The following is a 52,026-nucleotide window of genomic DNA, read 5'->3' as shown; positions in this document are numbered from 1 at the left end:
GAAGAAAGAAAGAAATCACGAGAATGGAACCCAATGTGCGTTAAGAAAAGAAATAGTTCCGTGTGATGTTAAGATAAAGACTAAATTTATGTACAATTTTTAATTTAAATCTTCAACTTTTTAATAACATATACGTGTACAAAATTCAAAACAAACACAAAAACTAAATATTTATCTTGTCCTAGTTAAAGAATCGGCAATGACATATATTATTTTTAACTTTCAATCCCTGGTATAAGGATCAGAACATGATTAATTAAATTAATCTTCCAACTGGTTAGCGAGTCTTTAAATTAATCCAACAATACAGTGATATGCAAAACAATTGTGTTCGTCAAATATCCCACTTGTGCAGATGATGGCTGGGTAAAAGTGGCCATTATTTTGGATGACGTAGAGAAACGAAACAAATATCACAGATACTGACACATTTCTTTTTAAATTTATGAACGACACCTTCACTGATAGAAGTTTTGTCACCCCCACGCTGCCCAAGTTGAGGGTACTATAATATTAAGTTGCGTCATTTTTATTGGCCCTGTGAAATGAGAGGAGGAGACAAATTGGACATTATCCAGCTAGTCTGGCTGTGAAGATGACCATTACAGTTAAAGATAACAGATAGGTTAAATTTATGGAGACTATATGACAGCCAACAGCTGCGTCGGATGAGAACCGCTGAGGAGAGAATGCAACGAATTAACCAACAGTAAGAATTTATAAAACCCAAAACATCAAATATTCAAAATAAAAATAATATATACTCGTGTTTTTAACCAAAATTACATATATCAATAAAATTTATTATTTAATTAAAATCTCATTAAATTGCAGTAATTTTTTAATTTTATCCTTAATAATATCAATTAATATCATAACAGTGACAATGTAAAACACATAATTAATATGCCTTTTCTTTTTTTGAGAGAAAGATTAAATTATTTAAAATATTATGACATCCTTTATATTTAAAAATAAAATAAATTTTAAAAAAACATTACATATATAAAAAATAAAGAGAGTATATATAGATATATAACTCTACCGGAGCAACCGTGTTTCGAAGAGAATTTAAGGAATACATTAACTACCTCATTGAATCCTAAAGATATTTTTTTTTCTCATAACATTTTATTATACTTATAAAATATTATGAATGGATAAATTTAAAAGAAAGTAATCAACGGTTTACTTTATATTCAAATTGATTTATTAAAAACCTTAATTTTCTTTATAAAAAAAACTTACATGCAAGGCTTAATTGGAGAGACTTGATATTGCAGCCCCAGGATCGTCAATTGTCACATGAAAAACGATAGTGAAGACTTGTCGAATACCACGACGCATGGTGCCAAATTAATGAGTAATTTAATTCCCAGTCGTGTTCCTCCGGCTAATTAACTGGCTTTCTATGTTGCGGCCATCAAAATCAGCGACGCGGACTGGCCTATCGAGGTTGGCCAAAAATAGAGTGGGCTCCCCAGGGATGATCTATCATATTTTAATAGGGAAAAAGGGGAACCGAGATTTGACTTTCTGGCGTAGAGAAAACCTCAGAAAATAAACTAATCAAGAAAACAAATCCCCGAGAATGGAAGAAACAAATATAAAACCTCCGTGTCATGGTAGATTTTTTTTTTTAAATGATTTTGGATCCATTTTAATCACAACTCCTGTGTCAAATGTTCCTTGACCAGTCTCATGTTATATGATATTGGGCAAGACTTATATACTTATTTTTATATTTTTATCTAATTAAATAAATATATAAATTTTAATATTAATAATATTAATTAATAATAAGAATTCATTATAAAATAATAATTTATAATAAATATATGTGTTTTAAGTTAATTAAAAATAAATACTTTAAATGTTTTTTCTCTATAATATTTTATTGATCGATAATTTAGAGGCCTCTAAGCCTACTCTCAACCCCCCAACAAAAAAAAATCAAGAGAAAAAGAAAAATAACCTATCTTTCTCTTTCTGCCTTTAAGAAGGGGAAGGAAAAGAAAGAAGCAAAGGGGAAAAAAACCCCTTTCAAATTAGAGAAACTCGTGCTAAAATATTAATATTTTTTGGCGTGCTCTCTTTTTTCTGTTATTTGGTCCCTTCTACACCATGTTTTTGAAATCAAAATTATAAGTATAAATAGAATATGAAAAAAGCAAAGAGAGAGAATCTGCGATAGTGCGTTGAATTAATAAAAAATACCTGCAGAGAGGAACCTTGCAAGAATGGGCCGTTTGCTGGCAAATGGAGGAATGGAGTCGGAAGAGCTGCCACATTCGCTTGCAGCGTAAGCACCCTCCGTTCACCTCTTGCTGCACGTAGCGAAGTGTCTGATTAATTGCTGGAGGCCATGACACGTGGCGAATTTGCTGCACGGCTTCCTCTCTCCCCGGAGCTCCACACCGTAAGGCCCAACGTCGGTGCACCCTTCCGTGCATATGTGTTCCAGACACTCCATCGCCTCGCTCAGCTCTGCATACAGCCTCTGCTCCTCCCTCTGCTTTCTCGATTTCTTCTTCCTCTGTTCCAATATTCCCACTGTATGACTCGTTTTAATTTGGAAAATGGAAATTCCACAGAATGAAATCATAATTCATATAAATTCAATTGAACTGACGGGAATTTGGATTTTACCGATTCGTCCTCGTCCATGAATCTGAGGATGTCGAGCTCGAGCCAGGGATCATACTTCTGCAAGAATTTCCAGCCCTCTGTTGCTTCCACAGATTTGAAGTGATTGGCGAGCAGCTTCATACACTTGATGCAAAGATCAGGCGCGTCGCAGAGTCTCGCGAGTTGGAGCAGATCCACCACATTCTCAATCGTTAACCGTTTGGAAAGCACCTTGATGCACCTCTGCTTCAGCTGTGGCACCAAATACACGTGCGACAATGCTAGCAGATGAATCCCGTACTTCTCCATCTGCTCGTCCGTGCACCTGCATCGGTCATTCAGGCGTGTCTCAGTCATTTTTTTCACACCGTTCGTTATTTCGCGGCGGAAAACGAGGAGACCAAGTGAACAAGTGACAATCACCGCCGTAGTCGTTACCAACCTGGAACAATAAAGGAAGCCGAGAAAGCGGTGACGGCGTCGCAAGGAACGCCGTGTATGGGAATGATCCTCTCGGAGCTCCGATGCCTGCGTGGCTGATCTATGATATTCTCCAAAACCGGCGATACTGAAGCCTTCGCAGTTTAGAACCGAAAAACGACCATCAGCGAAAATCAAATTAGATGATTAGATTCAAAACCTGATTATATCAAGGAATCTTAATAAGATGACTAGCTTCAATTAATTTGAAGGCAAAGAGGGAGGAGTACCAGAATGCTTGTGTGCGCAGGAATGCGCGCGCCGTTGGAAGTGTGAATAAAACATCGGGTTCAGGTAAGACCTGGCTGCTCAGGTAGTCGATGCCGGCGATGGAGGAATACCAGGAACATCGGTCGGCGGCATTGTTGTTGTTTTTTTTTTTTTGGGGGGGGGGGGTGCGGGCGGGGGGATTGTTTATGTTACAGGGGTGAGGTTGGCTGCTTCTCACAAGCTCGAACGAGGCATCAGCTCCTCGGACTATAATCGGGAATTTATAAGACGTCCATGACGCGGAAAGTTCAGGTTTCATACAAGTCATTGTGAATATGCACGAGCGTGCCCTGACGCGCTAAGCACCTGCGTCATTTTTTTTTATTAAGCGTGCTTTTTTTATCTGGAAGGATATTCACTAACTACTTAAAATTATAAAAAAATATAATTTTAAATTCTTATATTTTACTCATATTTAATATTAATTACTATAATTTTTTAATATTTTTAATTTTTATATTTTTACATTTATTATTTTATATCCTTCCATTAATAAAGTATAAAGACTTTAGAGGGATTTAAAAATAATAAAAAATAAAAATATATAAATTAAAATATTAAAAAATATAAAAATTAATAATAAAAGTGAGTAAAATATAAATATTTAAAATTATATTTTTAAAATTATAAATACGCCCGAGACGTAACTCACAATCGCTTACTTGTAAAAAAAACTTGTATGTTATTAGACTGCAAGAGCATTGATAACCAGACATTTTTTTATGCTGGAGATAATTAAACATGGGTTTTTTTTATCATAAAATTTGGCAAGTAAACTACATCCTTTACTACTATCTTCGGTCTTATATATTAAACACCTTTTAAAAGTATAATTTAATTTATTTTATAAATCACTAGTTGATAAGATCACTTTATTTTAAATTAAAATTTCTAAACTATTCTTAAAAAATAAAAAAGAGAGATAAAAAATAATATTATATAATTTGTATACTTTCTTTTTTACTTGATGTTTATGTTTCAAATTTTACTTACTTTTATTCTCCGTAATTTTATTATATGGTATTGATGAGGTTGACATTAGTAACTTATAAATGAGATCAAAAGAGATTGTGGCTTAAAAAGAACTATGGGGCGTTCACGGGACAAGAGTGGGACACTCCTGTCCTATGTCCCGTTTTGAAAAATTATTGGAATTGAATTTTTTATCCTATGTCTCATTACGAATCGAGACAAAACCATGACAAGATTAAAATATCCTGCCACCCTGATAAAGCAAATAATGTGAAAGAAAAGTTTAAATAATAGTATTTATTAATTGAAATTTTAAATGATATAATTTATTAAGTTCAAAACTAAAATAACACGAGTATATAAATCACAATAATTATTAAATTATATCAATCACATTTATGAATATATAACTTAAAGTCAAGTACACATGAAACATAACATATTATGATAACAATTATAAGTGATTTTCAGGCTATAATAGTAACAACAACAGATAAGTTCAGCACATATTCAGTTTATTTTTCCTTTTCTTTAGTTGAAATATTTAAGCTAGTGACTCTTCCTAAAATAAAGCAAGAAATATGATATAATAAATTTATTAAATAGATAGATATGAGAATAAATTATATTAACATAATTAATATATTGTAAAGAAATATATTCACATGTACTATTTGCCCTATATAAATAAAATTTTTAATATAAAAGCTTTTAGTTTTAAATAAGAATAGCAAATATTGATATTATAATTAATAAAGTAGAATTATATTAATATAATTAATAGATTTAATGTATATTTTTTTAAAAAAATAATATATATGTCTATATATATATATATATATTTGGGATGGGACAGGACGTCTCGAGGGCAATCCTGTATCCCGTCCTGATCATTTTTGAGTTGGGACAAGACCTGTCCTGACATGTACAGTGGAAAAATAAAGGTCGGGCCTGAGGGTCGCTCGTTTAAGCCTATTTTTATAAGGGTTTGGACTTAAAAATTAATAATTTTTTAAGAAATTTGGGCTTTCAGGCTCGATCCTGATAGATCCTGAAAAAAGGGCTTAGGTGACCCTTTTAGGCTTGTTTTTGTTTTTTCCCTTAAAAAATAATATTTTTAATTTCTAAATTAAATTTAAAATTTAAAATATATGTTTATACTTTAAAATTAAAATTTTTATTATTTATTTTAATTTTTAAATATTATAATTTATGTTTTTTTAAAAATATATGAAATATTATATAAATTAAAAATTTAATTTTTAAAAATAAAAAAAAAGGACTTACCAGCTTGACCTTATGTCCTTTATATAAGGGTTAAGTTTTTAAAAAAATAAAGTATTTTAAGAAATCAAACTTAAGGGATGGGTTAGCTCGTTTTTCAAATCGAGATAAAATTGAGTCAATTAGAATGAATACAAGCTAAACGTCCCTAAAAAGAAGCTACATTGTCTATGTAAACAGCATTGTATTGTTTTCTTTTTATTACTAACTAAATTGACTTTGATTTTTGACACATACATTTAAAATTAAAACTGATTAGTAAAAGTTAGATCCATGCTTTTAAGATTTATGAATGTTGCCAGCATATAAAATTTAATAAATAGAATACAACAATTAAATGAATTCAGTAAAATTATGTACTTATGTTATTTACAATTTCAAAATATCACATTTACTCTCTCTCTCTCTCTCTCTCTATATATAGTGGAATTCATCTTACGAATGGTGAGCGGCTTGTCTTAAACTAATATACCTCCATAAAATTTAATGAGCACGCACGCACGCACGTGTATTTAACTTTTTATCCTTCTGGAAGTTACGAGGAAAAAAAAAGAAGGAAGGAATTTATCCTTTTGATTTTTCACAATTTCCATTGCGTCGAGAGGTTAATTTGTATGACAATATAACTGTCACGTCAAATACAAGCTGATGTCAAGCCCAGGGATAATGACAAGGTAAAAAAAGAAAAAGAAAATGGACAATGCACTAGTCCGACTGGATCCACGAATGAACCAGTGAAAAATATGTATGGGTCCATCGGAACTTAAGTAGAAGGTCTGTGACATAAAAGTAAACACATTGTGAATTTGTAGCAAATAGCATATATTGTATCCCAGATCGAAAAGATTCGATTCAAGGTCGTAAATTAATTATACGGAGGTTGAACAGAATTGCAGGGGATGACAAGGGAAGCGCTGCGAGGCGAGGAGAATGATTCTGTTCTGGAAAGCGTCGGAATGATGAGCGAGCGGGTGAAACATGTTTGGATTGAGAGACTGCAGCGGAGGGAGAGGCGCGTGGAGACGCAGTGATATTGGATAGGAAGAGAATGAAGTAAATAATGAGATGGCAGGGACAATAATAATTATTTAGTAAAAACGGAAATATGACGTGGAAGAGATGAAGGACAAGGAGAAATCGTGAGAGCCGGAGAAGGGCGAGTCCAATTCGTTAAATAGTAATAGCCACGTTGTAACAATTTGTTGAATAGGAATAGCCACGTACTTCAAATTTTAAAACGGCCTTTGGAGACGCCAGGAATCGCTCTTTGTTCGTGGAGGTTCTGATCCATCATCCATTCCACGTCAGAGGACGCCACGTAATGGCCACGCAGCTCCTTCTGAGCTGTCGTTCGATCTTATCCCAATCACTCCTCCTGCGTATTCTCTTCCACAGGTATTTGTGTATTGCCCCTCATAGATACAGTTACAAAAGAATTATATTTAAATTTCTCACAATATAATTAAATATTACAATATTATATTCATTGGCAACTGAATACATTAACAATTATTATTTTACCACGAGATATTTAATTGTATTATACTCTCTCACATTTTATTTATAAATTCATTTTTAATATATTTTATCAGAACTAAAAAAAATTAAATTTCATTAATTTTATTTTAAAATTTAATAAGTTTTCACCTTTACTTTTAATAAATATTCTTAAATTTTGTTACCGATATTTTTATTTAACTCATTTAATAAGGATAAAAATAAAAAGAAACATTAAAAATTAATAAATGCTTTATAAATAAGATTTAATTTAATCTTCTCCTCATTTTCAATGGGCCTAACCCTAACATGGGCGTGCATTGTGTAAATTGATCCCTGATTAATTTTAGGTTGACAGACTACATTAGGTGGATTTGGAATTGTAAATGAAATTGGATGGTGCTTTTCTATTTTCAGTGATTTGGATGATGGGGGTTCCGATTTTCCATGGTGCACGTTTGTCAATAAAGGTGGGAAGAATGATAATGATAAGGAGAGAGAGGGATGGGGGGGGCATACGGGGACGGGGTCGGTGGGGTTTTACTTTTAGGGTTAGGAGCAGACAGACTCACATTATGAGGCCTGCCGCCTGTGGGGCAAACGAGCGGCACCTGCTCCTTTGTTGTGTCACGCATGACTCTCCCTAACATCTACCAGCTCCCCATGCCTTACTATCACTTATTTGCGTCTTGCATTTCTCTTTTTTTTTTCTTTTTTCCCCTTTCACTCACACATGGCCTTGCTGCCCAAATGCATCCAAATACCAACCTTGGCTTGCACCACTAGTCCACAACTCACCCCATCTTTTCATGACCTTCACACAAAGGACACCCTCAGCTCCACAGCTCCTAAGCTCTGCTCTACCGCCTCGTCTGCTCTAACAGAATACACCCATCTTTGTCTCCTGAGTTATTAACGAATATATCTTTTTTTATTATTGAATAATTCTAATCACAATATAATTAGTACATCAATTTAATTCAATTTTTTATTTATTCTTTTGTGCATTATTCTCTATGTCGTATTCACCTGTTTTCCCTTCCTTAGCTGAGCCTACCAAACATGTTCTCAATTCTTTTTTACACTTCTTTCTTCCCTGCACACCCAAAAAATGAAGAAAACTTCTCTTTCCTAGTTTTCTTTTGGGCCACCACAACCACGAGCGCGATGTCGTGCTAACATAGTGGGCATGGAGCTTTTTTTTTTTTTGTTTTACCAGTATAAAGCATTAAAGCGTGGCTTTTTCCGGAGTGACCCGTGGCAAATCACGCAGGAGGCCCAAACGGCCCGATTTCATATGCACTGGATTTGGTAATTCACTCCTTCGTTTTTTGTCCCCCTGGACCTTCAAGTCTCAAACTCCCCATCGCATTCGCAACCGAAAATTATAGTAAACAGATTTGGTTCAATGGGTGAGCCAGGAGCGGCATTTTCTGTCATGGTCCAAGAAGATGTGAGGCTTCGGGACTTTAAAATCTTCTAGCCAGAGTCCGTAGTTGAGGCGACGGAGGTCATATAATTAATTACATGCATTATAATATATGTTACTTCTTTTATTCTAAATTATAAATAACTCTTGAAAAAAAAATTGTATTCTAAAATGTTAGACAATTTTTTTAAAAAATATTTCATTAATAATAATTTTATAATATTATCCTTTCAAGTGAAAAATGATTAAAATAATGTTGCAACCTAATTAATGATTAATTGTGTGGGGACATCTTCAAAGTTTGCAAGTTTGTGTTGAAAAATTAGATTTATAAAGTGTCGTTATTATATTTATTGATATGCATAATTTTATCTCAAATTATTTCATAATTTAAATTCAGCGGGTATAAAGTTATGCAAAGTTGTTACTTATCCAGACATCTTTTAAATCATTCCAGAGTCTTAGCAAGGTACAGACTAATAATCAAATTTCTTAAAATTAGAAATCAAGGAAGCAAAAATCTGAGAGAAGAAGAAATACATTAGTTTGAATAATAAAAAACTTGGACCTCAAACTCGTATTTTTTTGTTCCCTAAATAAAATTCTTAACACGGGGTGTGAATTGTAGATTGCAAAGCCTTCGAAAACCGTTTAATTGGTGAAAAACGTTAAAAAAAAAAAAAAAAAAAAAACACCTGCCTCCACACCAACATGCGCATCACTTATTTTACCACCCCCCCTCCGCGTTACTTTATAAAATGTTTTTTTTATAAAACTTTTAGACAGGCAATTCCAGAACAAATGTTATTATTGAATTATTTTTTTCAAAACATCTTATATGACTTATAGAACATGGAATCACTTCAAGAGAATATTTATAAAACAAGGCAAGAGTACTAGAAAATCAGTTTTAGTGCTCCTCGTGCAAATAAACATTGGAGCTCATCACGTCTAAATTGTTTAGATTTAATTTAGATATTCAGATTTACAACTTTTTAATTAGTTGTGTTTTTAAAATAAAAATTATTTTTTGAAAAATTAACAGTTAAAAAATTATCTTCATTTAAATTATGTATCCATTAAAATAATTTATTTACAAAATAAAATTAAAAATATAAAATGGGATCATTCAAATTAAATTTAAATTAATATAAGCAATGAATTACTAAGTGTTCATTTTATATAATGAACACTAAAACTAATTATAAATATTAAATATTCAAATTAGGATGGCTGGTGGGAACAGGGCATTTTGCACGGCAAACAAAAGGTTGATGAAGCAGAGGTAAGGTCCATAGTTATTTGGTTTGGTGGGGTGGGATTACAAGACTAAAGCACATATTTAATTTTTTAATTTTATATAATATTTTATTTTAATTTTTAATTTTATAAAGTATTTTTTAATCTTATAACTTTAACATTGGTAGTTTTATTCCAACCAATTTTTTTATATTAAACCTTTCAAATATTGATAAAACATTATTAAATATTGACTTATTAAGTTTAATTTTTTTAAATAATAATGATTGATACAAAGAATAATTATTTGAAATTAACGATATTAGAGCTGAAGAATTAAAAATATTTTATAAAATTAAAGAATTAAATTAAATTTTATATAAAATTATAGAACTACAAATATATTTTGTATAATGTTTTAGAATTTTCACGGTATATTGTTTTAGATAGGAAGAAAAATAGAGACTGAGAAAACTAAAAATAATTTTTTTAATAAATAATTAAAAATTTACTTTTAAAATTAGTTTTCTTTTGTATTATTTTCTTCCATTTTTTCTCCGTCCAAATCAAGCATGAAGCTTATCTCTTCCTATATTCCGACTGTTTCTTTTATTCCTTCGGGTTGTTTTTGTATCAGATTTAGAATATTTTTATATACCATTTTTCTAATTTATGTTTCCTTGGCCGTCTTCAGTTCTTTTCATTTTTAACAATAACTCAGGATTCCGGCAAAAGGAAAAAGAAAGAAGAAAAGAAAAGAAAAAAGCTTGCCCTGCCCTGCCTGTGATTGCGGCGTGAAATTACAGGGGGGACTCAAATTCAAAAAGAACGGGTGACAGTGGGGCCCCAAAACCTGCACTCTCCACAGCACACACACTGAGTACTGTATCACGTATGAACGCCCCGCATGTGCAGCGCCGAGTGCGGAACCTTGTTTCCCTCACATTCATTCCCCTCCACGTGGCAAGTCCAGGGAGCTCGCTTTGAAATGAACCCAGAACGCATGTGCTCCTTCTGGGTTCTAATGTCCCTGTGGGATCTCGCCCTCGGCTTCCAGAAACTGAAATGCTTGAACCCACATTCTTGCTCCTTCTTCCTCCGCCATTACGTCGCATCAAAAGGATATCCACTTCAGGGTCACAGCCCCACCACTTCCATGCGCATTTATTCTCTCCCAGTTCTCCTCCCCTCACTCAATTGCTCGTGTCTCCATGTTCGTTCACTCTCGAGTATCTTGCTCTTTTTTCTCTCGACCCCCTCGTGATCTACGCTGATCTCCCCAGTTCCGCATGTTACGTGTCTCTCTACTTTCATGTTAACAGCCCTTGCCCCACACCCCTTTCTCAAACCACTGCGAATGACTTCAACGCCTTTCTTTTTATATTTTTAATGCTACTTTTTCTTCCCCCAACTACCATCCCATCCATTACACAACTGCAAATTAGCAGCCCAAATCAAATATAATTGGCAAGGATTTTCAATAATGCATCTCTTAGTGATTCTCTTTTCCAAAATGAAATAAGAAATTTCCCATGTTCGTGAGACAATCCACTACTTTCTCTGATTTTATTTATAAAATAAAAATTTTTTTATCCTATTTATAAATCTATAAATTATAATATTAAATTTTTATCATAAATTTTTTTATCCTCTATTAAATATTAGAGAGAGAAAATATGTTATTGAAGTGTGTATATTTAATAAAAATAAAATTAAAAATTTATTAAATTTTAAGATAAAATTAATAAATTTTAAAATTTTCTTTAATATTAGTGAAATATATTATGAGGATTTATAAATAATACTCCCTGTTTAAAAATGTAAAGTATTTTTTAATAAGTTGAATGTTTAAAAATATAAAATATTTTTAATTTTTAAGGTGTAATTATTGTCTTTTTAAGTGTTTTTATTAATAATAATTTTATATTTATTATAAAATGTTTGATATAAATAAATATAAAAAAATACAATATATAATTAATTTAAAAATAAATAATTATTTTATTTGAACGAGATTTAATTAAAAATATTTAATGTTTTATATTTTAAAGTATCAGATTGTAGGATCTTTTATCCCATTCGTTAACAGTTATTTCGGTAGTTTGTCGTTTTCGATTGCTCCAACTCATTCACTCGGCCGATTCGTAAGTTCAAGATTTTACAATATTTTCTCTCCTTTTTTCACCATTATTGAACTTGCCCCCTTCCTTCATTTATGGGAATATGGTGGTTGTCGACAATCTGTGGCAGTATGTCGGTTGCACAGAGAGAGGGAGAGAGTCATTGTGTCGAGAGGAACTTGCGCATAAGTAATGTTGGTATATTATAAATAAATCAACTCTTCTGCACTTGTTCTCTCTTAGACCCTTGATAATTTCCAACAACTTTTTGTGGATCTAAGAGAGTCACAGGCCGAGGTTGGATTTCACGGTGCTTGGAGCAAACTAGAAAGACTAACAATGGGAAAACAACAAAAACAGAAAGGAAGGAAAGTAACTGAGAGACATACACCAGACCTTTTTCTTTCTTTCTTTCTTTCTTTCTTCTCTCTCCCTTTCTTATCTCACTTCCCTTCTCCGTTTCTCACTTAAATAAAATCTCTCCCCTACTTTTTCCTTTTTGGAATTAATAGACCGGCAGTTACTGGAGCGGTCAAAATCCTGATCAGCAACGAGAGCCTTTTCTACAGTCAAGGGTACCGGCACCTCCGGTTATCGAACCCACCAGCGAAGAGGGCCTCGCACTCAAACTTGACGCCCTCGCATAGCTTGACGACGCTCCAGCTCCCGACGCCGTGAAAAACGCACCGTTTACCATCAAGTCCCCTTCCGACCTCCAGTTCCAGTTCTTCCACTCGCTTTCTTCCGCATCCTCGTGCTTCGTCACCTGCACATTTCACCATTTCACCTAATTAATTAACTAATCATCTCCCTTTTCTAATTTAATAAAATGCGTCACAGAATTCAAAACACAAACCTCTTTGCTGAATCTATCATCGGGTGCTGCAAATCTGTTGCCTTGGCTGTTGATGGTTGGGTTAGCACTTCCACCAATGGCGTACATTTCCCAATGGGTGTAGTCATTGTTCACCACATGGAAATATCCATGCCTGCATCTGCATATCCAAATTTCACGCCAGCCAACAAAAACAATCAATTTTCAGCTTTTTTAATGGCCAGTCCACATTGTAGTTAATGCCTAATTAATTATGATTGTACTCCACATTGACAAATCTATTGCTTTTTGACTTTTGACTTCACCTTGGCATTCGTTGAACGAGCCCTTCTCCGAAGTGATTAAAGGCTATGGTGACCTGCATGTTCTTGTCTTCCGTGTAGGAGTCACTGTGACCCAATAACATGACCTTGTCATGGTGAGTCATGTAATTGTTGGAGATGGTGATCGCGGTGGACCCATGAATCGCATCGATCAACCCGTCGTTGCAATTCGACAGGGAGCAATGGTCCACCCACACGTGGCTCCCTCCGAAGATGGACACCCCGTCACCGTCCGATACTGTTCTCCACCCGTAGTGCTTTGGGGAGTCCCTCACCATAGCGTTCCCGCCCTGCTTGCAGTCATGGATGTGAATCCCGTGGATTATAATGTTGGTCACGTACTGGATCGTAATGCACGGACCGCCTGCAATATGCACGCTCGCGCCTCTACCGTCGATGGTCTTGAACGAGTTCATTATAAGCTCTTCTTTCAGCTGTATCACCATGTCCCTCGCGAATGTGATCCACAACGGCTCCTCTTGGATCGCGCCGTACCGGAGTGTCCCCGGCTTCGGGTTCACGGGGTCGTCGTCGCCGGAGTCCGTTACCACGTAAATCTGACCACCCTTACCCCCGACAGCATTCTTCCCGAACCCAATAGCACAATCGGCCAGCCTCTGCCTGTTATTCTCCCAGTCGGGGTCACATCTCCAGCAATCGTCAATGGGGTTACCTGTACCACACGAGAGGTACCCCAAGTTCCTCCGAGCCGTGGAAGCATTGATCTTCCTGCACAGAAATACAACACATTCTCTTTTATATATGTACGAACTAGCCAGTTGAAATGCCTAGAATGTGGCACGTTAGACAGTGAACGTGCTTCTTCTTACCTGTTCACTTCTTGTGCTACCAACTCTGGGTCTTGGAGGGGTCTGGAGGAAATGAGGGTTATGGAGAAAAGAAAGGAGAGCAAGAAGAGCAGAGAGAGGGAAGAGGTTATCATGTTTTTATCAGCTCTTGCTCTTCTTTGCTTGGAGAGCGAATGGGTAAAGACGAGTTTGTGTGTGAGAATGAGGGGAGTATATAAAGAAACTAAAGTAAAGCCGGGTTAAATGGCGCGATTAAACTCAAACACATGGGATCCACCTGTTTCGTGATTACTGGTTTTACGGGATACCTAATTCGGTAGATTCGGCTGTTAAGCAAGCCCCGAATAATGGTGGGAGATCAAATTTTCAAATACACCGCACTATAGAAGGAAAAATGGTGTACAGAGAGAAAAGTCTGATATAACAAATACACATTTCCTTCTTACCGATGGCATCTAAGTAATGTTAACTATATATATATATATATTTGGTAGAATTGTTAATTATATTATATTATATATGTATATATATATATAACCTTTAATTTGTACAGTAAAAGAATGCAAGTGCTGGCTTGGCAAGGTGGCGGGTTATATGATTGGTCCTAGCGAGGGAAGTTAATTAGGTATTACCAACTGAATTAATGAAGAAGGCAAGTGGAAAATATATAATGATAGAAAATAAGCATGCGGGGGGCACAATCAATGGGTCTAAGTATTAGAAACGGACACGCGCGTATTCCACAAAATTTCCTACTTTATTCTTCCCCGACCACAATGGTATTAGGGAACATTAAAAGCAAGAAGGGTATCGCTTATTGCGAGATGTGCGCTTCTAATTTGTTGAATTCAATTAATTGCATCGAGAGTGAACACCACTAGCAAGTGTGAAACCCTTGCTCAACAACAGTACTACCTGTCCACTTCTCTAGGTACGAAAACGGTCGAGTGAGAAACACTGTAAGCTTTAGAAGATTTTGACTTTTTTGCTCCCATGGGTCCATCACTTGCTTTCATCCAAGAGCTGTCTTGGGAAAAAATAGTTTTAGTAGTTAATGCATTATAGAAAATCGTTAATTGGAAGGAGAGATTAGGAACGAAATTATACCAAATAAGCTAACCCTAATTGGCACGAGTCAGACCTCTTACATTGAATACATGAGATCAATAGTCGTCAGTGACCATTACCAATGGCTATGGGTTAATTAAAGCAATGCATTAAAATATATTGAATACGTTGCAAATATTATATGCGTGTATAAGAGGTGGGAAGAAAACAATGTGTAGTAGCCATATATAGAAGACGCAAAAGTAAAAACGCGCACCGACACTAACGGTCTTTTATGTCAAGGTGAAGTAGTAGGTCAGTGGGGTTTAACGCAATTTGTTTTTATTATCATGTTATTGGTTAATCACGGGTTTATTACTGTCCAAAACACTTATTATATATATGCACTTTGGTTTTATGTAGGGAGATTAGTTCATCAAGGGAATAAAAAGGACAATAAAAGGCACTTTTCACTTTAATTATAAATTAGCGATTGTAGGAATCTAAAATTGACACGGTGAGAGGGACGCATGGAAATAAGACATAACGGGAAATTCCTCTCCAGCTTATTACCCGCTAGCTCAATCACATTATATGGATTCCATGGGTCCCCTGCACTCTTTTGCCTTGCTTCTATCTCAAGTGAAAACCTTTGGGTTTAATCATCGCCATTTCATCTGTATCGAAACAAGCCATGAATTATATAAATCAAACCCCAAGTTTCATGCACAGGCCAACATTAGTATGCATGGCATGCAGTATTTTCATTATACCGAGAACCCATCCCATGTTTCACCATCATTTTTATGCGTCAATATTCTACATCGTTTCACTTCAATAGCATCTTGTGAATTTTCTGCCGACGCTTAAAAAAAATAGCATCTGATCTTTCCCTATCAACTACATTCTCCTCCATATTTATCTAGTTATTAAAAGGGAAAATAAAAAAAAAAACTAGTTGCGAACATGTCTCTTGCTAGCTAGTTCTTCGATAATTAAGTAGCGTGTGCTAAACGTGGACTTGTAATTAAATACAGTAGCAATATCTAACATTGAGGGGATTACGCCTCTAATGGCCGTTTCTTATGAATATTTAATTTATCAATTGTACTAAATTCGACGATGAACAATGATTTGGATTAAACTATGAGGATAAAATGAAAAACAAGCCTTGCCAACGACCACGCACTGCAAATGCCACGAAAAGGATGTTCATAATTATTTTTCAATCTCATTTATTATGCTCTTTTTTTAATTTTAATAAAGTGAAACAATAAATAAGGCTCCAGTCCTCAGGACCGAGGCACATGCTCCGATCTCCAAAATCAAACTGGCAATAGCTTTTGTAGGTCCAGCCCTCTTGTCTTTGCTTTTCTTCCCAGAAGCATTCCCTTTCGCCGTGCTGACACGGCACTACGGAGCCACGATGATGACACGTGTCCCTATTTAATTGGCTGCAAATTTGGTTCAATCAGCTGACTTGAGAGCAACAGTTAGTGTGTCGACACGTTGTGACGTTTGTGGATTCTGATTCTCCTCTTAACGATACGGGATTTCGTTTTGGGTCGTGACCAATTGGCAGCCACTCAATGTCAGTGAGGGTTGGAAGATGAAAGAAAGGCCAACTCGGATACAAAAAGTTAATTTGTGGGGCAAAATCCAACGTGAAGGTCTTTGTTAAGATGTTAATTAGTGTAAGGTTCAAATAAAGGCACAGCCATATTAGCTGGCTCTGGCCGAACAAGAGTGTAGGGTTTGGATCCCATTACGTTACGTGGTTTGTGACAATTACTGAACGACCTCCATATAATCAAGCACACATCAACTCTTCATTTTTCCCCTGCCATTGGTCTCAGTCTCTCTCAGCCAATCGTTTTTCTCTTCAGCACATGCAGCCCTGCTCGTCGTTTCACATCAAAGCCATATTATTCTCTGTCCTTTGTTTCCCTTTTCATAAATCTTTGCCTTAATCAGAGGATAAGAGTCAATCATTTCCTCAATCTCCATATACCATTAAGTTGAATATATTCACGCCCTTTAAGGTAAACCTGGCCTGCAGTCATTATACGAGTAAAGTAATAAAGTTGAGTCAAATATTGCATGCACTTTCGGGTAGTAACGTTATATCTGCATACCTACCCATCGTCGATTTTATTTTCGCTTTTATTAGCCACCACGTACTGTATACCGTTATGTGTGAGAAGGAGATCGATGAGCACAAAAGTACCGGTGAGAAGAGTGGGCATGAATGATTGGAATAATATGATGAGGCATAACGAGTTTCATTTATTTTCTGAAATAATTATAGATTTTGAAAGGCTATGGGGCGAAGGTAGGCAAAAGGGACAGAACTAACCATTGTGAGCCACAAATAATTGGGTGGGGAGGGGCCATACAGGTCCCTCTTGTTAATTAGCTAGTTAGTGCAACATAGCAAATTAATGCATTCCTAGCTAATGTTTTTGTACACTACCATAGCTCGTAAGGTTTAGTGTGTTCGCACTCACCAGCGTCCCACGCACCAATTGGGATAAAGAGGAATAGCTACAGTCCTGTTTTCTTTTTTAATTCTAGCCAGGCAACGTCATGAGTCATGTAAGATGTAGATTCTGTTTTTGGGTGACCGATGATACACATTGAACACAGGGCTGATAGTAATCATTCTGGATCCCTTAATCTGGAAAATTGAATGTAAGTGTGGCAGCTCAGAGTGATTTTTGGACCATATGATGACAGTGAAATGAGAGGCTTGCTTGCTGCGGCTTCTGGAGTGTTACAGTTTCAGCAGAAATAGTCAAGATGAAGATGGAAATGGATGCATGTTGAGTAGGTTATTGATTAATGTGTAGTACAGTCTCTGCCCTTTAATTAAGAAAGCAAACAAAAGAACATGAAGAATCAAATAAAGGTGTTGATTGATTGAGATTGAGATTTAGGTTAGAGGGAGCCTCGAAGAGAGAGTCTATATATGATATGGAGAGTTAGAGATAATGACTTAAAGTCATGTGGTTATGGGTTTGGTGGTTGAATCACGTTGAAGCCTTTTATGCGTTGGTAAACGGTATCATACTACGCCGTTGAAGGTGTTCCCGTTTATCGTCAATCGAGCTGTCCACGCGGCTCTTGTGTTTCACAAGTCAAAGAACCTTCCGTCATTATGTGCATTCCCTCCCCCCCCCCCCTTTCGTCTGCTTTTACTTCATTTCTACATTACGACCTTCGTCTTTCGTGATTCCTTTCTTTTTCTTTTTTCTTTTTTTTTTTTTTTGTTTTTGTTGGTATAAACCATCGTGATTCCTTTCAATTCTGTATTACAACCCAAATGTACTGATCTATTAATCTTAGCCTTACGAAAACTAGGCCCATTAGAACAATGGGCCAACTTTTTGTACGGTGCGGCCCATCTCGCAAGGCAAATGTATTGATTTTCCGTATAATCAGCGGGGGAGCTGCTTTTGCGTATAAATCAACTTAAAAGAGGACTTAAGATAACAACGATGGAGTATTATTCTGAAGAATGCATCATTGCCCTGTAATATGACAATCCAAGTAATGCAGAGTTGCAGACAATGCGAGACATGACCATTGTCCCTTCCATTTAGACCTCGGGATTGCCAGATTAACGTCATAAGGACTGCTCGCTTCTTTAACTTCCATGTTAAAGGGAATAAATCAAGCAGAATATTTGATCTCCATGGACATTTCTCACAAAAATAGTAAAAAGTGGGGGGAAAACAGCAAGATAAAATTGCACGCGTGGTCGCATAACCATATGCGTTGCAGCCGCAAGCAATCAAATTTGAGCTCCTGCATGTCTTAATCTTATTTCACACGAATCTTCTTGGCCTTTTTGGAAAAAATGACGTCTGGTAGAGTTGAAAAAACATGCTAACACGACTTTAAAAGCCCAACTTTTGATGAGTTCAAACCTTAAAGCGACAAGCTTGAAAGTCCAATTTTACCTTGACTTTTTGTCGATATAAAATGACAGGCATTCAAGCTAACTATGAGCTTAAGACTAGCTTGTGAGTTTAAAACTTTTTTACTTATTTTTTTCCTCCTTTAAATAAAAACATTAAAAACAGACAAATCAATATGATAAAATCATAAATTAAAGGGAAAATCACACCCAAGTCTCATGGAGTAAATATAAATACAGTTGAGTTTTATTAAATAGAGAAAATATTTTGCAGTCCCTTGATCCTTCAATGTGAATAATTCAATAAGTAAAATTACTCATTTGCCCTGACTAGATCAAAAAGGAAAGAACGAAGAAAGAGAAAGCATTCATGTGCAGTGAAGGTAACAAGCTAAGCTCTTGCAATTATCTTCTAAAAATTGAGCAAGGCAGGATCATTTTGTTTCTAAAACATGAACCCATTGTTATCCTTCCATCCCATATTGCCACATTTTTTATCTTAAAAGTGTATTCGATGCTTGCAACTATAGGAGTTCGTCAAGGTAAAAAGCTTATTTTTGACCTTCAGTTTTAATGTTACTGTCACTGCATCAAATAAGGCAAGTGATGCAATTGGTTTGCATGTGTTATCTTCTAATCATTTGATTCGGTCTTTTATTGTTTATCGGTCGAATAAAGTCATATGGAATGTCTCTTTCTCTCTTTATTAGTTTGGGTATAAGTTGTCAATAGATTGTGAATAGTTGTGAATATGTTATGTATAGTGCAAGTTAAGCTGATAAATCTATTATAAAATATATGAGGGAGTGTAAGAACAAGAATTGTAACATCCCAATTTAAATTTTAATAGTTAATTTGGGTTAATAGAAATTTAAAAAAAATATTTAAAGATGAGCAAATTAGTAGGAGATGATTATTAAATCTAACTTAGGATATAATTTTAAATTAAAAACATTAATTAATAAAAAAATTAAATTATTATTATTATTAAAAAAAGAAAAGGTATAAAAAAAAGAGAGAGAAGAAGAAGAAGAAGTGGCTGTGCTTTCGGCGCTCTTCATGCAATCATAACATCTATAATAATAATAAAAATAAGAAAAGAAAGAAGGAATATTAAATAAATTAAAAAAAATAAAATGAGAAAAGGGAGGTAGACGTTCACGTGTGTGTATTGAAAAAAGCAAAAGAAAGAGAGTAAAGGTTGTGGGACCCACACTTGTTTAAAAAAAACACTTTGCCTTATTTCATCTATTTCCCTTCCTTCTTTCTTCATCTGCGTCTGATGCGAACAGAGAGCGAGTGAGAGAACACGAGCGACGTTGCGGCGGTAGGAGTTGATTTAGAAGGTGATACTTCATAATGGAATACTTCAAATGAGATTTTAAGTATTCTAAAACTAGGTAAGTGTTTTAAATATTTTTTTCTTAGTCGTTTTTCCCTTTGAGCTGCAGATTTTAAGATTTTGAAAAATTTAGGGTTTGAAAGAGGGATGAATTTTGGTGAGAAAATCTGATTGTTGAGGTCGTTGGTAGTGTAATAAATATTTTAGAGTATTATTTTATTAATAGAATTGAAATTTGAGGCATTTGAGTTTATCCCTAGATCTCTATGGGTAGATTTTTGGTTAAATTTGAAAATATAAATTGATTTCTTGATATTTAGATGATTATTTGAGATGAGAAATAAATTATTATGATTGTAGAATAATGATTCTAGGCTTGAAATCAAGTTTGCAATTTTTGGGTATTTTTATGTGCGAATTTTTGAAATAAAAAGTGAAATTTTGATATTAGAAAATTATTTGAATGAAATTATTGTGAAAGAAACTATTGAACCAAGTAGATAGGTTCAAATACATGAAATTAAATTTTAAAATTCAAGAGACTAAGACTAAATTCTTAAAATATATATATATATATATAAAATAAATATAAAATAAAATAAAATACATACTTAGGTGTTAGAGTACGAGTGAAAATTGTGTTAATAATATTATTGACATGTTGAGATATGATCAATTATAGATTAATTTTCTTTTGACACCATTCAAACTTTTGAAAGCTTTGGAAGTATTGTAACTTGAGGGGTAACCTTTGACCTCTCAAAGGTTGAGATAATCGGGAGAAATCTATTTTATGCATTTGTATATTACTTAATTAATTATGTTGGTAAAATAAAAGAATATATATATATATATATATATCTAAATTTAAAATAGTTGTTTGTAATGCATGTGACTTTGTTAAGACTTTATGACTTGTGAGCAATGAAATTAATGGTTGATGATTATATATACACTCTTGGTTATAAGTTGTGGATTATGCACGGTGATGAAAGTTGATGAGCATGTGGGATAATTTTTGAAATATATATTTGAGTTTTTGAAATGTATTTTCTCATGAGCATGATCATATGGCGGGAGTTCGCCTTAATAAAGGAGTTAGCGATTACACAAAATTCATATAGTACTTGGCTATTAACCAATAATCCTAGGGGTTATAGCCGCTACTTACCTTATAAGGTACTGTAGCATTGTTCCTATTAAGGGACTTGACCCTACTGGCCTACCTGGAGTTTTGGGTAGAGCTAGTTTTGGGCATGACACCCCATAGTGTATGATTTGGTAGAAACCATGTTCATAAGTGAGTAAGGTAACCCTAGCCCGGTAGCCTCTCATGATATGATTAAGGCCTTGGGTAGTCTTACCACATGGACGATCTCTTTCGGTTGTTGGCCCACGAATTTCATGTCAGAGGAAATAAGGAGGGATATAAGGAAAAGATCGATCATGCATATTATTATTATCATGCCATTTGAGTGATTGATGGGCTATGTTGAGAATATGATTATAATTGTAGAAATGAGAACATGCAGTAATTATGTGAATAATGTATATGTGGCTATTTGTGCAAATTTTATACTTAACTTTATTCTTGAAAGTATTCACATGAGTTAAATGTTAATGTGATTAACATGTTATTAATGTGATTGTTTGAATGGTCACCTTGATAAATTTATTGGCCACTTGTATTTATAATTAATTATCATGCATTTGTATAACTTAGATATACCTTAATTACTGAGTGGTTGTACTCACCCCTCTCTTTTAACATATTACAGGAGCTAGCTCATCTGAGAAGAACAGAGGAAAGGAGCATTAGGCCAAGTGATAATAATCACTTCTGTAGGCCTCTCTCTTTTTATGTTGATATGTGTATTTAGTTCATGATATTATCAATTAGGATAATATATTCTTAATCCACTTACACTATGGGTTTTGTGCTAGATAGAAAGACATTTTGGGCCCTTGAGAATGTGTTTTGATGTTTGTATTATAGTAATGGGCCAAAATATTTGTGCAAGTAAAAATAATTATTATCATGCTTCCGCATATGTTTAATTAAATGATATGAGTTTTTAAAATATTTTAAAGACTTGAAATCCCTTTGTATTAAATAGTTTGTAAAAAAAATACATGTTAAGAATTCATTTAGGTTAATCTCGTAATGAATAATCCATTTGGGTTAGTTCTTGATTAATCATGATTAGTGTGATGATTAAGTCCTAATTTAGGACGCCCTTTACAAGAACAATAAAGCAACGGACGATATATGAAGAGTTAAGAAAAGTGTTATCATCAATTATGGGATGTAAAAGTAGTGGAAGTTAAATGAAATTCACAGTAAGCATTGACAAAATCACATTTATAGATCTTATTGATGATGATGGAATAGAACATCTAATTGAGTATAAATGAAGAAAGCAGGCAATGCATGAAGCCAGTATTCATACATGATATTCCACATCTAGATGCATTGACAGTTACAAATATGTTAACCTAAACATTATTGCAACCACCAAAGACTATAAGGCCTCTGAGAAGGCCTGAGATGAAAAGACATGAATCTCAATTTTAAAACAAGAAGATTTATCATTGTAAAAGAGATGTCATGAGGCCGATTATACTTTCAAGACTTGCAAGTTAATGCTAGAGACTTGTTTTTTTTTGTTCATGCACATGGTATTTTTTTGTAAAGGCATATGTGGTATTTTCTTTTGTAAATATTATTAAGCTCAAATAGAGTTATGAATATCCATGTAACCCATGTAGTTATGTAATGACATAGAAGATAATTATGAAACTGTACTATATCCTATACATGAACTTGAAAATAATGGTGTAAGCTTTATTGTCAATGAATAAATAGGAAGTAGTAGTTCTCCCTGCCTTTATAACATCATCAATATTTAAACCTGATTAGAATAATTAAGTTTATTAGTGAGGTGTGTGGCCAAGAGGTCTAACAAGCGTGTTTGATTATAATTTCAACCTTAAAAGCAGGTTCGAAGTGAACTTAAGTCACCCAAATATAAAAAAAGAAGAAAATCTAAAGGGCAAGGTTCTATGCCATGCACTCGGGGAAGACTTTTCTGTGTTATGCACCGCGGCGTATGATCACTTTTCTTCACAAAATAGAGAGAGAAGGGAAAAAATGAAGAGAAGCACGGGGAACTCTGTTAGGGCTTTTGAAAATTCAAACAATTAGAGCATATAAGAGCTAGATAACACTTAAGGTAAGGTCTCTAACTCATTTTTTCCTTTCTCTTCCATTTTCTTAATGTTGGGAGTTAGAGTTTGGTTAAAAAAGTCATAAAAACTGTGGGTCCAAATCCATTAACTTAAATAGAATTCATGAGAGTTGTTTAAGCTATTTAAACTCAGCATTCACGACTCTATACTTTTTTGGTTCCTTAAAGTAATAAATATATGAAATTCAACTATTAATGAGGTGGTTGAAGCAATGTGACTTCATTAATAGTTATTTAGAAGTTTAATGGAGTTAATAGAAGTTAAAGGAAGCTAAGAAACCCTTGTATGTGAAAAAATTGAATCTTAAGAGTGAATAAGATGAATTATATTGTAATTAATTGTAGAGTGAGCATATTTGGCATCATTCAAGCTTTGTGGAAGCTTTGGGAGTGTGTAATTGAGGGGCAAAATTTTTGACCTGTCAAAAGTTTAAGGTAATTAAGGAATTTCTTGTGTTTACTTAATCATTATCTCATGAGCATGTGTTATTATGAATGAGAATTTTGAATTATGCTCTTGAACATGCTAAATAATTTGAAATTGAATATCTTTGCCACTTGCATTTAAATTGATTGACATGTATTAGTATGAGTTAGATAGACCTTAATTACTGAGCGTTTGTATTAATCCCATTATCTTTAATATTACAAGAACTAGCTCAAGTGGACAAAATAGAGAAAAATAGCCTAAGGCATATGATTTTTATCTCACTAGCAGGCCTCCTTTTCTTTTTGAAGTATTTATGTGTATATTCTTGCATGATATTGCCAACTATATTGATAACTACTTGTAGCATATTAATAATTATCCATAACATATTGATAACTTACGTTTAGACTATTAACAACACATCTCGCCGTTTCATAATAGATTTATTAGTTTAACTTACATCACGTATAGTATATTGATAATTACCCATAATATGTTGATAACTTAAGAATCCTTGTAGTTATTATCACTCCTCATTCTCTACTTAGGTGTCTTACTATGTGGCTTACACACTGGATAACTTCTCTCAAAGGACTGTGGAATAAAACTAAGGGGGCGAGGGTTCCCTTTTCTCTCCCTGTCATCTTCCTACTTTTTAGGTATTGGATTAAAATTTGAATTGTTTAAATTTATTCTCTTATAAAATATTTCATTTCATTTCATTTTTATTGTATCTTTTAATTGTTCATATTAAAATTTAACAATTTGAATTTTATCATTTATATTTTTTATAATTTAATATTTTAATAATAATTTTATATGAGATTAGATCCAAACTATTCAAATCTTGATCAAATCGTTACAAAAGGAAAAGAAGGAAGATGATAGACAAAGAAAAGGAGAGGAATCCTCTCCTGAAGTGAACTTGATTGGATTTAGTCTTTGCTTGGGCCAAGAGCCCAATCTAACAATGACTAGCTACCAATGTGCTTTAGTGCATGCTTGGTTTTTCATTAACTAAATGTCAATTTGTCAAATATTCATTTGACAAAAGTTAATTTAATAAAAGTCAGTTGCTATAACAAATAGTTCAGACTTAATGCATGTCCAATCTAAAAGCATTTTTTTGGATGCAGATGTAAAGCCTGTTTGGTTTTTATTTTTAAAAATTGTTTCGTAATATAATTTTTAAAATTATTTCCAAAACAAAATAAATTAAAATTTGTTTAGTTATGTTAATTTAAAAACAATTTTAAAATTACAAAATAGACTAATAGATATAGTTATAAGTAGTTTCCTCCCTCGGCTCACATACCCTATGGCATTATTGGGAGCTCTATTCCAGCAAAATTTTGTTTCTGAGGCAATTTTGTCAAAATAACAAAATTCATCAATTAAATGGAAAAGGTCACGATTCCTTACTTCCCTCAAGGCTAGTCAGAGATTAACTTATTGTATGGCATAATGTTATGCTCCTTTGGTCTTCTTTGAACCCAAGGTTTGTGTGCATACCATCATTTTATACATAGCTATATAATATATTTTTTACAAAAATAAAAGTGTAGAGATCCGATTAAAATTGTGCAAAATATCATACGTACTTAATAAAAATTACACAAGCATATTTTATAAAAAAGTACAATTATAATTATCATCTATCTATCCATTTGCTTATAAAAACAATTTTTTTGAATGAAATAAAAATAAACTTTAACAACTCACATATGACATATATTAGGGAGAATTGCTAATAAATCCCTAGCTGAGACAGGAATTATGTCCAAGGATCAAGTACATTTGAAAGATCAGATTAAATATTTTATTCATAAAATAATCTATTAAACTGTTTGAAATGCCCTTTATGTTAATTTAAAAAAATAAAAAAGCACAAAATTTGACTAGGGGAGCTTGGTTAGTGATAGTACACTTGCCAAAGCTCTGGCCGATTAAGGGTCATAGAAAAAAGTTAGTACCCTTTCATTATATGTAATTATCAAAGAGTACATGAAAATTTAACAACCAGAGGGTGTAAAGATTTTGGCTCAGGGTGCAGGGTACAAGAGGATTGGTTTTGGTGAAATGGGATTGGTTTAAAGTGCAAGGTATAAAGGGATTGGCTTAGGGTGTAGGAGTTTTGGCTTTGAGTGTAAGGTGCGAGGATTCTGGCTTAGGTTGGCATGCTCTCTGCATTTTTTTTACATGGAATTAATTTCACCTTACTTGTAATTTTTGCTCGAGCATATTTGCGAATCTCTTTATAGATTTGTTTTATGTGGAATCAGTTGTCGTTTCCATGGAATTTAGAGACATTGATAGTGGCGTGCTCTTTATGTGTTTATTTTACATTAAATCCATTACATCTTACATTTTTTTTTTTGCTTAGGCACATTCACGAATCTTTTCGTAAATTGTTTTACATGGAATTGGTGGTTGTTTCCATGGAATTTAGGAACGTTAGTGGTGGTATCGTTTTTGTGTATTTGCTTTGTAGAGAATTTGTTAGATCTTACATGTAATTTTTGTTCAGGCATGTTCATGAGGCTCTTTATATATTGTTTTACATGGAATTAGTGGTCATTTTCATGAAAACAAGTAAATGTGAAGAGATAGAATGAACAATAATAATTTCAATGAAAGAACATTAACTCCTATAGTTTTAGTCTGTATTTATGCTAGGTACAAACAAAACTATAAACAATAACCATTAGGCACCCTATATTAAAAAATATACCATAAGGGTAAGAATAACATTATTCCCATATCAAACTATAATCTACCCTATACCAAAAAAAAAAGGGAGATGGCCATAAGTATGCTTCAAAATATAATCATAATTTTATTCAATCTTCCAAGAGAATCTCTTGATTAGCATTTCCTTGTAGTTCACTCGAGTTATAATATGCATGCAAGAGTTTATTGACTTGAATTTATTTTTTTCTTCTCTTCAGACAAAACCTTATGTTTCATTATAGGATGCTTTAAAGTAATTGGATTTTTAAATTGTCAGGTAGAAGCACAACTAATAAAAGAAATAACTATTAAATCCAGAATTTGATATACAATTATAAATCCAAACTCTGCTTGTTCTCTTCTCTAAACCTCTCTCCTTTCTTTTATCTCTCTTTCTCTCACTTTTCTTCTCTTTCTCCGTCTGATGCGATAACAAAGATACGATACAATCACTTTCAACTTCATAATTAATTAAATACTCAAAATCTAAACTAACTAGAAATATAAAGACCTTAATGAATTTAATTATTTGTGTTTTGATAGCAATAACCCTTAATTACTACTACACGATATAAAAACACACATCTGATTTTGCGTGCTAGTATTATGGATTTAAGCACTCAAAAAGTGTGGCTAGCACATTGATGCACCCTTTTTTCCCCTGGTTCCTATGGTAGACATGAAAGTAAATCAGAGGTAGATTTCTTTCACAAGTGTGTCTATCTTGCATCTCCCTATCTTTCACCAACCAAGTCTATTTGACAAATTTCCATAAAGAGGGGATTGGAAACATACCATGTCATAGTAGTAGAAGAAACATCAAGTTATTCCACAAGTAACACTAATTTAATAGTAAATTATACAATGAACTTGCCCACAAAAAAGGGCATAAAGCCTCAGTAAATGACATAAATTCAATCTCATGTGAAAGAAAAAATTATACTCTTATATGATGATTTGAGCAAGATAACATATATAAACTTTCAAGTGACAAATTCCTTTATAAAAGTTCCCTATAAAAATTGAATGACGAGTTAGATGGCTTAAAAGGTGAAGTGAAGGAGTTTAAGGAGACCTATCAAGTTTTCTTGGAAGAAAAATCAATCCTCATTGCTAAACAATCAACCTTATTTTCATAGTTACAAATAATTACTAAAAGTATGCACAACTTGTCATAAAAGAATGTCTTACTGGAGAAGTCCCTGTTTGATGCAGCATTGAACTTGAAGGTTTGAGGGCTAAATCAAATAGCTTGGAAGAATTCTGCAAGTTGTTGAATAATAAGTCCATTCTTCTAATGAAAGAAGTACTTTGGCATCTCAATTGGAAAGTATAGAAGCAAAACTAGGTAAGTTGGAAAAGAAGCTTGCAACATTAGAAACCTTATTACCTTATCATAAGCAAATTCTTTCTCTCCCATGACCTGAATTGAACAAATGTAACAGAATTAAATAGAGTAAGAAGCAAACCAACAAATAACCATATATCAAAATTAAACAAAGTAAGAAGCAAACCAATAAATAAAATCAAATAAGAAACTAGAGGGATAACTAGAGTCAGACAACAGAAAAATAAAGAAATAGAAATGAATTAGTGAACATAATCAAACAGCCAAGTTGAGCAAGAATAGGGTGAAGAACTAGGAGGAAGCAGAAAGAACACACCCATTTCATGAAGCAAAGTCACGAGCAGTTAATTCATGAAGCACGATGAAGAATAAAGGAAGAAGAATGGATAAAGAGGCACTGTGGTTTGCTAGCACGCTGACTCATGTTGAACCAAGGCAAAATAAAAAAGAGAGGAAGCGCACTAAAAAGACGGTAGATAAGGTTAATGGTCAAAAATTAAACATGCAAATAGAAAAATACCATTCAATAATGCAATATGATCTACGTTCTTGACCAAGCCCTCAATTGCATTGCTGGTTGCTCTTTCATGGACATCGTTTGTCATAGTTGTTTAACCTTTCCTTGTTCAGCCATTGCTTCATCTCTAGCCTCTACGGTGGTTTCCTAATTAGGGACGTGCTGCATTGAAAACAGAGGGACAATTCTGTCAATTGAACATATTATTTTATGAATAAATATTTAATCTAGTCTTTAAATTCGGGTTGGACCTTAGACATAATTTCCTCTTCCAGCTAGTGATTTTTTAGTAATTCTCCCTGTATATAATATAATTATTATAAAGTAAAAAGAAGTCCAATATAAATATGACTAACTCGAGGGATCTTGTTTGAGGGGGCGCAATCTTCGTCAACAATACTGCGAAGGGGAGGAAATGCCCGAACCACTGGAACCCCGGGGTAATGTTTTGCTTCCAAAATCAGAGTTGGGCGCAGCAGAGAGCTCGAAGGTTCTCCAGCATCCGAAGCTCGTCGTTTTGGCTGACCTCAACGTCGACCCCCCCGAAGCAGATGAGGATGATTCCCCCACGTGCCTCCGCCAGAAATTACCATGTTTGCAATCTTCCTTTTGCCTCATTTCACTTCAATTTTAATTTTCTTTGCTGCGAATTATGGCTTCCTTCTCTTATTTTTTATGTTGTTGCCATTCTATTCTAAGTTTGATTTTTAAGTAAGTTCCGGCGACGAGGAGTAAAATGTCACGGTTTGTATGCTCACATCTTGGTATACAAAGCATATAATATCTTAGCAGGCTTAACTGACGGTAGCTCGAACTTTATAGGGTCGGCACTAGGCAGCGACTTTTTGAGATTAAAATTTCCTGTTTTCTGCACTTTGTTGAAGACCATTTGAAGCATATATCCATACTTTAAGCAAAAAAAAAAAAAAAAAAAGCTTGGCAATTTAATGTGGCATGGAACCACCGGCTTGATTACAAGGACTGATTACAAAATTTCATTTCGGAAATGTCTGCTTGTGTAAATTATATTTGATTGCAGGCTATCTGTTTGACTAAACTGTATGTGCATGAGATTATAACGGCATAAAACGGATAGAGTCTGTTGTTGTGTAGAAATTATTAGCGGAAAACTGCTTCGTTAACTTCTTTTCATTTATGAGTGGTATTGCCAAACTCTATGTTACTCCATGTCACGAAGCAATTGATCTTAAATTTCAACACAAGACTTTGGGTTTTGCACAAAATGTCTTGTTTTGTATACTTCTTCTGATAAACATTTCTTCAAAACTGTCTTCAAGGGAAGCTAGTTTGATATTTCACAGCTTGTATAAAATTAGCATGGCGTGTGGATCCTTTGTAATTAGTTCAGTGAGGACATTGATAGCCTCGTTTTCATCAAGAAAACGAGTCATCAATGGAGTTCTGCCTCTGAACCCATTACAAGATCCAAATTCGGAAACCTGTTCCAACCACCTTCATCCAAGGTGACGTTTCTTCCATCAAGCAAGTGTTCCCAGTGGGGTCCATAGGTGACTGGTAGTTCAGAGAGAGGTGAAGAAGGTGGATGGAATTCAGACTGATTAGATATATCGCCAAGCTTCTGAACTTTCCCAGCAAATTCCAAAGAAGATGGGGGCATCTGCTGAAACTCTATGTAATGAGTGCTCAAAATGGTGCATTTTCATGCTTCCATCAGCGGAGAGAATTCTTGCCTCAGATCACATTATTTACTCTCTTTTGTATGTTTACAGCATGACATTCCTAGCTGGACAACCACGGATCAAACATACAGTCACAACCTGATGAACTTGAGGCTGTCGACATCTCTACTGCAGATGATTTGGACGCTTGATGAATAAAAAATTTCTGGCAGCAACATTTTTATATGAAAGCATGATTTTCAATTAAAAATGGCTTTTCTTGAAGGGATTTGCTTGTTTAACAGTGTGTCAAATATAAATTTTCATTTGCCAAACATAAAAATTACGATGTTTAAGCTGATTTTTCATTTGTTTTGCCACTACAGGTTTATGAAATTATAACTTATTCAACTAAATCTGGTCTCTCTCTCTCACTCTCTGTTTTTTTTTTTTTTTTTGGGTTGGGAGCTGGTTCTGTTTTGTCTCCATTTTCTGGTGTCAACCACTATGGGTACTGAAATCCTAATCTTGTTGAACGTATTGTAATAAAACATGTATTCTTTTTTGGGGAAAGAGACTGTTGTACATTTTGTAAAGTGTAATTCGGCTGGTGGGAGGGTTTCCTTATATGAGAAATCCTTTTTTCCTCACTCTTTATTTAATTTTCCCCAAGTTTTCCTGAAAGGGGAAGAAAGTTTCTTTGAACTTGTCATTGAAGAACAGATTATTTTTGTTAATGATATTAAAAGTTTTTTGTTATTGGTCTTCATTATTAATATGTTCTCTTTTTGAATGAATTTACAGGTTAACAAATGGAAAAGGTCAAGAGAAGAGTATGTTGTCCAAAGACACCGATAGTGCTGATGGTGAAGGTAAAAAGTTGCACAAACTGGGGAAGTGCCGCTCCAGATTTAGTAAGACAGATTCTTCTGTTGATTGCGGAGCTGATGGAGATGGTGATCAGCATGTCCAAGGGGTTACTTCCTCTCGAGAGGAAAAAGTTAGCAGTTTGAAGACTGTGAGTTTCCCTTAAAGTTATGATTTATTTTTCTTGTTGCTGATTTATTTTAGTCAGCAACACAAATCGTTTGCTTTTGCATGAGAAGAAAAATGGAGTTTGTATATTTTGTTCTGCTGTTGGCTATCTTTGAAGGCAAAGATAGGGTTTTACTTTGCCAAATCAAAATATGCTTAAGAGTTTGGGTTAATCAGTTAAAGTCTTTCACTGCTGAGAAGTGGCTCTTGCAGGAATTAGAGGGCCTTTGATGAATTGTATTCGTTTTGTGGAACCATGTTGGCATTGGCAATAAGAACTAAAAGAGATGGATCATATCTAGCAGTCTTGGCCTGCATATGACTCATTGTATCTTTTGGTTTTCTGGATTCATTGAAATATTTTTACCCATCATTTGTGATTGTAATGGCGCTTTTTGAAAACACTTTTCTTGCTCCCTTGTCTTCATAGATATATACATGTACACACACGCATATACAGAAATCCCAAGGCATCTTTCCTCTTTTCGAGTAGGCTATATTTCTTTGCCAATGTTTATGCAGCTGCTTATGACATCACAGAATAGCTTCTGCCTTTCTATTTGCAGGATGGAAGCATGATTTTAAATTTTAATTACCATTTTCTTATGTACCATTTCTCAATGTTCATTTATTGGTTTTGCTTATTTATAGCTTTTCCTGGGTTTACTTAACAAGAATATTTCAAGATGAATAATGTCTAACATCATGTGACATTTAATTTTACCCCACCCAAATTTTTAACTGTTTCTTTACTCATGGTTTTTCAACCACTGAATCAGTGGTTTGTGTAAAAGAGTGGGAGGTGGGAAGGCGCAAAATTGACTTTGTTAACATTATGACTATGGCCATAGTCATTGCTATTTTATTGCTTCTACCATTAATTGATAGAGTTGATTTTTGTAGGGCTTGGCTCATGTTGCAAGGAAGATGCCCAAAAATGCACATGCTCATTTTATACTTGGCCTAATGTACCAAAGGTTGGGCCAACCTCAAAAGGTAGTTTTTGTTTGTTTGTTTTTTTTTTTAATTCACCCATTTCTTTTTTAGCTTGTTGCATATTGTTTGCTTATAGTACTATTAATACTTTTCAGGCTCTATCGGCATATGAGAAGGCTGCAGAGATCTTACTTCGGTCTGAGGCTGACATTAGTCGGCCAGAATTGCTTTCTTTAGTTCAAATTCACCATGCACAGGTAAAATAATTTTAATTTGATACATAGCAATACTGATTATAACTTTTCATTTCAATGACTTATTTTATAATTTGTATAGTGCCTGATACTAGAAAGTGCAGTAGAAAATAGTTCAGATAAAGAACTTGAACCTCATGAACTCGAGGAAATTCTTTCCAAACTAAAGGAGTCTGTGCAATCAGATATCAGGCAGGCAGCTGTATGGAATACCCTAGGATATGTGCTTCTTAAAACTGGTCGTTTGCAGGTACAAGTGCCTCCTATCAACTCTTGTAATATAATAGTTTCTTCTAGTTCTCTCTTTATGCTTGCCTTTTGATATTGTTAAACTGTTTCCGCAATTCATGTTATGTTACTATTTTTACCCTTTGCATGAACTGATGTGAACTTCAATTGCTGGTCTAGAGTGCAATCACAGTACTGTCATCATTGTTGGCTATTGCACCAGACAACTATGATTGCCTGGGAAATCTTGGGATTTCATATCTTCAAAGGTAAATTTTAATGGCGATTTCTTTTCTTTTTTTTTTTCTTTCTTTCTTTTCTTTTTTTTGGTTCTGAGGAAAAAGTAAAAGTGTGGTTGTTACGAAAGTAAGTGGATAGGCATCTAAGTCACAATATTTTTTCCCCTGGAATTAATGTTTTTAACAAATACTTTGCTCAAACCCCTATGTGATGCAAAGTACTGGTATGATTGATATTAGGGAAAATTAATGCTTAGTCCTTTTATTTTTTTGTACGCATTTTTAACTGAGTCCCTGTATTGTTTTCATATAACCCAGTTGCTATTCAAGAATTTGCTGACATGTAAATGGAAGATAAGTTGGATTCATTTGTATGACGAGTGAGCTGCCTGACAATGAGAAAAAGAAAAAATAAACCAGCTTGTGGAGCAGATAAGAAAACCAAGCTGAATGAAAAGAACTGAGGGATAATGGAGATAAATAGCCGAGACAGAGAAGAATGAATGGACTTGATCAGTAGAGAGAGAAAGGGGGGGATGAACCCAAGAGGAAGGCTTTATGCAAAGAACCCAGATGTGACATGCTAGAATGACTTGCTGTTATTATGGCAATTTAATCACTAAAATAACAAACCAAATTAAAATAGATAAATTTAACTATCAGCAATGTCGCTGTGGTATACTATCATTTTATCCTTTTTGCTCATATTGCAACTATTTTCAATTATCTTGTAAGCGTTTCGGGCTGCAGAATGAAATCAAAATAAAGCAACTGAAATCACTGGTACCTTCCTAACATCACCAAGATTCCAAGCTCGGTCATAGTTGCTTGAAATCACTGTCACCTTGCTACCCATCACGATTCCCAGTCCATCATTACCCGAAATTCCTAGTCCACTGACACGATTCCTGACTTGCACAACAAGATTGCCAGCCACCATCGCCTGAAATTGCTGAGATTCCAACCTTGGTCACCATTGCAATTAGATCAATCAAAACCCTATATTTTTTCATACCCAATGTTGTTCTTCACTCAGCTCACACGAATAGCATGGTCTTTCTTTTTTTTTTTTTATTTTCTTCAGCATTTCCACAGGTATTTTTGGTATGTGGCAGGTGACTCACTATGCTCATGAATACATCTAAACTGCCATTTCCATGTCAGCAAATGCTTAACAACGTTGGCATACTTGGATGGGTTGGGATGAGAGCTTCTTAAAGAAAAATTGTACGGGGACTGATGATGTAACACGCACACACACTCACACTTGCACGGTGCTGGACAGAGGGAAAGAGTAGAGAGAAATCAAAAATGAGGAGGATGAAGACAGAACAGCGGCCAGTGGGGGACCAAGGGGGGGAGGCAAAATGCGGAGGGAGAGAGCAAGCTATCAGATTTTACACATAATACTCATTCATTCATCAAAAGTGTCCATTATAAGTGCAACCAAGTCTATTTCACAAAACTCTAATGTCTAAATAAGGAAACCTTAATCATATCTACATATAAAGCTAACTTTCAGATTTCTTCTTACAAAAGAACACAAAACAAAACATTAACACCTTGTCCATATAAAGTTAGGTTTTAAATTCCCTTTGTACAAAATATTAAAATAACAAAAGTAACTTCTTTCTAGGTTTCGTACAAGCAACATACAATGATAATAAGCTACTAGCCTAGGTTTCTTCAAATATGTTATTCTCGTATTTCATCAACTGAGGTATATGAAAATACAGTATAGGGACTGGGTTCAAAATTAGTGAAAACTATGAGGACTAGAACATTAATTTTCCCTTGATATTAATATGAAAATTGATTGTAGCATCCTGAATAAAGCAATTTAAAAGGGAAAGACAATGAAGATCCTTGAAACTGAGATTGAAGAATAAATAATCTCTTAAACGAAGAAAACATAGAAATACAAAAGAAGTGTTGACTGTGAGAGGAGAAAGAATAAACTACGTAGTTATTGCTGTCACATTGATAATGCAGTAAAAAGAATTAATATGAAATATAATGTGAAACTTCCATCTGTGGGCATGTAATAATTAAGGAGATCCATAAAGGTAATGACTTATGACAAATAGGAAGAATTTAAGACCTCCTACACAACAGAAAAAAGGAAGCTCAATGCGGCAAACAAATTGCCGTAAGAGCATTTATTTATTAACTTTTCTCATAAAACAAGGGTCTTTAACTTAGATCATGTGGGAAATAGTGGTCAAATGGGGCAAAAGTTCGTCTTCAGAACAAATACAAAACATGAAAACAAAAGTGAGAGACACTTGGGTGACTATTATGTGTATTAATTGAGTTGGAAAACATTCAATCAACTGCTTTAATGTGTCTACAAATTCATTGCCGCTTTTGTAATATATGGTTTTAGCTATCATCTTCTGGGCAATGGCTCAACCTTCTTAATTTTTGTCCACTTAATTTTTGTTGCAATTGCACTGAATTAGTTGAAAAATGAGAGTGAGTTCTTCAATTTCAATTGGAAACAGGTTAAAATTACTTAATATTATTTATTTTTATCTTTTATATGTAACTGCTATTGATTATACTGTCCCAGTGGGAATTTGGAATTATCCGCAAAATGCTTCCAAGAGTTGATTCTAAAAGATCAGAATCATCCTGCAGCTTTGATCAACTATGCTGCCCTTCTTTTATGTAAATATTCCTCAGTTGTAGCAGGTATTCTACGCTGCTAGAAGCTCTCAACTTTGTGTAATATTTAATTTACCCGTTCATTGATATTAAGAGGTTGAAGAATATTCTATGATTTGATTTTTAACTACCCTCAGGTGCTGGCGCAAGTGCTCCAGAAGGTGCTTCTTTAGACCAGGTTGCAGCTGCTAGTGTTGCGAAGGAATGTTTGCTAGCTGCAGTAAAAGCAGATCCCAAATCAGGACATATCTGGACAAATCTTGCCAATGCATTTTCTCTGTGTGGTGATCATAGAAGTTCCAGCAAGTGCTTGGAGAAGGTGCTCACGGCTTATTGCTAAAGTCATTTATAGTGTATTTATTGAGGTGGTTAAATGATTTCCTGGTCCTTGTTCAGTTGTTCTTGTTGGAAAGGTTTTAAACTTGGATTTTGTGATATGAACTTTTTCAGATCCTTTTGTATGCTTTCTTATGCTTTCTTTTTCATATACTGGAAATGATGGTAATTAAAAATTAAAAATTCTTCTTGTTGGTGGTCATGCATGTATTGCTCTTTGGATAGGCTCTGCTGTGCCAACAACAGTTTTCCTCGCATTTAGATATTATACTTTCTCTGAAGTCTGATTGGTGGGGCTGTGGTTTTGTCTCCTGTTGCCGTTGCGTTGTAGGCAGCAAGACTGGAGCCTAATTGCATGTCTACTAGATACGCTGTTGCCATCCATAGAGTAAAGGATGCTGAAAGATCTCTAGATCGGGAGCAGCTTTCATGGGCTGGAAATGAGATGGCTTCTATAATAAGAGATGGTGATTCATCCTTGGTTGAGCTTCCTGTAGCATGGGCTGGACTTTCCATGGTTCACAAGGCCCAGCATGAAATAGCAGCCGCTTTTGAAACTGAACAGCATGACCTGATGGAAGTTGAAGAGCGTGCTGTTCGCATTTTAAAACAGGTAATTTGTTGTTTCATATGGTTACTTTCATTGGGGATGAGATGGGGCAATGCAGATATGGAAATTCTGTTAAAGCTTTATCTTAATAACCATGCACTTGATAGGTGAGCGTTTTCCGAGCATGCTGTGTTGTTTACAGTTTACACAGCTTGTATGAAATGCCATTTTATCTGGGTATCTACACGATAGGTATCACTCCTTCTCAGTTTTCCCGTCATTCTTTTTTCTGGTAGGCTGTAGCAGAAGATCCAGATGATGCTGTGCAGTGGCACCAACTTGGTCTTCATAGTCTCTGTACTCGGCAATTCACAACATCTCAAAGGTATCTCAAAGCTGCTGTTGCCCGTGACAAGCACTGTAGTTATGCATGGTCAAATCTAGGTGCGCCCAATCTCCTCCCTTTAAACACCCAATGTTCTTTCTAGCGCTTACACTTTATACTGTCGGGGAGGCAACTTGGGTCTAGATTTCTTCCCTCACCCGAATTGATGAAGAAACCATTCTGCATAATTGTTGTTTAATGGTTTAAATGTATGATTAGGTGTTTCACTTCAACTATCAGAAGAACCATCAAAAGCTGAACAAGTGTATAAGCAGGCCTTGGCACTGGCGACAACACAACAAGCGCATGCTATACTATGCAATCTGGGGAATCTCTATCGTCAGCAGAAACAGTATGAACGTGCCAAGGCAATGTTGACAAAGTCCCTTGAACTACAACCTGGCTACGCTCCTGCATATAACAATCTGGGTCTTGTTTTTGTTGCAGAGGGTCTGTTGGAAGAGGCCAAGTATTGTTTTGACAAGGCCCTCCAATCAGATCCATTACTGGATGCAGCGAAGTCTAACGGGATTAAGGCGGTTGCCATGTCAAAGTTATGCAGAGGCCTCTCCTCATGCATTCTTAAAGAATGATTTTGCATCTCATTAACGATAGGTAGTTTTCAGGCCAAAAAAAAAAAAAAAGTGATAGGCAGCTTTTCGGACTTCACAAATTCTTGCATGCTGTATAGATGTCTATTCTTATAGTTTTAAATATAAAAAAAAAATTAATAACACATTTAGTTTTTATTTGAAATGAGAGCGAGCACTCGGCCGAATGGAGGTGCGGGCAGGGTTATGTCAGTGCTGTGCATGACTTGCAGTCTTGTCTGACCGGTGCCCTGTACCTGGTTTTAGAGTTTAGACTTTTGTCCCAACCGGAAGCAGCTCATCATTGTGCTTGCCTTGTTTGGGGAGGTGTAAAAATCAATTATAAAAATTAAAGTTACTCTCTCTATTTAAAAATATAAGGTATTTTTAATATAATTTTATTTCAATAAAATAATTATCTACTTTTAAATTTATTTTATCTTTTTATATTTATTTTCATTAAACATTTTATAATAAATATAAAGTCATTCATCAGTGGGGCATTTTTTTTTAAAAGTCAATCATTATATGTTAAAAAATAAAAATGTCTTATATTTTTAAAAATTTAACTTCTCTCAAAAAATATTTTATATTTTTAAATGGAGGGAGTATAGTTTTATAAAAATATATTCAAATGCTCCTGTTATATGACAAATTTAATCGTGAGCCTAAAATTTTAATTTTCTTAAAAAATTCAAACATTTATTATTGAAATTAATTATAAACCTAATATTATAATTTTTGCAAGAATATCCAGATATCATATATATCACAAAATTAATCATGAATTCACAATTATAATTTATAAAATAATTTTTTTATAAATTTTAGATAAACTTTTTGAAAAGTATAATTGAAAAATTAAATTGAAAAGTAACTGATATAACATGAAAATTATCCATTCATTTTTATTTTTATCTTATTTATTTTTTGCCAGATCCAAAGGAATCAATTTAAAAACATGGAGCTAAGTATGAATATACAATATAATAATAACCCCACCTCTGAGAAATTGGTAAGTCCACCCATCATTAATCTAACTTCTTCAATTGAGGTTCTATTTTCTTTTTGGTGTCATGCTGATAATTGTTAGTTGTCCATAGATCTTATTCTCCTTTGTGAAAAAAATATTTGGGTGAACTAAAATTCAAATATATCTTACTACTCATAACATTTGTAGAAACACTTAATGGATAAAACATTGATAAAATCCTTAAATATTGTAAAAAATTATTTTGAGGTCTCACATGAAAAACAAATTGAGTAAAAAAATTCTAATGAAATTATAAAATTACTCTAAAATATCTTTTTTTAATTAAAGTTGTCATTTATATTAACTGATATAACAAAATTAACTTATATCAGTTAATTTTGTTATTTAGTTGTCAATTGAACAACTCCATTAATGACTATACAGCAACATTTGACAATTTCAAAAAAGGACACATGAAACTTCAAAAAAATTTCTTATTTCATTGAACTTTTTTTATATTTAGATTGTTGGTATAAGATCTAAAAATGATTTGTTAACATCTGATGACCAACTAGGGTGTCACACTCAACAACAAAGGATTCCCAAAAGCAGACAAACTAGACACCTTAGCTTGCTGGAAAGGATACTACATCTAATGAGTGACTTGAAAATATTTTTCTGAAGTATCAAAGAAGGACTTCTAAAAGCAGGCAAGCAAAATGCCCAAGTGAGGAAGATGTAATGTCTGATGAACATTAAGATCATCAAGTTCAGAAGAAGCAAAAAAAGGAGCACGCAAAGAAATGCATTAATAGAGAAGTTCTGGACGTCTCCATTGAAAATTATCGTCTACCGCAAAAACCACCGAAAAGGAAGCAAGTTAAATGCATGGATGGAGATGACAGTAATTCGGATGGTCAAGTGGAGGATGATTCTCACTAGCAGCACAAGAGGCTTCTTCGAAGCAATCTACTCAAATTAGAGACACCGAAGCCAATTAAACATGCATGCTAAGCCTGGCAGTGTGAAAAACCAGACATCCCAGTCTGTAAAACACAGTGCTCGGCTGCTTGATTGTTAAAGCAAATGCTTCTCAGCAAAGGAAGCAGTTTCCACGATTGCGAAATGGGCAATCCAATAGCGACAGAGTTTAGTTGTTTACATGGTGAAGAGGAGGGAGAAGGCTGACCTAGCACACACCGGAGTTAGTCCATGTATGCTTGCACTGAGCCTGGCCGTTGGCAAACATTTAGGTTTCTGCCTGATTTTAGTCGTCATAAGCGAAATACTGGCCATTCACCAGAGAAGAGTCACCAATAAGTATTATGAATTTAACTAGCTCATTGTTCAATTGACGGGACTAGGACTAGATACTTGGACTAGAAACATGATTCTCAATCAATATTGATCAATCGTTGCCCCAATGTCTCTGTACGTACCCTGTTGACTTTGGTGCAAGCAACCCTCCTTATTTACCCGTACTAATGCATAATGCATACTCCTGTAAGGCCGTACTCATGAGATGGTCAAACTCAAACCTTTGGCTTTAGTCAGCTTCCATGCTTCATGCTCGTAGCGTCCTCATGCCACCAGAGAACTATACATAAAGAAATATACTTGCACACTTAAAAAAAGAGTTTTTGGTATAGTCTCTAGCGTTTGATCGTAATAAATGGCACTAAAGAAGGGTTGCAGGTTCGTGTGATGGTGCAATGAGGGCATGGTTTTGAAGCTTATTTGTTTGCAAAGCTCAAACTCTTTCAGACAGACAGACAGACAGACAGACATACATACATACATACATACATACATACATATATATAAATATATATACTTGCAGGAAACATTTTAAGATAGGCTTGACATACCATGATGAGTACTCAAACGTCCCGTTTGCTTGGAGGTGATCTTGCTCTATTGTATAGACGGCAGAGAGGAGTATGGCTGGCAGATTTGTTCTCATTCTCATTCTAATGGCCTACCTGACTATCCCTATACCTGTAGTGAACCCAATTCCAAATAAATCCTGGGTGTGTGGGCACGCGCGCACCAATTCCTATGCATGTATGTAAATATGCATATTCCTATACGAGTCCAGAGATATAAGTCACACCATTCATGAGTTATAAATAATGTCTATTTCTTAAAACTGTGTAACGCCTGCTGTGCACACGGTCAAACTATTTTTGCATTATACATATTGTAGTTATTTGATTATTTTTCATCAAATCAATAACATCATCTTATCTCATGCAGATTTTGAAACGTCGAATTTTCCCTCCCAACCCCGACTCGGGCTCATCAAATAAGCATAGCAAAACTTATACAATTGAAGGTCAAGGCGCTCACCAGTAAAGGAACTACCTACACAATATCAATACAAAAGAGATAAAAAGAAGAGAAATACGCTTATTGCCTCTCCCAACTTCTAATTTATGGGGGTGATTTGGGAGTACAAAATACAAATTGGTCCGTGGATTCTTCCCTCCTTTCTTTGCATAATGGCCAACCTGGAAGATGCTCCATTAAATAGCAAACCCCACTGACAATATCTATGAATTATTATTATCAGTTGACCCCAAAACAACAATGCATAATCTGAGCATCCTTCAATTACAAACAGACAAATCCACTTCCTCAATCTGTTTCCAAAGCCCATTGTTTAGAATTTGGCTGCTCCTGATCCTGAACCTGACCCCACCCACGCTTTTTTCGATTTCCAGACCCAAATATCTCACTCCTACATTCTAATCAGATGCGTGTGTCGACATTCCAAATCGATAATCATCTTCTCAAAATGGGTTTTTGAGTTAATATTATTAAATTAACTTTTCAACTCTTTGTTTTTTTTTTTTAACCCTCTTTTTAGATTTTAGTGTCTCTATTTTCCCTTCGATTTCCTCTTCTGGCAGCTGCATACGGTTATAGCATATCCCTTGACCCGTACAAAATTACGGGCAATTACGAGCTAAAAAATATGAAAACAACGAAACTGTAGTAGTGTTCAGAGTTCAGACACCCCATCAAAGGCCAAAAAGCAACGCCCGTTTTTCTTCGTTCGTTCACTTCTGTGTTCACACTAGACACTTCGAACTGCTTACTTCTCAGTTCTCTGTCAAAACATAAGAGCTCCCCCGACCTAAATCTATTCAAGTTCTTTTTCAGTAATCTCTGTTGTCACTTATTAGGGTTTGAAATGTGGAGGGAGAATGGATCCCTCTGAATCCGATTCAACAGCTGTTTCGAACTCCATCAAAGATCCAGAACTGGGAAATCAGTCAGCTTCTTCCCTCTCTAGTTCCCATCACGATCCTGAAACGTCAGATCTCAATCCCAGGGATGAGACTGATGCCCTTCAGGAAGACCTTCAGGATAAGTTGGATTTGAAGGATAAGGATGAAGGGGACGAAGAGGAAAAGGGGAAGAAAGATTCTGAATTTGATGATGGTAAAGAAGTAAGTGGTATAGCTGGTACTGGAGAATCTGAGAAGGAACAAGTTTTCAATGAACATAACCAGAATTGGAATGGAAATGAGGACGATGGTTGGGGGGAGAATGTGAACGAGAGTGAGAATGATAATTTTGGTTTGGATAATGTAACTGTCGGTGATAAGGTGGAGAAGAACGATGGGGAAAGCAGCAGTAGAGCACACCAGTACCCGGTGAGGCCCGAAGCTGAAGATTGTGCGTTTTATCTCAAGACTGGAACTTGCAAATTTGGGTTTAACTGCAAGTTTAATCACCCTCTTAGGAAGAAAATCAAGGTACTCTACTACACTATATATTATTCAATGAATGCATATACTAGAACTAAACTATAGAATTTCTCATGTGAACATTAATCCCTGCTTCCTTTTGTGTTGTGTAAACAATCATCCATGTCTGCTAGAATTGAGAAAAAGGGCATTTTGCTTTTGAGATTATGTTTCTATTTGAGATACTGGTAAGGATTTTTCGTCATGACCGATTGCTTGATGCTCAACCTTTACTTGTACTTTATGAAGAAATTGGTTGTTCATATGTATTTAGAGGGTTCATTTTTGGAGTTCCTTTTCTGTATCGCGTAGAAATTGGTTTTTCCAAAATCTTTAATGAATATGTATGAGCGCGCATCAATTGGTTTTTCTTACGTTTTATTAAACTGGAAACGTTTTTTACCCGTTACTTCATAAAACTTCTGTGTTTGATGTTTTGACATTAATTGTAGGTTGTTAAGGAGAAGGGAAAAGAAAGAGAAGAATCAGGAGAAAGATCAGGGCAGACTGAATGCAAGGTTATGGTCAAATTTATGTTGTTATGCAGTTATTGTTGCAAACTGTAATATTAATATTGTGTTATCTCATCCTCAATGTGATGACTTAAGTTGTGCATTAATCATTTCTCATTGTTGAAAAGAAAATTCATTGGTTCTATTAAGCAATTACTTTTCCCTTTTATTGGATTACAGGTCATGGAATTGAGACACTATTTGTTCAATTTTAGCTACTGTAGTATTTTCTACAGTGCAGGAGAAGGGTAGGCCATGGCGTTTTGCCATTGTAAAGGATGTGGACTATTGAATTTGTCATTTGACTATGTGATAAATAATGAACAATGCCTAGGTTTGACTAAGTGATATACATAGTAAAGTTTATATCATAATTCATTGATCAATACAATATGTTAATCATTGCTGGCGCTGAGAGTAAAAAAATCTCAATTACTTCAATATCTACCCAATATACATTAGCTAAGGACAGGAATTATCATGGCATATTAGTTGGTGGAATTCTTTCAGTTGTGGTATATGCTCAAACACTGTCTAGTTTACTCATGTTGGCCTTATAATGATAAATATGGTTGATGGCAGTTATAAAATTAACATTTATATAAAATTAATAATAGTCGTAGATACATAGATTAGATCCAAAGGAATAAATTGATGAATATATGGATGAATGGAATGGGAGATGACAGGAAAAATGAACACTCCTTACTCCTTAGACTACTTTATCTATTGCTATATTGAAAAATGCCTTGACCTCTGTTGAATGAGTTTTGTAAGAAGCATCATGGTTGAATTCTTTCTTGAGCCATAACTTCTGTGTTTGCACCATGCATGACATATTTATGGTAAACATTTTGGTTTTCTTATGTTTTGACAGTATTATCTAAAGTCAGGAGGTTGTAAATACGGAAAGGCTTGTAAATTTAACCACACCAGAGGAAAATGTTCTCCAACCACTATTTTAGAACTTAACTTTCTCGGCCTGCCTATTCGTCTGGTATAAACATTGCTTCCTGTTTATCAAGTTATGATGAAACTTCATTTTTGTTTCCAGATATTTCCTAATTCCTATCTTGTCTCTTTCTCCATTCTGAACTTACTATTCCCTTAACTTTCATGAGGTTGTTATTCATGACAGGGGGAGAAAGAGTGCCCCTATTATATGCGTACTGGCTCTTGTAAGTTTGGAGCAAACTGCAAATTCAATCACCCTGATCCTACTACTGTTGGAGGAAGTGATCCTCCTTCAACATTTGCTAATGGTGGGGCTGTTTCTTTACAAGGTGTATCTCAGCCATCTATACCCTCTTGGTCTTCTCCAAGAACATTCAATGAAACTGCCCCGTTTGTGCCAATGATGATTCCACCTGTTCAAGGGGTTTCTCCCCAAAGTTCTGATTGGAATGGATATCAGGTAAATCATCGCTGACAACCGTGTATCCGAAGGCTTTCTATTAAGTCATTATACAGAGGAAGCTATGAACCCATTACTGCATGCTTGCAAGGCCAGAAGTGAACCTGAAATTGTCCATCATGCTTTGAGCTGTTAATGAAATGTTGAATAGAATTTAATATTTTGGATTTCACGTTCATTCCACCACCCCTTCCCCTATTCCTCTTGTTTGCAATCACTTCTTTTGATAATCTTTTGCGGCTTTGTCTTAATTCTGATGAAGCGGGCTATGATTAACTGGTACATGATCCGAGACAAGGATGGTTCCTTTTTATCCCCTTCCTTCTGGCCTAAAGAGTTTACTATTCTTCCTGTTGAACTTTAGTAGTGATTGTTTTCCTATTTATTTGACCTTTGTTTGTGGTTGGTAAAGGCACCTGTCTACCTACCTGAGAGGACTATGCACCCACCATCTCCATACATTGTGAACAGCCCAGCTATTGAAACAAATGTCTTTATGCATCATCCGAAGCAGATGCAGGTTGAAGAGTTTCCAGAAAGGCCTGGTGAACCAGAGTGCAGTTACTACTTAAAAACTGGCCATTGCAAATTTAAATCTAATTGTAAATTTCACCATCCAAAGAACCGCAGTACAAGACCTCTATGCACTCTAAGTGACAAGGGTCTGCCTTTGAGACCTGTAAGTTTTTAATGCTGCTGTTACTTATTTATGGAGAAACTGTTTCCCCCTGAATTAGGGAGAACTAGCACCTTTTATATACGAAGCTGAAGTGTTTACAGAAACCAAAAAATTGCAATTTGAATATCTTGATTATTTTGAAATGCTGTTCTGTGTTCTTCCTTTATCCTCTCCTCTCGGAATTTCTCCTGCACATGATGTTGAAAGAAACTCCTTACTGGCAAATTTAAAACTTTCTAGTGATCTGGAGGAACTGAGCACGGTTCCAAAATATAAGCTGCTATTATTCACTGAGATTTAAAATTTGCTATGGCCGAAACATGTGGCTTCTGATTAAAATGAAAGGAATTTTTATTATTGCTGTTATTTAAGTGGATTTCAAACCATGCATGCCTTGTTAAACAGATGTACAAATGTATGTTTATAAGTTCCCTAGTTCCAAGAATATTTTATGTGTGGCCATGCCAATCTAAATCCTTTAACAGTTTACTATTTACCTTAGAGGTGCTTTTCTTTCTGGTTATAGAAAGAAAAATACCCTCGAGTTTGATTAGTCATATTAAACTGTGAGCTAGAGCTGCCTGTTTCTTCTATGCTAAAGCAGGACCAGAGTGTCTGCTCGCACTATAGTCGCTATGGAATATGCAAATATGGGCCGTCTTGTAAGTTTGACCACCCAACAAACCTATCGCCGTCAAACATGGCTGGACTGGATCAGGAATCCTCCTGCACAGACTTTGCTAGTGTGGAAGTAGCTGAGATGGCTGGAAGTAGAGGTGCAGGTGACTCCGCAGTTAAGCAACCTGTGTAAACATTTTCCATGGCGGATCCTCTAACTTTCAGGATGCGTACTGCCCAGAATTTGTAATTTTTCTTAAGGATATGATAAATTTGTTACTCTTTCCATTTCTGCACGATGCGGCACAAGCTTTGCAAAGAATAGCGAGATATTATATAAATAACTATTTATTAGAACTTAGAAGTTACATTATCGTCTATATATTCTTGCTCCTGCCCCTGCCCTTGATATATTAAAAATGTTCTGGATTACAAGTCCGGCTGGTGAGAAATGTTATAAGTTTCGCCCTTGCCAGTTAAAAGTTTCGGGCATCTAATGGTGTAAAGCTGATCGGAATAAAAAAAATAACTATATCAATCCATAAACCAGGTGTAACCTATGCCTGTCAATACGCAAACTGTTCGAAACTAGTGGATTTCTTTCCCACCGCGCTCATTTGTGCATGTAAAGTATAGTCGTATCTGGTATTTGCCATTAATTTCTGCATAGAGATTCTAATACAAGCATAGATATATTGTATCTATATTCAGGAACTATTCTGATACATTCTCTGTATCCATATTACATATACTTAAAAAATTGTGTGTAAGCGAAAGTCTTGTATAACTAGATTTCTGTTTCCTCCGCATGATGCAATGGATATATTGTATTGTTTTTTAACATTTGTATTCAATTAAAATACAGGGAAACATTAAAAGAATTGAAAAAGTTATATGGCACTGAAATCCAATGAAATGTTAAAAAAAAAAAAATGAACGTGGGGGCAGGGCAGAAAATTTTATAGAACTTGTGACAAGTTATATTATTCATATTGTTGTGGATAGAGTGATTTCCCAAAAATTTTGTATATTATATTGCTATTGATTTACTATTCATAAGCCATTAAACAACGCTCTTGTATTGTGTCTTACCTTTATTTTCTCATCACCATCATCATCGTGTCATCATTCCATCTCTTCTCTCTACTATTTTTAACTATCTGAAATTAAATTTTAAATTTCTCAGCTAAAATTTTGTTCATATCAAGAATCCTATTAAAAGTTTCTGTGAGTTATTATTTATAATGCGTGGAAAAATAATCTAGTTTGATCCTTTAAAATCTAGCATTAATAGAAAGATTATGTTAGTTGGTTAGGGCGCAGTTTGGTGAGAAGATTAATTGGACTGTATCTATACTAATTTGTATTTGAAAAAAATGAAATACAAGATGAAAATTAATTTACTGAATGAAAAATAAAAGTTTGTTTACTCTTGGTAATCTGTTTTTTAATGGAAAAAAGAGCCTATTCTATTCAAATTACTCCAACGAGTGGCATATATGATGTAACAGAGAAATTGCTTTCCAAAACTTGTTATTTTGATTTTCATATGATCATTTTTTTTTACATAGATTTATATTTAGTCAAATTTGTCATTCGGGTTTCACAAGTGGTTTAATCTTGATCATCCAGCATAAACACCAAAAATTTGGAGAGAAGCACTATCACAAAGATTGTTTATCAATAAAAATATTACAAAATCATATGCACAACCATATGTATCGGTCTTCTATTAGTAGCAGATGTAACATCCGAATTTTAATATAAATTTAATTATGAGAAATATGGGTTTAATTGAGGATCTTACCTTAGGATTTATAATTTGTATTGAGGTTGGATTAAAGAAATTAAATGGAGATGTTGTTAATTGAGGTTTGATTTGAGAAATAATTTTTATTTGAGGATAACTGAGATTTAATGATGGTTTAGGCATTTAAGTATGGATTAAAATGGACTTAGAGACATGTATAGAGGTTAAATAAGGTCAAAATATAGGTATTGGGCTAAACTGGGCCAATTAATAGACTAAAAATGAAATACTACATTTTGCATTTCTCATTGTGGTGAGTAGCATGTTTGGCCGTAATGAACAATGCAAATCTCGATAAGTGTTTTTGTTTGAAACAGAAACAAAGTGAAAATATTTTGTGAGTTATTAGGGAGATTTTTTGAAGCTCTACTAAGATTTAAGGATTCCTAAACCTAAAACACAAATTTAGGTTCCAAATTGCCAAGGTAAACTGTTTGATCTTCATATTACCCTATAATATCCTTGTTTTTAAGGTGTAATTACTTTTGGGTGTTAGGGTTTCATTTTTAGGCTTACTTAGCCCTTAAATCTGAATCTTAAGTGTTGTTTGAGTTTAAATAAGGAATTTTTTAGATAGTTTTGGTGATGTTTACAATTATAAGATGATCAAATCTGAAACTCTAGATTTAGAAATGACACTTTGGTTGATGATTTTGAATTTTAGGTGTTAAATTTGTACAAAGGAGTATAATGAGGATTTTTGGGACTAAGTTTGATAATATAAGTGTATAGGATATGTTAGTGTTAATGAGCTTAACTAACTTAACCTTAAGATTAGTGTGTAAGTGCTGTAATTAGCCATAATGAATTTATTAATGTAAATTGACATTATTATATTGTGTAGATTGTGGTGTAGACACCTTAGTAGGTGGCCATTCATGTGTTTAGGGAACCTTGCTTGCAAGGAGTAAAGGCAACCATTCTAACTTGTCATGTTTGGTGACTTATAGTTGATGGTGTGAAATTTTTATATAAATAATTGTGTTGTGAGAAATGTGTATTTGGAGATAAATATTGTTTTAGAAAGTTTTATGTTGCTAAGTGAGTTATTTATGTTAGAATGTGTTTTTTAAATATGGATGTACGCTTAAAAGCATGACTTATGGTGTTTTGAACATGTGTATGTAAAAATATGTTTTAAATTGCATGACTAGCAATGTAAGGTTGGGAGCATTGTGTATTGCACTAAACTACCACGTGACGTGCACCCATTAGGCCTAACGGGTGATATGTGTGACTTGAACTAGCTTACTTTTGCTTGGTTGAGTGAGAGTGCCAAGCATGGTGTGATGTGGATAAGGTGGTATCAACATACTTTATAATTGTGTTTTGTGATTTGATATGACGTGTTTTAGAAATGTGTTACTTACCCACTCAATAATCCTTATTATTAATTGCATGTTCAGCTATCATAGCATTTTAGTTTGGCTATTAGGACCCTCGATTCTTATTCCTTATTGTTAACTATTTTTTAAGAAAGAGCTCAGCTAGAGAAACACTTGAGGCATAGTGTTAGTATGTTGAACACTATTTAATTATAGGGTCTCATTATTCATACCTGTAAAGTGAGAATATGACTCTTAATTTTATATAAATCTGTGTGTGCTAGTCATGAAAATGGTTTTTAACTCTCATGTTATTATTTATAATATTTTGTGAACGTGATAATTAAGTGATGATATATCAATGCATTATAGTCAAAAGTTATTTTACTCATATTGAACTTTGTTAGGTGGTTATAAACCCAACTATGGATCATTGTGTGTTTTGAGCAAATGCATGAACATGTATGTCATCTGGTGTGTATGTGTTAGCATCAAGTGTCCTACCCTTCAGTTTATGATTTTGATAGTGGTTTAGAAAGTGCTCGAAAGGCTAATAGTTTATTTTTAAACCAATAAAGGTTTTGCTAGATAAAACCTTTATATGGTGAAATTTGTGTGTCAAATTAAAATGATTAGCTAGATTATTAAATAAATTTTTTATGGACATTTGAATCACCTAAATTAAATATTTGTGTGAGCAATTATATATATTTAAAGTTTGAGTGAGGAATGTATCTTGACAACAAGTCCTAGCACTGTTACTGTGTCATCTATTATGGCAAGTGTCTTATCCACCATAGTAGGAAATGTCTTGTCCACCCTGATGAGCATCTTGTTAGCCAAATAGACTACCTAAATGCGAGGCAGATGCTTTTGTGCCATTTGCAACAGCATGGCCAGTATGCACCATAGTGACTAGCTCTATTTTTTCAGTTTTGTCCCTATACATTTAAACATTTTTAAGAAAGATTTTTTTTTCTCTTTTACCTTTTGTTAACTTGTCTTTGGATGATTATGCCTTTGAGAAGTATGTGTCCATGAATTCAAGAGTTTTAAATTAATGTTATGATTTTAAGTATTCAAATAGTTTTCGGATCCCACTTTTGACGTCAAGTATTTTACCTTTTTTTTTTTCTAAATTAACGATAGTAGACAAATTTAAGAAGTTAAACTCTTTGTATAATGGCAGAATCTTCTTTATTATGATAGTTGGTTTTACTAAACATTCATGTTATAAGAAAATCTTTTTCTACCAAGATAAGCCTTTTATTTACTATGGTAATATTTTAAAAATATACTTTACTTTACTATGATAAATACTTTTTACCATAGTAAATGTTTTTGAACTGTTTATATATATATATATATATATTATAATGCATTTATGGGTGATAATTATGTGTATATGTAAGGTATGTTTCAGCAGACACTCAATTCTATTTTATCACTCGGTCATCTGTATTGTTTCCTTGTTAAATTTGGCATAGAACTTCAATTCACAAGCACAGAGAAGATGAAAAAGTAATAATCGGAAAAATCAATTTGAAAAAAAAAAAAAAAGACCGTAAGCCATACTTCACTCCCCAGATTTGCAAGAGCACGATCCACACAGCATTGCTTGGAAGAAGACTTATACAATCTTTTTGATTATACGTTATGCTCCAAGGCTCTAACCGCAGCAAAACCACTTGCTCTGCAATTTCAGAAATTAAGTGAAGCTCAGAGGGATCTTATCATTTTAAACACCAAACCTAAATCCAAACACTGAGAACTAAAAAGTGAAAAAGAACACTTCGATTGACATTTTAAGCTTACCTTTCGAGGGTAACGAGGATAACTTTCATGCCTGTACGTAGGTTCAGATTTCCTCGGAGTTACCATGTTAGCATAGCCAGTCTTCTTCTCATCTCTAGCCCTCTTAAATATGACTGTATATCCTTCAGCCGAGGCAGGGTTATTCACATCCCACTCGCCGAATTTAGGCAACGGCCCACCTGTATCTTGCTTTTGGAACAAAGACTGGAACAATTAGTGCACGATCTTTATTCGTAAGACATGTTGCTTTTCATGTGTCACAACTTGATATAATGAAATTAATTTTAAAGGTCCACCTCTATGCATAGTATCATTTTAAGAAATAAAAAACAGCATTTTGCTAAGATTGATTGTTCTTAGCTCCTAAATGACAAGACACAATTGTTTCTGAGCTAGATCAGTGGAATCACCTGACTAAAAGCGTTATGGCCTCAGAACGTTGATACGTACAAAATCACTTGCATGGTTCCACACACTGCCGGATTAAATCTAAACCTATATTATTGATCGTGTGACGCGTTCTATTTTTCTTCACAATTTATTTGATTTTGAAATCGGCAATAATAAGTCAAATACAAATGACGCCTGAACATGTCATCGTGTGAAAATAACAAATCAGGAATCAATTACATAGTCCAGAATAAAATTGCTACCAGGGAGACTCTCAATGAGCTGGTTGTTCGGTCTTTGATCCTCTAGAATGGAATGGTAAAGAAGAAACTGGAGGAAATCATTTTCAAGGTTAATATTAACGTGAGATTTGACAAGACAAGAGTAAGGCCGGTATTGCTGTCATTATCAGAAAGTCTTGGCCGTTAAGGATCTAAACTCCAATGATGGAAACCATTGAATCTATCAGCAGCAACAGGAAAAGAAATTCAAGAGGAAGAATTTAATGTCCCGATCAGGAATGCCGAAAACCAATGCGAGAATGATTATTTGGCAACACCAAACGGATTCAACAAGCAAACTAGCGTCAAACTTTCATTTCGGAATAAAGGTAAAATCAAATTAGGAAAAAGGAAGCAATGTTACCGAAGCCATGGATGAGCCAGTTTGGATCGTAATAGCTTGCAAATGCTGGGATCGATAGCCACGACGTTTTCGCCCGCGTGAAGGCGAAAGAGGCCCGTGTAGGAACTATGAAGCATGGAGCCCACAAGCAAAATTAGAGTAACCGAATTTGGACCAACCATGGAGCGACACGCGTGGGCTCGAACCGTTTCTGTTTCCCGCTGCAAGGGTCCCGATTTCCTGCGTGCGTCATTTTCAGCCTTCAACTCCCTCTGTTTTCGGGCTTCCCAATCTCGTTAGTTTTTAGTTCATTGTTACATTCAAAACTTATTTTTAGAAACTACTCCAAAGAGAAATATAGTAGAATTAGGTTTTTTATTTTATTTCAGTCGTGGAAATGCACCGACAGTGTCTCGTGAAAGCTGGCATAGTAATCCAAGCTTTGAATATGACACTTGTTAGAAATGAATCTTGTTAAAATCATCAACGTGTTTAGTGGAGGGAGTGAGTTTTTTCATAACGTGATTAATCAAGGTTGAATGTCATTAAAAAATGTGCCCTCCAATTGGATGATACCCTTAAACAATTAAAAAAAATCTCATCAAAATTTCTTCATCACAATTCGTTTATTTTTAAAATTTTCTAATTAAGTAGGCTAGATCCTAGTCGGTAATATTCTGAATAATAAATTTTATATTTTTATATTAATATTAGTATTGATAATTATTAATTATATAACATCAAAATTATTCTTTTACCAAATAAAAGTTCCCTTTTTGTGAGA

General features: G+C 34.5%; 2 protein-coding genes, 1 long non-coding RNA gene and 2 pseudogenes across 5 annotated transcripts; 2 read left to right on the top strand and 3 right to left on the bottom strand.

Annotated features, from left to right (window-relative positions):
- Window positions 1–1,409: 1,409 nt before the first annotated feature.
- LOC129296913 (BTB/POZ and TAZ domain-containing protein 1-like) lies at window positions 1,410–3,646 on the bottom strand (annotated as a pseudogene).
- Window positions 3,647–12,098: 8,452 nt separating this feature from the next.
- On the bottom strand, window positions 12,099–14,072 carry LOC129296914 (probable pectate lyase 18). The gene is made up of 4 exons (XM_054935310.1): window positions 13,908–14,072; window positions 13,060–13,806; window positions 12,776–12,914; window positions 12,099–12,685 (listed from the first exon to the last, which is right to left on the bottom strand). The coding sequence occupies exons 1-4, from the start codon at window positions 14,018–14,020 to the stop codon at window positions 12,464–12,466; spliced, it is 1,221 nt and encodes a 406-aa protein (XP_054791285.1). The 5' UTR covers window positions 14,021–14,072; the 3' UTR covers window positions 12,099–12,463.
- Window positions 14,073–28,836: 14,764 nt separating this feature from the next.
- LOC129296915 (probable UDP-N-acetylglucosamine--peptide N-acetylglucosaminyltransferase SEC) lies at window positions 28,837–37,473 on the top strand (annotated as a pseudogene).
- Window positions 37,474–41,205: 3,732 nt separating this feature from the next.
- LOC129296910 (zinc finger CCCH domain-containing protein 67-like) lies at window positions 41,206–45,656 on the top strand. Of its 3 annotated transcripts, none has more exons than XM_054935307.1 (6): window positions 41,215–42,064; window positions 42,508–42,573; window positions 43,445–43,564; window positions 43,706–43,981; window positions 44,394–44,660; window positions 45,262–45,656. In XM_054935307.1, exons 1-6 carry the CDS (start codon window positions 41,510–41,512, stop codon window positions 45,469–45,471), a joined length of 1,494 nt encoding a protein of 497 aa, XP_054791282.1. In that variant the 5' UTR covers window positions 41,215–41,509; the 3' UTR covers window positions 45,472–45,656. The 3 variants fall into 3 exon arrangements, with proteins under 3 accessions (XP_054791284.1, XP_054791282.1, XP_054791283.1); XM_054935308.1 differs by having other exon boundaries at window positions 41,219–42,064; window positions 45,265–45,656; XM_054935309.1 differs by lacking the exon at window positions 43,445–43,564 and having other exon boundaries at window positions 41,206–42,064.
- Window positions 45,657–49,939: 4,283 nt separating this feature from the next.
- On the bottom strand, window positions 49,940–51,363 carry LOC129296912 (uncharacterized). The gene is made up of 3 exons (XR_008590053.1): window positions 51,264–51,363; window positions 50,229–50,417; window positions 49,940–50,106 (listed from the first exon to the last, which is right to left on the bottom strand). It is a non-coding gene; the product is annotated as an uncharacterized LOC129296912 (long non-coding RNA).
- Between the last annotated feature and the right edge of the window lie 663 nt (window positions 51,364–52,026).

This window comes from Prosopis cineraria, unplaced genomic scaffold (assembly GCF_029017545.1).
Source record: "Prosopis cineraria cultivar Desert tree isolate PC_DT_omini unplaced genomic scaffold, ASM2901754v1 PC395, whole genome shotgun sequence".
Classification (NCBI taxonomy): Eukaryota; Viridiplantae; Streptophyta; class Magnoliopsida; order Fabales; family Fabaceae; genus Prosopis; species Prosopis cineraria.
Note: the sequence above shows the minus strand (reverse complement) of the source record. Positions and strands in the feature narration are given on the sequence as shown.

What these genes read in the sequence shown, in the direction of transcription:
- LOC129296914 (XM_054935310.1), bottom strand. Translation starts at nt 14,020, where the DNA reads ATGATAACCTCTTCCCTCTCTCTGCTCTTCTTGCTCTCCTTTCTTTTC. An exon ending in GTAGCACAAGAAGTGAACAG is followed by an intron (nt 13,807 to 13,907) that starts GTAAGAAGAAGC and finishes ATTTCTGTGCAG; the next exon opens with GAAGATCAATGCTTCCACGG. An exon ending in CTCGTTCAACGAATGCCAAG is followed by an intron (nt 12,915 to 13,059) that starts GTGAAGTCAAAA and finishes TTGGATATGCAG; the next exon opens with ATGCAGGCATGGATATTTCC.
- LOC129296910 (XM_054935307.1), top strand. Translation starts at nt 41,510, where the DNA reads ATGGATCCCTCTGAATCCGATTCAACAGCTGTTTCGAACTCCATCAAA. An exon ending in CTGATTGGAATGGATATCAG is followed by an intron (nt 43,982 to 44,393) that starts GTAAATCATCGC and finishes TGGTTGGTAAAG; the next exon opens with GCACCTGTCTACCTACCTGA. An exon ending in AGGGTCTGCCTTTGAGACCT is followed by an intron (nt 44,661 to 45,261) that starts GTAAGTTTTTAA and finishes TCTATGCTAAAG; the next exon opens with CAGGACCAGAGTGTCTGCTC.